The 71483-nt window shown below is 38.2% G+C and overlaps 5 protein-coding genes across 7 annotated transcripts; 2 read left to right on the top strand and 3 right to left on the bottom strand.

Moving 5' to 3' along the window:
- Positions 1–4790: 4790 nt before the first annotated feature.
- LOC107794418 (protein SPA, chloroplastic) lies at positions 4791–8065 on the bottom strand. Its single transcript, XM_016616905.2, has 5 exons — positions 7760–8065; positions 7570–7653; positions 7137–7188; positions 5289–5445; positions 4791–5112 (listed from the first exon to the last, which is right to left on the bottom strand). Exons 1-5 carry the CDS (start codon positions 7922–7924, stop codon positions 5091–5093), a joined length of 480 nt encoding a protein of 159 aa, XP_016472391.1. The 5' UTR covers positions 7925–8065; the 3' UTR covers positions 4791–5090.
- Positions 8066–25211: 17146 nt separating this feature from the next.
- Positions 25212–26990, top strand: LOC142166994 (uncharacterized). Its single transcript, XM_075227141.1, has 2 exons — positions 25212–25607; positions 26979–26990. Exons 1-2 carry the CDS (start codon positions 25212–25214, stop codon positions 26988–26990), a joined length of 408 nt encoding a protein of 135 aa, XP_075083242.1.
- Positions 26991–44276: 17286 nt separating this feature from the next.
- Positions 44277–47972, top strand: LOC107781703 (HVA22-like protein i). Its single transcript, XM_016602442.2, has 7 exons — positions 44277–44526; positions 45117–45157; positions 45262–45360; positions 45442–45498; positions 45601–45664; positions 45774–45980; positions 47202–47972. The coding sequence occupies exons 2-7, from the start codon at positions 45126–45128 to the stop codon at positions 47649–47651; spliced, it is 909 nt and encodes a 302-aa protein (XP_016457928.1). The 5' UTR covers positions 44277–44526; positions 45117–45125; the 3' UTR covers positions 47652–47972.
- Positions 47973–48480: 508 nt separating this feature from the next.
- On the bottom strand, positions 48481–53119 carry LOC107781702 (transcription factor E2FC-like). The gene is given in 13 exon segments (NM_001325320.1): positions 48481–48807; positions 49275–49449; positions 49630–49706; positions 49792–49857; positions 49935–49983; positions 50067–50117; positions 50205–50257; positions 50488–50542; positions 50617–50705; positions 50870–50955; positions 51056–51109; positions 51212–51383; positions 52825–53119. Coding segments are annotated over 13 exon segments (1146 nt in total). The 5' UTR covers positions 52969–53119; the 3' UTR covers positions 48481–48732.
- A 1827-nt stretch (positions 53120–54946) lies between these two features.
- LOC107781701 (uncharacterized) lies at positions 54947–61152 on the bottom strand. Of its 3 annotated transcripts, none has more exons than XM_016602438.2 (13): positions 60898–61151; positions 60589–60716; positions 59751–59859; positions 59048–59129; positions 58899–58969; positions 58175–58216; positions 57717–57841; positions 57342–57438; positions 57061–57127; positions 56776–56963; positions 56586–56691; positions 55487–55573; positions 54947–55269 (listed from the first exon to the last, which is right to left on the bottom strand). In XM_016602438.2, the coding sequence occupies exons 1-13, from the start codon at positions 61029–61031 to the stop codon at positions 55162–55164; spliced, it is 1344 nt and encodes a 447-aa protein (XP_016457924.1). In that variant the 5' UTR covers positions 61032–61151; the 3' UTR covers positions 54947–55161. The 3 variants fall into 3 exon arrangements, with proteins under 3 accessions (XP_016457924.1, XP_016457925.1, XP_016457926.1); XM_016602439.2 differs by having other exon boundaries at positions 57342–57435; positions 60898–61150; XM_016602440.2 differs by lacking the exon at positions 58175–58216 and having other exon boundaries at positions 60898–61152.
- Positions 61153–71483: the final 10331 nt, after the last annotated feature.

The raw sequence follows: 71483 nt of genomic DNA, 5'->3' as shown, positions 1-71483 counted from the left end.
AATTGGTAGCTAGCTGACAAAAAATACGTAATAATATGACAATAATACCCCTGACAAAAGATATAAAACATGCATAAGGCAGTGATCCCATGATCTGCAACCTCATTTGTGAAAGATATCATTCATCACTCCATCCCTTGTCAAAGATCTCCTTCAACCCTCGTCAAAGATCTCCTCTCCTCTTAAGTTTTTCTTCTCAACAACTTCATCAAAAAACCATAAACTTGAACTAGATTCATCTTCAACTGATTGAGCTTCATGATATATGTTTCTACAATTATTTCGTCCTACTTTTTAAGTGTTGAACTTAAGAAACAAAATTTGAATTCAGTTCACACCTATTTATTTGTAATAATTTTATCCTAATTACAGTCATTTACAAATCATATTTACTTGTCCTCACTTACAGATCTTTAAAAAAAATTGAAAACTTCAAATTTAACACATTAAAATTATCGGAATATTCAAAAAGTATTTCTCAAAAATTCAGCCTAAAAATTCTGAAGACTCAAGGATATATAAGCTAAAACTTCATGTTGATATAGCATGAAGTGATTTCACATTGATATAGGCTCACAGGAACCTTCAGACTACATGAGTAGTGTTTTCCAGAAAACTTCAGCCTAAAAATTATGAAGCTTCAATGGTATGTAAGCTAAAACTTCATGTTGATATTGCATGAAGTTGTTTCACGTTAATATAAGGTCACAGGGACCTCCAGACTACATGAGTAGTGGTTTTCAGAAAACTTCAGTCTAAAAATTCTGAAGCTTCAAGGATATATAAGCAAAACCCTCATGCTGATATAGCATGAACTTGTTTCACGTTGATATAGGCTCACGTGAACCTTCAGACTACATGAATGGTGTTTTCCATAAAATTTCAATCTAAAAATTCTGAAATTTTAAGGATATATAAGCTAACTTCATGTTTTTATAGCATGAAGTTGTTTCATGTTGATATAGGCTGACAGGAAACTTCAGCCTAAATGGCTAGTGTTTTCCAAGAAAACTCCAGCCTAAAAATTCTGAAGCTTCAAGGATATATAAGTTAAAACTTCTTGCTAATATAGCATGAAGTTGTTTTCAAGCTGATATAGGCGAACACAAAACTTTAGCCTAAATGGCTAGTGTTTTCCAAGAAAACTTAAGCCTAAAAGGTCTGAAGCTTCAAAGATATGTATGTCTCTATGCTCGTTCGAGGACGAACGAATGTTTTAAGAGGGGGAGGATGTAACGACCTGGTCGGTCACTTAGAGAGTTAGAGCCCTGATCCCCTATTAACTGCCCCCCCCCCCCCCCCCGCGTATTTATTTCTGCTATTGTGATTTGCCGGGATGATTCGTTTTGAGTTTCGAAGTGTTTTGGTACACTTAAGACCCTAAATGGGAGCTTAAGCATTAGAATTTGGACCGTAGTTGGAACAGTGTGAAGACGGCCCTAGAATGAGATTTCGTCGATTCGGTTAGCTCCTTTGAGTGATTTTGGCTTAGGAGCGTATCCGGATTGTGTTTTGGAGGTTCGTAGCTCATTTAGGCTTGAAATGACGAAAGTTGAATTTTTTGAATTTTGGGCCGGTAGTGGAATTTGTGATATCGGGGTTGGAATCCGATTCCAAAAATTGGAGTAGGTCCGTAGTGTTGAATATGACTTGTGTGCAAAATTTGGGATCAATCAGACGTGGTTTGGTTGGTTTCAGCATCGGTTGTAGAATTTCGAAGTTTCAAGTTCATTAAGTTTGGATTGGAGGGTGATTCATGATTTTGGCGTTGTTGGGTGTGATTTGAGGGCTTGACTAAGTTCTTATAGTGTTTTAGGATTGGTTGGTATGTTTGCTTGAGGTCCTGGGGGCCTCGAGTGAGTTTCGGATGCTCAACGGGTCATTTTTTGACTTAAGAAGTTGGTAGATTTTTTATGATATTTCTGTTGCAAAAGATCCTTCTTCGCGATCGCGTGAGGAGGTTCGCGATCGCGTAGGTTTAGCTGAGGCGGAGGAAGTTTTGTTCATCATGTTCGCGGGCAGGAGTATGTGAACGAGTAGTAATGGTGGAGTGGTGCATCGCGAACGCGTGGGATATGCCGTGTCCGCGAAGAAGAGTGAGGCAGCAGTAGAGTAGAGTGCTACTCTTCGGGATCGCGTGAGGTCAACCGCAATCGCGTAGGTCTGCGCAGCGAGTGCATTGCATTCGCGTGGGATGTTAAGCGTTCGCATAGTGTAAACTTGGGAGCCAGCTAAATTAATCTTCATGATCGCGAGGGTGTTTCCGTGATCACGATTAAGGAAATCACTGGGTAGATTTTTAAAGTTCAAAATGATGGTTTGAGTTTATAACTTCAAAATTTGATTGAGAGCTCGGTAGAAGGCGAAATTTAGATAGATTTTCGGAGGAAGTTTGTGGGTAATGATTCCTAACTCCTTTTTAATTATATCCCAATAATATAAACATGAATTCATCATTTAATTTCGGATTTGGGGTGAAAAATTGGGGGAAATTGATAAAAGTTCTTAGGCCGAATTTGAGATTTTGATCGAGATTTTGGTATCGGATTTGAGTGAATTTGGTATGGTTAAACTCGTAGGTGAATGGGTGTTCATAATTTGTGACTTTTACCCGATTTCAAGACGTGGGCCTAAGGAAGATTTTTGGGCGTTTTCCTATTTTCTCGCTTTAGCTTTAAATTCATTAGCTAAATTAGTTGTTTGTAGCTATATTTATGTTATGTAATTGATTTGATTAGATTTGGGCCACTCGGAGTTGGATACTCGTGGCAAGAGCGTGATATCAGATTTATTTTGAGCCTCGGTTCGAGGTAAGTTGCTTCCCTAACCTTGTGGAGGGAACTCCCCTTAAGATTTTGGTACTGATGTTATATGAATGTCGTGTATGTGAGGTAACGAGTGCATACACGTGCTAATTGTTGAAAAATCCTGTTTTCGTTAAGTAAATGTCTAAGTTTTCCTTTAATTGAGCAATACTAGTATATGTAGCCTCCTGTTTAGCGTAGGAAAGTATGTTTACGTGCCTTAACTGTCTTATCTGCTTTAACTGTCTACCTGGACTCTGTGTAGCATGTTTAGGGTAGAAATTGCTTGTCTCATTGATACGAACTTGAATAGAACTGTATATTTCTTGTTGAGACTGTTGTGTGTATTGATTGGGTTGTGTATTTATATTTGGGACTACGGAACGGTATTCCGGGAGATCCCTCTACATGTTTACTTTGGGACTACGAACGGTATTCTAGGAGATCCTCCTGCACATTTACGATTTGGACTACGGGGCGGTATCCCGGGAGATCCCCTGCTATTTTTCTCTGTGTACTTAGTTGTGATTTTTTCCTGTGATTTCATTTCATTGACTGTTAGCTTTTATCTTCACTGTCATATTTCATACCGTTTTATCTTGTTCCGTATTTATTTCTACTATGATATTTCATTTTGTCTTATTGTATTATATTTATACTAGTAGGGCCCTGACCTGATCTCGTCACTACTCGATCGAGGTTAGGCTTGGCACTTACTAGGTACCGTTGTGGTGTGCTCATGCCTTTTCTTGCACATGTTTTTCGTGTGCAGATCCAGGTTCTTCTTCTCATCCATACTTCTAGTGAGGCGAGGCGATCTAGAGACTTCGAGGTATACCTGTCGCGTCAGCAGATCTAGAAGTCCCTCTCTATTCCTCCCTTAGTTACAGACTTCCTGTATTTTTCTTCGTTGTCAGACTTTCTGGAGATTAAACACTATGTACTTCTGTAGCGTGTGATTTCATGAAATTACGAATTTTGGGAGTGCTATGTTCAGTTCGAGAGGGTTACTATTGTGTATGTCAAGCGGCATTTTAAACTCCTTAATTATTTTTATCTATTAAATTGTTAGTTTCGTATCTTTATTTTATTTTCTCAAATTTTGTTAGGCTTACCTAGTCGTAGAGACTAGGTGCCATCACGACCGTTCATGGAGGGAGAACTTGGGTCGTGACACCCCCCCCCCCCCACCCCACTCGGATTTTTTTTTTTTAAAATATATTTTCAGTTTTAGTTTTTTCATCTTTTGGTTTGCAGGTTCGCAATTTTACAAATTCCAAAGTTATGATTTCGGAAGTTTATGTGTTTGGAAGTTTACGGGTTTAGAAATTATAAAGTTTACGAGTTCGAAAGTTTGTGGTATCAAAAGTTTAGCGGTTCGGAAGTTTGTGAAATTTGTGGGTTCGGAAGGTTGTTGGTTCGAAAGTTTATTGCTTCATGTTTATTGTATCTAAATTATTTATGAATACTCTTGAGAAGTTATTTTTCTTAATTTGCGTACCAAACACCAAAAAATGAATAAAATTACTACTTGTTTTCCAAGAAAATATTTTCCGTTATACCAAACACATCCTACATATTTGTACATCTTCTGAGACATTTTTCTTCTATTTGATTCTTAATCTATTTTAACAATTTTGTAAGTCATATCTTTCACCTAGGGAGCGTGGTTTGAACAATTAATTTGTGTTAAAGAGGGGCAGCATAATATTTCAATGTGTGATTGACTTGCTAAGTGAATTGCAAGAGAAGCAGGTGGGAAAGGGAAGTTCTTTTGATCAAAGAGTCCATTTGTCTATTAACCAATTCAAAAAAGAAACATTCAATGCGATCTCAATTAGTACTCGGTTATGTTACGAGAAAATTGGATTACTAACTTGGAAAATAAGGCTGACTCCTCGCTACAACAAATTAAATTACAATGAGAATATAAAAATTCTTTTACACCCTTGGTGTATATAAGTTAGATCCAAAGAGAAAATGCAATACACACAACTGCTCTTTTTCATTGCATGCCTCAAAGGTTCTTCAAACAAACCATCTTTGGCTCTTTTACAACAGCTAACAATTGGACAAAGCCGGTATTGAGATCACTGTATTACTCCATTTTGTTAATGATTACATGTAAGAACAAAATGCAAAAGGAAAAATTTGAACTGACAAAAGGTAGAGAGAGGAGAAGGAGAATTGAATTTTACATAAATTTAGTCAATATATCCAGGTCAAAATGACAAGGTCTTCTAGACAATAAACAAGCTGTGGCATCCATGGTGAATGTTCTTGCACTTAATCGTCGTCCTTAAATTCCCTGTCCAAGAGAAAATGGCACTCTCGATATTAGTTTCTCTAAGACTGAGTTCTTAGTTCTCCTTATCATACAATATTTGAACAGAAGTCGCATTAGTTATAAGTTTTTTTTTTTCTTTTTTTTTTTTTTTGTGTGTGTGTGTGTGTGTTAAAGAGGTGTAAAGAAATGTCACTCACCTGCGATCAAGGTACCGAGGCTGAATGCCACTGCCTTGACATGTTGTGCAAGTCAAACCACCAGCGCCATCGCAGTTGATGCACCGAGAGACTTCTGTCTCACCCCCTCCAAGCTCCACTGTCACACTGCCAGTACCCAAGCAAAATCTGCATTTCTCTGCAGTATAAACCCTTTCCTCTTAAGTATTAGCTCTAAATCAGTCCACAAAATTGATGTTAGCCTCTAAAGATTAGCTGGATCAACAGCCATTGGTCAGAAAATCTACTGAAGTGAGTTTTTGAATAATCGAACCTCACTAAGATCTTATGGTTCAATTAATCAATTCCCCTCTCTTCTTCCGTGCTGCATTGCCTATACACCTTAATTGATGGCACATAACGCCCAAGAGTCACTTTGATGTTTCAGATTGCAATTATCAAGATTAATCTACGAGCAAATTTTAAGGAAATATAAATCACCATTCTCTGTCACTCTCTTCCATAACGAACAACTCCGGAGCAGATTCCACTACCTTATGGTCAGCACTAAAACACTTCACAATTACAATGATGTCATTCATGGAGGGAAATTCAAGTTTAGCCAGAATGAAGTAACAATAAATACAAAAGCATTAGATCAGAGCCACAGATATCCTAGACGCTCATCGAGTAATTGGCCGTTCGTGTAGGCAGCTTAATTCGGGAACTACTTAAAGGAACTAGATATATGCTTGGGAGTTGAAGGGATGAGCATCGCCCTCCAACGACATCTCTGAAATGTCATACGAGTTATATGATTAAAAAATAAAATACTAAATACATACTATAAGCCCTTTGGAAAGCTTTATAAGAAATGCACAATTTGCCCTATCGAATTGTCTGCGATTTTGATCAACAAGTCATACATAATAATTCAAAGATATACAAACTTTTCAGTCAGCCAGCAGAAGATCTATGGAAGCATTTGAAATGTGGTTTAGTTTAGTGTCTTTGCTTGGACTTCCATATGTTCTGATCATTGATACACGCAACAACATAATTAGGATAAGAGCTGAGGAAAGCTCAAAGCGAAATCTAAATTCTCTTGGGAATTAACATGACTAGATCTATAGCAAATGGAAGCCCCATTGTTATGGGAAAATAATAAGTTATATCTGAATATTGAATACACAAATGAACCATTTTTGAGTTCCCCAAGACCTATAAGACATAATAGAGCGGGAAAACAAGGATGGTGAATATGTTTTTAGTCGCCAAAAACCATCAGAAAAGTACAATAGTATTCTTATCTAAAGGCATGAATCAGAGTTCATTTTATAAGGGAATCAGAACATTTACTTATTACTTTTATCTTTAGGACATTGAAAATTTTGCCCTTATTCTATAGAAGATGTTTTCCCACGTCTCATTTCAAAATGGCGAATGATTACCTGGAAAAACTACATTTTACAGGTATAAAATCAGCAATACAACCACACAAATTTTTTTCTCCTTGTATTAAACCAATGCACTCTTTCAATAACAAGAAATTACTAGTTTTCACAATTTATCGTAAGCTTGAGAAAAGAAACTAAATTTCCAAGCATTTGGGGGTGAACAGTGAACTCTCTCTTAATTTAATAGCCTCAATTTATTTTATGTATAGAAAAAAAACACTTTGCACCTCCAGACGAGTTCTGCTGCTCCTTGAACAGCCTTTCAGCTCAAATTTATTGAAGAGTGCTACCAATGAATAATGTAGTAATCACATTTTTAAGTACATATGTAGTCTGTAGTCATAACGTTATCCTTCTAGGGTCATTGGTGCTAATAGATTTGAAAATTTCAAGATATAGGAGAATGAGAAACTCTAGCTCCGGAAAAACTTACGTGCACCGCTGCCACTGCAGGGGAAACAGGGCTGTGTATTGTCTCGTTTGGCCTGCAAAATGTACACTTATCAACTACTAAACACTGGGCCAGAGCTAGAAGGCAACATACAGGTTCGGCCAAACGCCAAACCCAGTAGGTTTCTCCTAAATCTTGTATTTGTATTATGAAATTCACTAAATATGTGCAAAGTTTAAATTTAAAATCCAATTATTAGTACTTGAAGTCACTATTGTAGAATTCAGAACCTCTGATTAAACAGAGAATATATCAAATTTCAGCTGAAAGAGTCATGAAATAAATAAACAAAAGTCATTCATTTCTCTTTGATTGCTTAAGTGGCATATAGTTAATGTCATTGCAACAAGCAAGAATGGTACAACTTTTTATCCAAAGGGTATATTATCATGAAAATAAATTAAAAAAAACTTACAGCATTATCGATTTGGGTCTCATAAAAAACTGGAATTCCAATTCCAATAGCAACACTGACTACCCCAACCGTAATTGCAATAACCTGCCAAGTACATTATTACCAACACAAAAAATATGATCAAAACCAAAATTAAGAGATAATTATGTAAGAAAAGCACAAAAAAGGGAAATTTGATAAAGAAGAGAACCGTGTTTTGATCAAGATCCACAGCTCTAACACATGGGTAAGAATGTGGTGAACGATGTGTTTGATGAAATTTCTGAGAGAAAGTAGAAGAAGAAGAAGAAGGGAGCTTAAGAGGGCAGCTAATAAATGGAGATTTAAAGCGGGAAAGTGAAGGTGCTGTTAACATTTCCCCTTTTCTATTCTATATTTCAGTTATGGCTTTGGTTTTGCTTCTTTGGTTGGCTATGGCTTTTTGCTATTCAGAAAACGAAGACAGTTCATTTGGATTGTGAACTGACACGAAGTGTTTTCTTTAGCTATCCATTTTGGCCTTTGGATTGTGTGGGGTCACATTTCATATTTACCAGTCAGTAGTTCATTGTTGTTTTCTTCTTCTTTTTCTTTTGTTTTTGTTAATGGGTGAACCTTAATGTTAAGTGCACATATAGCCATTTTTAGGGATGTTATTTAGAGATTAGCCAGTATTAATTTGTCTTGAAATTTTAAACTGAAAATCTCAACTTCAGGACACTTTTATCCCTAAAAATTTAAAATTCAGGACATACTGACTAATTCATAAATAACAGCTCTTTAAAGTAGCTACTTGGTGTCATTTGTACAATGTTAAGGTCTCAAGTGTTCTGGGTATTACTAGTTACGAACTGAGGCCACTCCACAAAAAAAGAATTTACTTAAATAGCCTTTCACTCGACCACTTAAACTAAAAATAGTCGATGAATATATAATTCATATATAATATATATTTATAATCATATATAATGTGTATACTAATTAGAAAAATAAAAAGTAAATTCGTTCGGCTATTTTTGTAAAGAATGTGTCCCAACAGTAGGATACGGCTCAAGAGAAAATGGTTCATCTTGTGACCTGGAGCTGGATGTCTAGAAGGAGAACTTGCTCTACCCTATAAACAATTTTTTTATATTGGTTTTAAGTTTGGTGTGATATTTAGGGTGAACTTATAAACACCATGACATTTTATCAATTATCTATAATTTTTACTAGCATAAATTCCGAATAAGTAAGTTTATCAAGATTTAGATAGATGTGAAAAATATGTCAGCACTAAATGAGCGTTTGGACATAAGAATTATAAAATTTCGAAAAAGGTGGGAAAAAAATCCAAGTGAAAATGGTATTTGAAAATTTGAGTTGTGTTTGGACATGAATATAATTTTGGGTTGTTTATGAATATTTGTGAGTAATCTTAGTGAAAATTTTGAAAAATAACTTTTTGGAGTTTTTAAAATTTTCGAAAAAATCCAAAATTTATCTTCAAGTGAAAATTGAAAATTTTATGGCCAAACACTGATTTTGAAAAAAAGTGAAAAAAATTCGGAAAAAAAATTTCATGGCCAAACTAGCTCTTAAAATTTGAATCATGATTTTTTTTATGATTTTTATTTATTGATGTTAGGCCATATCTTGAGTGTCATACTAGGGATGTCAAACACTTACGGCAAGAATCAAGGGAGATTTTGTTATTGCATAGTTCAAGTTAGAGGTGTTAATCGGGTCGGGCTGACCCGCTAACAACTCGGTTCAACCTGGGTCAGTTCGGTCCAGCCCGTTACTGTGCATATGTTTGCGGGTTGGGACGGGTTGGACGGGGGGCGGGCTAGTAACGTTAAGTTTTCTCCAAAGGGGTACCCGAACCCGTCACAACCCGTTAAGCCCTTAACGGGTTCTTAACGGGCCTCAGCCCGCGACAGCCCGCTAAATCGCCTAATTTTTTATTTTATTTTTAAATTAAATCTGAACGTTGCCAACGGTCAAATTTCAAAAATGACCGTTGGCCAACGACCAAATCTGTCAAAAATAGCCAAAGTTTGGTATTTTATTTATATTTTAGCCCCCCCCCCCCCCTTTATAATTTGTAAATTGCAATTGAATCCTTTTAAAAAACTATAAATACTCCCTTTCTTTTTCATTATTCCTCACAATTATCTCTCAATTCTCTCTAATTATCTCTCAATTCTCTCTTGATAATATTCTCAATTGCTCATTATTTCAAGCTTTCAAGTTTCAACTTACAAGTTTCATACTTTCATTACAAAAGTATTATTATCATAAATTTCTAATTCAATTATTCAAGTGAAGTGTGACATTAATTATCAAGTTATCAAATATCAATTGAAGATTTGAAGTTTGAGTTTCTACTTTCTCTAATTGGTGCTATTTTAAACCCTACTATCAAAATGATAAAGTGTCGCCAATTAATCAGTGCTTTATATACTTATATGGATATTGGACCAACTGAAACTCCTGATACTGAGACTTGTATTTCTAATCTGCACAAACATTTACAAATTTTGTATAATTATTATGCTAACATTGTTGATGCTTCTACGGTTGTAGATGCAAATATTCCTTCAAGTAATACTTCAACATCTGGAACAAATTTGGAAGATGATGATAATGTTCAAGATTATTTGATTTGGTCTACAGTAGGAGAGCATCAACAAACTAGTAGCCGGAATATTGATGAACTCCAATTCTACTTGCAAAAGTCACCGGATCCCCTCACAAAGGATTTTTTACCTCTGAGTTGGTGGAGGAGCAACACAAATCAGTTTTCTGTTCTTTCGGCCATGACTCGAGACGTTCTAAATGTGCCTATTTCAACAGTCGCATCAGAGAGCGCATTTAGCCAAGCAAGACAGCAACTAGGAGATACCCGTCATTCATTGGGCAGCAACGCTTTGGAAGTTCTAGTGTGCTTCAGAGATTGGATTAGATCAGAATGGCGAAATCAAGGGCGCGACGAGGTAGATGAAGAGGAAGACCAAGAAATTGGAGATATAATGGTTTATGGTACCGATTATAATGCCGGAAACCAAGCACCTCACATTGACATGGAAGAGCTTACAAAGATGATGCAAAACATTTGATTTACTATTACTTCTTTTTTTTTTTTAACAATTGTTGTAAACTTTTAATTTGCAAGTTCAAATATTTAAAAAATCAAAAAAGAACTTGCAAATTAATTAGAAGTACTATATATTATTCAATAAAAATATCAAAGTTACTTAAATATTATGAATTTTTTATATTGCATAATGTCTTATACTCTTATTCAATATTTTTTATATAGACTTATGTATTTATGTTAATATGTTTTATGTTTTAGACTTTTAGATTGTTCTTTTAATTCTAACCCTTAAAAGTTCAATTCTAATCTTTAATTTTAACCTTTAAAAGTTTGAAAATACTTAAGTACTTAACTATCAATAAGATTGAAAAAGAAAAATATAAGATAGTTAAAAAAAAAAAGCCTGACCCGCCCGAACCCGTACGGGCCCTATAGAACCCGAAAAATCCCAGCCTGTTAACTTCAGCCCGCTAACAACCCGCCCGTAACCCTAACGGGCTGACCATTTTTGTGTCCAGCCCATCCCAGCCCGCCCGATAAACACCTATAGTTGAAGTTGGAGCAAAGTGCCATCAGACGTTCAACATGTAATCTCACGATCGGGCTCAACTCATTAATAACAATGAATTGAGAGGTAATTCTTGGAGATTTTTACATGCTTGATCCCTTTTTAAAAATTATTATCATAAATGATAGTAGACTTTGTTTATTCCAAAAATAACATTTTTTTTTTTACTTTTTTAGCACTTTCATTTTGATAACTCTATTAACTAAGGGATCCCTCTACATTAATATACTTTTTACTACATTTCCTTTTCCCTTACTCTTCTATAACTTCTTTTTTTCTTCCATAAATAACACTTACCCAAATATATCAAAGATTCTGAAAGAAGAATATCTCAAAAATAATTCTCTCTACACAATGAGAATTTTAGTATTTCTTACTTTTTTGAGTTTTAAACTTTTCTCTGTACAATTTTATTTTTAACTTTTTTCTGTACAATTTTATTTTAACTAAAAATATACATTTAACATATTTCAAGTATATTATATTGTGATAATTTACGATGTAAATATTCCATTACAATGTAAATATTCCATCAATATGTCATATATATCACATATATAACTTATATATACATCATACTACATTATTATATTGATATTATTCAAAGTATATTGCTAGCATATACCGTACATAAAATTTAATCTAAAATATTAGTATGCCACTAATATGTATATAGAAGAAAAAAATATGCTACATATACTATTTATATACGGATAATTTGTACAAATATGCATGTTATATTAGTTCAAAATATAAATGGCATATTTATAATATCTCTTTAAATATAAATAAGTGTATAAATAACATATGCATATATACATAATTTTTCCTAAAAAAAAACACATGATTTATAATATACCATAAACATACATTATATTTTTTTTTTCACGAAATATATGTATTTTATTCCATTGGAATATACAAATATATAATCTTGCTAGGATTAAGTTGAATAAAAAGGTCTATGTGTAAAAAGGGAAAAAATTATTATGGAATGGATCGATGATATATAATTAAATATAAAGACATATATAAACAACATATGCATATATATATATATATATATATATATATATATATATATATATATATATATAATTTTCCTAAAACAAATATATGATTTATAATGTATAAACACCACAAACATACATTATAATTTTTTCGTAAATATATGTATTTTATTTGTTAGAATATAAAGATGTATAATTTGCTACATTACATTATATAAAAAGGTCCATGTATGGAAAGGAAAAATCTGTTATGGAATGGATTGGTTTCTAAAGAAAATATAAAACATGGTATGGAATGAAGAGAAAAAATAGGGAAATATATTAAATACTAGGACTGCCTTTTTAAACAACTTGATTATTACTGATTTGAATTGAATTAAATCTGCTATATATATAAATATTATACTGCCATATTTGTTAATCATTAATTAATGTTAATCTTTTGTATTATATTTTTAATAGTGTGCTATTAATGAAAGTAGCTCGAATTCTTGTGACTTTATACATTTTGAATTTATGCATTTGTTGATATTGACGGTAACGCTAAGGTAACTAATTACGATTGATTCGTATATGCACAGACATAATACAAATGAAGTTGAACATTAAATTATGAAAGGGATTGGCTGGTCACTTGTTGCAATCAATAACATAGTTGCTTTAGATAATGGAATGTTAATCATCAATAATTAAAACAATCTGACTAATTAAATTCAAATCACACGATCTTTTCCTAATTATTTCCACTACATTCGTGTTAAATTCAATAAAAATAAGCTCGACTATTTGATATTTTTGCAGGAGGAACATGTTTTACACCGAATCCCAGTCTTCTTTTGTTCCATTTTTCTTAATTTTCGATTGTGAAAAGATGAGCTAAAGGAGCTTTTCTCAATAAAATAAAATCTAATTATTGCAGCTTTATTCTTTTGACGGAGGGTGTACAAAATATGGAGGGAGGACGGAGAAGAATATTTATGTAAATCTGACAAAATTAATATTGTACCCCCTCCTGTCCATAATAAATGATCCTTTGGCTTTTTTATTTTAATTTAAAATAATTTTTTTATATAATCAAGAAGGAATTAATTTAATTTTTCTAAAATTTACCCTTATTTACATATCTCAAATTCCCATTGTCTCAAGGTAATATTAATTAATGAGAATTTAGTGAATACATTTTTTTTCTCTAAGAGTTCGTATTTTCTTAAAGAATGTGCCAAAGACCAAAAAATCAATTATTATGGATCGAAGGGTATATTTGTTTGTATTTTGCAGGAAAGATTCTTCATAATAAAGAGAGAATGTGTTAGCATGATTAAGTGAAGAAAGAAAACAAGGCATACAGTCTTTATTAAAGTTCTATTTAGATGTCACCTAATATCTACAGAAATCAGATGAGGATTAATGACACATAAATGATCCCCTACCCCAAAGTACAGTGAGGCCAAATTTGGTTGCATGTATAATACTCTGCATAAACTTCAGCATCAGTATATTTGGTAGAAAAAACTATATTTGCATAAATTTCAGCATTACGATACATTGTTTTGTACTCCCTCCGACATACATTAATTGATTTTTTTTATTGTTTTCACATTTATTAAGAAATCTACCTTTTAGCATTAATCAATAAAATTGACCATATTAGTCTTAATTTATTTGTTGAAAATATAACAGATATTCCTGGACTCTTTACTCCCAGGACAACTTTGGAAAAAAAAAAGAGTTAATTTCTTCTTGATATATGACAAAATCAAATATTGTGAACACAAGAAAAGGCAATATATGACAAAATCAAATATTGTAAACACAAGAAAAGGCCAAAAATCCAATTAAAACAGACCGGAAGGAGTATTATACTTGTTTTTTTTTGAACGACGAAGTATATATTAATAGTTAAGTAGTTGTATTACATATCGGTGGTGCCTCCGGAGTGGCACCCAAAACACCTGAGCCAGGAGGCCTGCTAGTCATATTACAAAAACTATTAATGTCCCAAGCTCGGCTAGATTGTTTAGAACATTGGAAGATACTAGCCTAGTAATAGTTGTCCCGGATTTGTCTTCCTGGAACAACTTCCAACAAATATTTGGTGGATGGAGCATTATTGATAGGGGGTATTGCTTGGTTGCTTCTTTCGCCAAAAAGTGTGCGAGTCTGTTCCCTTCGCAAAAATTATGTCTGATCATTAACAATCTGCACTCATTAATAAGGTTAGAGTATAGAGAACAGTTATTACAGAAAAGTAATTGTGGTATTTCAGTAGCATCAGTTTCAATCTCTAAGTTGTTAAAATTATTATTTTTTGCTAAAAGAAGACCATTTTTAGCGCAATGAGTTCTATGTATATAGGGGTGTAGCCATAAGCGGGCATTTTATAGCCCATGATCTAGTTACTGGATTTATCCCGGAATATTCCATCGATTTCTCCTTTGCTATAGGGAAAGAAAAAGATCTGCCTTTTGCGGGAAGAATCGCTCGAAAGCACGGGATCGGCCTTTGAAAGACCCATTAATGTTGAGTATTAGGTCAGTTGACAATGGGGGGATCCATTTTACTGTTATTGGTGTTGTGTTTATGTTATTGGTCGGAGATAAAGCGGTGTATTTGTATTCCATACAACGCATCATTACAAGGTTTAGGGCAAGAAGCTTACATAAGTTATTGAAATGGTTATTATTTTTGTTAAGCCATAGGTGCTAGATGGCAAAAGGGAAGAATTCATTCCAAGTGACGTTTAGGTGGTCCACATTAATGGTCCACTCTTTGAGCTTCATAAGCCAGTGGTCTGATTAAAATTCGGAGTTTGGTTTTGTGGGCTTACTTCCTCGTAAAAGGCCTTGCCTATCGGGCATTCGAAGAGAATGCGAGTTAGAGAATCGTTAGCTCCTTTACAAATTGATCATACATGGTCGATATTTAAGCCTATGTGATATATATAAGCATTTTTGGGAAGACGATTATGAAAGCATCACCATAAGTAAAATTTTATTTTGTTAAGATTATTTAACTTCCAGATCCATTGGAATCTGTAGTTAATGTTGCTTTGTGAGGAGATGAGTTTATAGGCTGTTTTGGTGATAAAGGAGCCATTTGACGTGAGAGCCCAGAAAGGGATATCTTTTGCATCCTGTAATTCTGATATCTTAATAAAGATGATTTTTTGGGTGATGTGAAGAGGGAGATCAAAGGACAATTTAGATTATTCCTATTCATTATTTTCCCATAGATCTTTGATTTTGAGAATGGAGTCCTGTTGGGTTAGAGGTCCTTGGACAAGGGAGCTGAGTTATAGGATGTTGGGAATCCAAGCTGATGACCAACAATTAATATTTTCTGGTCCGATTATCCATGAAAGGCCCCTTGAGTAGTACTTCCATCATGTTAGGAGGTTAGACCAGATGAAGGAATGAGATGTGGGGTTCCTTTTAGGACTATATTTATTGATTATAGTGGTGGTTCATATAGAGGTAGGATTGGTGAAAAGGCGCCAAGACATACTGGAGAGTAGAGCTAGGTTTTTGTCTTTTGCTTTTTTTTATACGTAGACCCCGTCTCGCTTAGATTGAGTAACAATATCCCAATTAACATAGTGAATTTTCTTCCTGGTTGTTGTAGGACCCCATATGAAGTCACGCTGGATCTTGTCGATTTTTTTTTAAGGATGGAGGAGGGGAGAAGGATATATTGCTTGGAGTGGTTTTGAATAAAATTGAGAATGTATTTGGCTAGTGTAGTTCTACCGGCAATGGATAGAAAGTTTATTTTTCATCCACCTAATCTGGAATTCATGTTGTCAATGATGTACTGGAGGTCATTAGCTTTTGGTTTATGCGGGAGGATTGGGAATCCTAGGTATTTTCCAAAGATATGACTACTATTAATATTGAAAATATTAGCAAGACGGTTTCGGGTAAAGGAGTCGCGATTTTTTGAGAAGATTATTTTGAATTTCCTAGAGTTTATTTTTTGACCCGAAAATTGGCTAAAGAATGCCAGACAACGGTTTATGGTCTAGACTATTTTAACATTTGCATTTGCTGATAGTGTGAGGTCGTCTACCTAAAAAAGGTGAGAGAGGGGTGGCCCTGATTGACTGAGTTGAATGGGGTCCCATTGGCCAATATTGACCTGGTGGCAAATGTATTTGGAGAGGAGTTCCATACATAGTATGAATAGGTAAGGACACATTGGATCTTCTTGTCTAATACCTCTTGTTGGCCTAAAAAACTCCGTTCTAAAGCCATTTACTAGGATTGCGATTCTGGTAAGTGCTGACACAACTCATGATGAGATTGGTTATGCGCGGTGGGAATGGGAAAAAAAGAAGGGCTCGGTAGATAAAGGACCATTCTAGTCTATCGAAAGCTTTTTCGAGGTCAATTTTTAAGAGCAGCTTACCCCGTTGCCCCTTCATTATTCGGAAATGGTTCATGATTTCCTGGATAATAATGGCATTGTCACTAGTGCGTCTTCTTTTTAGGAAGCTAGATTGGTAGGGGCTGATAAGCTTATCCAGAAAAGGTTTCACCCTATTGACAATGATTTTAGTGATTACCTTGTAGATGATATTATATTGACCTATAGATCTAAAGTTATTGAGGTTATTGGCATTTGAAAATTTAGGAATTAGGCAAATGTGGGTCATGTTTAGGTTTTCAGGAATAATGAGGGTGTTGAAAACTTCGTGACAGTAGGATATGATCGAGTCTTTAACAAGGTTCCAATATTTTTGATAGAAAAAGGGGTGAATGCCATCTGGGTCGGGTGCTTTAAGTGGTTTGAAGGAAAAAATGGCACGCACAATTCCATGGTTTTGTAGAGGGCAATCTAACGAGGTAAGGTCAATGTTATCAGAACTAGTAGGGGAGTCGAGAATATTTTTCTGAGGAGTGACTATGTGCTCAGAGGTGAAAGCGTTTTGGAAATAGGTGAAGGTATGGTTTAGAATTTATTGCGGTTCAGTTATCTAGGAACCACTCTCACTATTTTTTTTAAAAATGCAATATTTTTAGTGCGTCGTCGGTTAACAACATTAATATAGAAAAATTTTGTGTTGGCGTCACCGTCGTTAATCCAATTAATGTGAGATCGCATTTTCCAGTAATCTTCCTCAATTAGGAGAAGGTTATTGTATTCGCTAATGAGGTCTTTTTCTAAGAGTTATAGGAATGTTCTAGTGGGGTAGCGCGGGGATGCTTGAATTCCATTAATTTTGGCTAGAACTTACCGCTTCTTTTTATGGGTATCTCCAAAAGTAACTTTAGCCCATTTAGAAGAAAGAAGCTGGAAGGTTTTAGTAGCTTCCATTAAGGATTTTCTATGCCATCTATTTTTAACTAAATTTTCAAAGCTATGATGGTGACACTAGAAGGTTTCAAGCCTGAGGTCTTGTTACCTTGCCGAGGTCTCCTGGTAACATTTAGAAGGAGGGGTGTGTGGTCCGAAGGAGTTCTAGGTAAGTGGGTTACAGAGGCGTCATGATATTGTTCTACCCATTGGTCATTAGCTAAGAATCTATCGAGTCTTTCTAAGATTAATCCATCGGTTCTAACCCTACAGTTTGTTCAAGTGTATTTATCTCCTTTATAACCTAGGTCCATTAGTCGGCATTGGTTGAAACAAGACCAAAAGTTGGAAACATGATTATTGTTTATGGTTCTACCGCCCCACTTATCTCCCTAGGGCGGGACTTCATTAAATTTGCCCCCTAGTAGTCATGGTCTAGAATAGTTGGAGGCAGTGGACCGGAGGTTATCCCATAGGGTATTACGACTATTAATAATAGTGGTAGCGTAAATAATGCTAAGAAGACAAGGGGTGTGATTGGAGTGTACCTGAAGCATGGCGTGTATCTCCTCGTGTGCTTTGTTGATGAGATTATCATTGACAAGGTTTCCAAATCAAAGGACGATAATGCCTCCAGTAAGTCCAATAGCAGGGACTTCAAGCATGTCATTGAAGTGAAAGGCATTTATATGCTCTACATGGTTAGCCATTTTTGTTTCCAGTAGGGCAACCATGCAAGGGTTGTGCATATGAAGGAGCTCTAGAAAATTTCTCCTAAAATCATTGTCATTAGCACCACATATATTACAGACAACTAAACTGATAGGCTATTCATGTGAGCTAGATTTGTGGGGGTGGTTGATTCTGTTGTAGTATCTGGGTGTGTATTCTCAGATATAGGCTCAGAACCACTACGAAATTCCTTGTTTCTTTTAGAATGAGAGGTCGTATTGTTATGGAGCATTTGTAGAGGGATACTGGACATTTGAATACGTATTTCTTGTCCTCCATCTCCTGAAAGAGCATGAGAGATGCTTCTCTGATGCTTGAAATTTCGGTGAACGATCCCCTGCGGTGAGGAACTATTATTTCCTCTACTAACTCGTCTTCCATCTCTAGTTCCTCTTGTTCTTGCTCATTGGGAGGGGGTTGTTGTTGGTGATGGATGTTGAGTGGTATTGGGTGATGCTACGGGAAAAAGATGGGGTTGTTTGTTACTTGCTCCTCGGGCATAAAGTAAGGGAGTTGGTAGATTATGTTCATATTGTTGAGTGGATTGAAGTGGTGTGGGAGGTTCTAGTGGGCTTGCATGTTGTTAAACAATGCTGGAGCCATGGCGGAGGCTAGATGATCTAGCACATTGGCCATCCACATGTGGTTAATATAGTTCTCCATGGCAAGGGTCATTCCTTCAGAGATAAGTTGGGCTAGGAAGTTCGAATTTTGAAGAACAATCCACACTTCCTGGCCGTTTATGGTCATGAGAAAGAAAGTCGCAGGTCCCCGAAGGCCTTGATCGATCAAAGACATTGGGTCTTGGTTCAGAGGGAGTGGTGGTGATACATTAAGTGGGTGGGTGGAAGGGTATTTGCAGCAGGAAGTTTGGTGGATTTGCCATTAGAAACTGTTATGAGATTTGCAGTAGTGTGAGAGTCGTTTGTGGAGTTGTGAGGAGTGGAGTTAGTTGATATAGAGGAGGAGAAAGTATTGCTTGAGTAAGTGTTTGGAGGTAATGATTGAAAATCTTTTGTTGAAGATTGTATTTGCATGTGGTTTGAGGTGCCTTGAGGAGAAGGATTAATGGTGATTGATTTTTTAAGATTTGGTGACACTTGGCCAGTGGGTTCGGCCAAGTGTATGTCAAAATTATGGGTTGTTTGTAGATTTGGGTGATCAATTGGATTTGTAGTAGTATTTAGCATAGGTGTCAGTAGGTTAGGGTTTAGTATGTTGCATGGTTTTGCTATACCACTTTGCAAAACCGGATTGGCTTGTGTGTTATTTGGAGATAAGGATTGCATCGAGGGTAACACAGAGGTGGTTTTGGGGGAATGTTTGTCACTGAGATTATCCGTTAGGAATTTAGATTTGTAGGAGTTATTGTCTTCCTTCATTAAAGAGGAGAATTTATTAGAGGTATGAATGCTATTAATCTCCTCTTTTATGGGAGCATGCTTTATAGTTGTGGACATGTGAGCCAAGACTTTTGGCTCACATGGAGAGTACATACGGTTTTGATTTTCATTGGTTAATCGGATGTGTTTGATGCCTTTGGCATTCAGTGTAGTTAAATCTTCTTCCTCGACCTCTTCTTCCTCCATAGGTTGGGTTGAGCATGAGGGTGGGAAATCAATTGGGTTGGCATTATTCTCGAGTTGTATTGTCTCAGAATCTGTCATCATCTCATAAGCTAGGAGTTTGTCTTTGGATGAAGGTATTTGATCTTGATCTTCTGCCCCAACGTATTCATTGGTCATATCGAGGGGTTTTGGGGGAATGAAATTTCCAAGATCAATGTCTGAGTTTTGTATGAGTTGTTGCATGACAGTTTGAAGGTGGTATTACTGTCAAGAGAGAGTTTTTTCCTTCAGACTAGTATTATACTTGTTGATAACATATAATATATGCAAAAATTATGTAGGAATTTATGTACTATTATATGCGAGTTAAAAGGTGCGGTAAGAATGTTATGATTTGCAATACATGTATTAGATTAAAATAAAATAACTTCTTGCATTACAATTATACATGATCAGTCTGCACATTACTAACTTTTAGATTATAATTTCTGCATTTCTAATAAATTCATTACAATTTATAAATAATCAATCGCAATATAACTTGTCTTGAACCAAACGCCCAAATTGAATTTAAATTTATATTCAAAACGGTATACCATGACTTTTGTACACCAACTTGACATATGGCAACAAATATTTATCAATAATACTATATAGTAGTTGATAATAGGCTATATAGTTATTATTTACACCATAATTGCCCATGCTTTATTGTTGTTTTATAATGTAAGTTGCCAATAAAATGCTTTAATTAATGCTATTTGGTTTCACAAGGAATATAAGATGTGAGGAAGCAACATGAAGTGTTTAGAGACAATAACGTGAAGAAAACATCTACTCAAGAAGTACCCAAACACAAAAAAGCAAAAAAAGAGAAGGAACGTGGAGACAAAAAGGCCCAGCATACTCACCGCGGTTGGAGGCAGTGTTCTCAGAAAAGCTGTTTGTAAAAAGCCACGGCAGCATGTTTACAGTCCAGAAATTTAAGGGGCCAAAGTGTCAATTCAGAAAAGCTTTTTTAAAACCCTTATAAGATGTAGGAAACACGCCCAAGAGAAGTAGGCTTATTTTGAGATTATTTTGGCAAGAAGAACAAGTGTGAGAGATCACCCAAAACATCATAGTTCTTATTCTCTTCTATTTTTCTTGCAATTTTCCATTATGAATATTTTCGTAGTCTATTCTTACGTTGTCATGAGTAGCTAAATACTTTAATCTAAGGTTTTGGTGAAACCCGTTGGGGATGACTTGGTTGTTATATTAATATAGTTTGAATTGGTTGTTAATCTCTATTTGTTCATCTACGTTTTGATTGTGGTTAGTTGAAAAGGCCCTCAATTATCCGTTCCTATTTATTATGTATCTTCTTGAGAGAGAGCGCATATTTAGGTAGTTGTTTGAACAACATCTCCCGGAGTATAGACGAGAGTCATAAACGAGGGTTTAGAGGTTGGATTAGAGATAACTATACCTCGGATGCAATCTAAAAGAACGGTAATGTAAATCTAGCTAGCGTAGCTTGAGAGAGTGCGTCTAGTAAATTATCATAATTGCTTGAGAGAAATTTATGATAGCTGGAGAGTTCTTGATTGATAGAGACAACTAAGGCATCGCTATAAGAAACATACTACCAAGGAAATCACTAACGGAGGAAACCATTACCTTAGACCTTATTCCAACTGTTTACACATCAAGCATAATTAATTTTCAGCTGTTAATTATTTTCAGACTTTAGTTGTTAGAAATATCATCAATTGTGAATTACAAAGTTTGGGGAAATTGATTCTGTGAATTTAGTAAATCCGTCAAAAGTAATTGATAGGTTAATTCTCTATGGTTCGACTCTGGGCAGAGTTACTCAGATTATATTTGCTACGTCCGTGTGTGTCTTTGTATAAGGCATAGTTTGGCGTTATTAAATTTTGGTGTCGTTGTCGGGAAATTAACGGTGTTATCAATTACAATTGAGAGGAGTACAAAAATTCTAAGGGTAGTCAGTTTTCTCTATACCCAATCTTTTCATTGAAATTCTAACGTTTGAACTCTTGTGGAAAGTAGGTGTATGCCTAGAAGTTCTTCGAGGACTAGAGAACTGCTAGAAGGACTCTCAGACCCCGAGAAAACATTCAGGGCATTGAACCGTGCCAACAAAAGACTTCAACAATCTCAATAATCACACCAACTCGAATTTGACATGGGTGACGTAGATAATGTCAACGAAAATGTCAGGAATGAGCTAGCTGACTTAAATGTCAGCTGGAGGTGCATTTTTAAGTAAAACATTCACGGAGTGCAAAATTATTCTTGATAAGATGTCACAAAATTCAGGGTGGATGACTAGAGGTACAACACTGGCACCCATAGTGCATTCAGTGCCTCTTGAGCCAAATAATTCGCAGGTAGAGAACATGGCCACACTTCTAACGCAAGTGAGTATTTTGATAAAGAAGATAGATGAGATGGGTACCAAACTAGAGGTGTTAATCGGGCTGGGCTGACCCGCTAACAACCCGGTTCAACACGGGTCAGCCCGGTCCAGCCCGTTACTGTGCATATATTTGCGGGTTGGGACGGGTTGGACAGGGGGCGGGCTAGTAACGTTAAGTTTTCGCCAAACGGGTACCCGAACCCGCCACAAACAGTTAATCCCTTAACGGGTTCTTAACGGGCCTCAGCCCGCGACAGCCCGCTAAATCACCTAATTTTTTTTAAAAATTAAATCTGACCGTTGCCAATGGTCAAATTTCAAAAATGACCGTTGGCCAACGGCCAAATCTGTCAAAAACAGCCAAAATTTGGTATTTTATTTATATTTTAGCCCCCCCCCCCTTTATAATTTATAAATTGCAATTGAATCCTTTTAAAAAACTATAAATACTCCCTTTCTTTTTCATTATTCCTCACAATTATCTCTCAATTATCTCTTGATAATATTCTCAATTGCTCATTATTTCAAGCTTTCAAGTTTCAACTTACAAGTTTCATACTTTCATTACAAAAGTATTATTATCATAAATTTCTAATTCAATTATTCAAGTGAAGTGTGACATTAATTATCAAGTTATCAAATATCAATTGAAGATTTGAAGTTTGAGTTTCTACTTTCTCTAATTGGTGCTATTTTAAACCCTACTATTAAAATGATAAAGTGTCGCCAATTAATCAGTGCTTTATATACTTATATGGATATTGGACCAACTGAAACTCCTGATACTGAGACTTGTATTTCTGATCTGCAAAAACATTTACAAATTTTGTATAATTATTATGCTAACATTGTTGATGCTTCTTCGGTTGTAGATGCAAATATTCCTTCAAGTAATACTTCAACATCTGGAACAAATTTGGAAGATGATGATAATGTTCAAGATTATTTGATTTGGTCTATAGTAGGAGAGCATCAACAAACTAGTAGCCGGAATATTGATGAACTCCAATTCTACTTGCAAAAGTCACTGGATCCCCTCACAAAGGATTTTTTACCTCTGAGTTGGTGGAGGAGCAACACAAATCAGTTTCCTATTCTTTCGGCCATGACTCAAGACGTTCTAAATGTGCCTATTTCAACAGTTGCATCAGAGAGCACATTTAGCCAACCAAGACAGCAACTAGGAGCTACCCGTCATTCATTGGGCAGCAACCCTTTGGAAGTTCTAGTGTGCTTCAGAGATTGGATTAGATCAGAACGGCGAAATCAAGGGCGCGACGAGGTAGATGAAGAGGAAGACCGAGAGATTGGAGATATAATGGTTTATGGTACCGATTATAATACCGGAAACCAAGCACCTCACATTGACATGGAAGAGCTTACAAAGATGATGCAAAACATTTGATTTACTATTACTTCTTTTTTTTTTTAACAATTGTTGTAAACTTTTAATTTGCAAGTTCAAATATTTAAAAAATCAAAAAAGAACTTGCAAATTAATTAGAAGTACTATATATTATTCAATAAAAATATCAAAGTTACTTAAATATTATGAATTTTTTATATTGCATAATGTCTTATACTCTTATTCAATATTTTTTATATAGACTTATGCATTTATGTTAATATGTTTTATGTTTTAGACTTTTAGATTGTTCTTTTAATTCTAACCCTTAAAAGTTCAATTCTAATTTTTAATTTTAACCCTTAAAAGTTTGAAAACACTTAAGTACTTAACTATCAATAACATTGAAAAAGAAAAATATAAGATAGTTGAAAAAAAACGAAAGCCCGACCCGCCCGAACCCGCTAGGCCCGAACCCGTACGGGCCCTATAGAACCCGAAAAATCCCAGCCCGCCACCAGCCCGTTAACTTCAGCCCGCTAACAACCCGCCCGTAACCCTAACGGGCTGACCATTTTTGTGTCCAGCCCATCCCAGCCCGCCCGATAAACACCTATATACCAAACATGTGCATATTGTTGACACGACAAATGGAGGACTGTGTACACCCTGTGTTAATCAGTCCTACGTGTGTTCATGGAGCGGAGAAGGCGAATATCAAGGGGCAATGGAAGATATGAATTATGTTAACAACTATAGGGGTCAGAGGCAAGGAGCACAGTAGTGGAGACCGCAGCAAAATTAGTAGTACAAGCCTAATATGCAGCAGTCTGGGGGTATGCACCCTCAAAACCAATTGGTGCCAGTACCATATCAGAAACCACAGGGCTATCCACAACAAAATCAGCAACAATTGACATACCAACCACCCCCTCAGCAGCAAGATAACAACATGGTGGAAATCAGGGGTATGCTTCAGCAACTTATTGGGACAAATAATAAAGTGCAGGAAAAATTGACAGTGCATGATTCAGCCATAAAGAATATTGAAACGCAGCTGGGTCAGTTGTCCATGGCTTTGAACAACCGTCCTCAGGGAACTTTACCTGCAGACACAAACATAAACCCCAAGGACCAAAATCCGAATCAACTGATGGCAGTAAGTCTCCGGAATAGGAGAGATTTAGACAAAGAGCAGGAAATTGCACAAGCCAGCAAGGATACTACACCAGCCACTCCAGTTCAATTAGAGGTAGATGAACCAACAAAACTTACTAAAGTGGTGGTTGAGCAGAGTCAGGAGGAAAAAGGCAAAGAAAAGATGAATGAGCAAGTTGCAGAACAGGTGGAACCTCTTGTGCAGAAAATTTTAACAGAGAGAAGCCAGCAAGCAATGCACAAAGGATGATACCTGCACCCTTCCCTCAGAGACTGGTCAAACAAAAGAAGGCATACCAATATAAGAAGTTCATGGAGATGCTGCGTCAAATTCAGTTAAATATTCCTTTAATGGATGCCTTGAGAGAGATGCCCGGTTATGATAAAATGATGAAAGATCTAATGTCATGGATGTTTGATTTTCAAGATCTATCCATTGTAACTTTGACATAGACCTGCAGCGCAGTGGTGGCAAAACTGATGGCTCAAAAGATGTCAGACCCAGGTAGCTTCACTATTCCATGCACAGTTGGAAGTTATGCCTTTGCAAAGGCGTTGTGTGACTTGGGAGCCAGCATAAATCTGATGCCGCTAGCTGTGTACACCAAACTGGGCATTGGTAGAGCTAGGCCAACTTTGATGTTGCTACAGCTGGCTGACCGCACAGTGAAGAGGCCCACTGGTATTCTTGATGATGTGTTGGTGCAAGTGGGGAAGTTCGTGTTCCCTACAGACTTTGTTATCTTGGATTGTCAGGTGGATGAGGAGATACCCCTTATTTTAGGGAGACCATTTTTAGCCACTGGGAGAGCACTGATCGACTGTGAAACTGGGGAATTAAAAATGAGATTGAACGATGAAGAAGTCATATTCAATGTATAACAATCTATGAGGAGACCCAGTGAATATGCTAATTGCTCTCTAGTGGAGGCAGTGGATGTAATCCTACAATAAGATGATAGAACCCTAACTGTAAAAGATCCATTAGAGGCATTTCTGACGAATTTAAAAGAAATGGATGGTGAAGGGTTAGCTGAATGGGTCATGGCACTGGAAGGCCGAGGATTTTGGTCAAGGGAACCTCAGTTCGAGTTCCTTTAGCTATAAAAAAGGGCCACTCCTCCAGCAAAGCCATCAATAGAGGAACCACCCAAGTTGGAACTTAAGCCACTCCCAGATCACCTCAGGTATGTGTTCTTAGGCCCTGATTCGACCTTGCCTGTTATCATATCATCCGGTTTGATAGATGTGCAGGTAGAACGGCTCGTACAGGTACTGCAGGAAAACAAGACTGTCATTGGCTGGACCATGGCAGACATAAAGGGTATCAGCCCAGCCTTCTGTATGCATAAGATTCTCCTGGAAGAGAGGCACAGACCTTCCAGGAAACACCAGTGAAGGCTGAACCCAAACATGAAAGAGGTTGTAAAGAAAGAAGTAATCAAATGGTTAGATGCGAGAATCATCTTCCCCATCTCTGATAGTAATTGGACAGCCCTGTCCAATGTGTGCCGAAAAAAGGGGAATGACTGTTGTAAAAAATGAGAACAATGAGTTGATCTCAACTCGTACACTCACAGGGTGGCGTATCTGCATGGATTACAGGAAATTGAACACAGCCATCCGGAAGGACCATTTCCCCTTACCTTTCATTGACCAAATGTTGGACAAGCTGGCTGGGCGATCGCACTTCTATTTCTTGGATGGATATTCGGGGTACAATCAAATATCAATAGCCCCCGAAGATAGAGAGAAAACGTCCTTCATCTATCCGTATGGCATCTTTGCCTTTTGGAGAATGCCTTTTGGGCTTTGCAATGTACCCGTGACTTTTTAACGGTGCATGTTAGCCATCTTCACAGACATGGTGGAGGATATTATGGAGGTCTTTATGTATGACTTCTCCGTGGTGGGAGATTCATTCGAAGACTGTCTTCATAACTTAAGGAGAGTGCTTAAAAGATGTGTGGAGACAAACTTAGTGCTAAACTGGGAGAAGTGCCATTTTATGGTACAAGAAGGTATGGTCCTGGGGCATCGAGTGTCCAGTAATGGAATTGAGGTCGACCATGCTAAGGTTGACGTGATTGAGAAGCTACCACTGCCCACTTCAGTCAAGGCGATGAGAAGTTTTCTTGGACACGCTGGGTTCTACCGGCGTTTCATAAAAGATTTTTCCAAAATTGCTAACCCATTATGCAAACTCCTTGAAAAGGATCAGCCCTTTGTGTTTTCTAATGATTGCAGGTTGGCATTTGAGGAACTGAAGAAGAGGTTTATCACTACACCCATCATTGTTGCACCCAACTGGGAGCAACCATTTGAGCTCATGTGTGATGCCAGCGACTATGCTATAGAAGTAGTCTTGGGGCAGCGAAAAGATAAGTTGATGCATCCGATTTACTATGCAAGCAGAACGCTAAGCAGTGCACAACTCAATTACACAGTGACGGAGAAGGAGATGTTGGCGGTGGTGTTTGCTTTTGACAAGTTCCGATCATATCTGATTGGTTCCAAGGTAATTGTATACACTGACCATGCAACTCTTAGGTACCTAATTGAGAAAAAGGAGTATAAGCCGTGCCTGATTCGTTGGGTGCTACTATTGCAAGAATTCGACCTCGAAATTCGTGATTGTAAGGGCACAAAAAATCAAGTCGCTGATCATTTATCGCGACTTGAAGGAGCTGAAAAATCAGTCGAGGTCGAAGAGATCCTGGAAACCTTTCCAGACGAGCAGCTGCTCGCAGCCAGTCTTGAGGATGCGCCATGGTATGCAGATTTTGCAAACTACCTAGTCTGCGGTATTGTTCCCCATGACTTCTCATCTGTCCAAAAGAAAAAGTTTTATCGTGATTGCTGCATGTATTATTGGGACGAGCCTTATTTGTTTAGAATCTGTGTTGATAATATGATCTGGAGGTGTGTCCCCGAGATAGAACAATCTTCTGTTTTGCAGGCTTGTCACGCATCAGCATATGGAGGACATTTTGGAGGAGCCAGGACAGCTACGAAAGTGTTAGAGGCCGGGTTCTTTTGGCCAACAGTGTTTAGAGATGCACACCTATGGGTGAAGGGCTGCGACGAATGCCAGCGAATCGGGAACATTTCCCGTCGCCATGAGATGCCCATGAACCCGATTCAAGAGGTAAAGGTGTTTGATGTTTGGGGGATTGACTTCATGGGCCCCTTCGTCAGCTCATTTGGCAATAAATACATACTTGTTGCTGTGGATTACGTGTCTAAATGAGTGGAAGCTACAGCGTTGCCCACTAATGATGCAAGAGTGGTGATAGGTTTTGTGAAAAAGAATATATTCACCCGATTTGGGATACCAAGAGCAATCATCAGTGATGGAGGCACTCACTTCTGTAACAGATCCTTCGAGAAATTGCTTGCAAAGTATGATGTACGCCAAAAGGTGTCTACCTCTTACCATCCGCAAACCAGTGGGCAGGTTGAAGTGTCCAACAGGTAGATAAAAGTGTACTAACCAAGACGGTGAATGCCACACGAACTGATTGGGCAAAGAAGCTTGATGACGCACTCTGGGCCTATAGAACTGCGTTCAAAACACCAATAGGCATGTCACCATACAAGTTGGTATTTGGGAAGGCCTGTAACCTGCCTGTGGAGCTAGAACATCGAGCTTGGTGGGCACTGAAACAATTGAATATGGATCCCGAAGCAGCTGGACAAAATCGACTGACAGAGTTGCATGAGCTGGAAGAATTTAGATATCAAGCCTTTGAAAGCATGAGGCTCTACAAGGAAAGAATGAAGAAGATATATGATAAAGACATTGTGGACAGAAATTTCAAACCCGGTGACAAGGTATTATTGTATAATTTAAGGCTGAGATTGTTTCCGGGTAAGTTCAAGTCCCAATGGTCAGGACCATTTAGAGTGGTGCAAATGTTTGCAAGTGAAGCTGTTGAGATTGAGTCAAAAGATGGTACAAACAAGTTCTCAGTAAATGGGCAAAGGTTGAAACACTACCTTGGAATAGTTAAAGAAAAAAGGGATACAGTAGTGATCAATTTGAAAGAACCCCAGTACGCGAAGGAGGAGTGATGGCTCAACCACTTGCGTCATGCCACGACGTTAAATTAGGCATTGCGTGGGAGGCAACCCACAAATTTGTTGTAAGTGTAGTATGTAACTTCGTGTTTAGAAGACAAAAAACAAAACAAAAAATTTTGCCAGCCGCGACCGCGGCGAGGACCGCGGGTGGACCGTGGATCGCGGCGAGGACCGCGGAAATCACTGAACGTTTAAATTTTCACCGCGGCCACGGCTCAGACCGCGGTAACGACCGCGGGGGACTCTGTCTCAAACCGCGGCGACGTCCGCAGAAATTTTAAATTTTTTTTTCTCTTTTTCCCACTCTTCTTTTAATATTTAAAACCATTCCCTATATCAAAATAAACAATTCCTCCTACAATCCCCACTAATACCTCTCTCTCTCTAAACCCTAACCCTCTCCTCCATACTCTCTTCTTCTTCTTCCTCCTTCACAATCACTCCCATCTTTTCCCCCTAAGGTATGATTCCGACCCTCTTCTCTTTACTTTCTATTTTTTTCTTTTTTGTTGCATTATGCTATTTAATGTTGTTCTAATGTAGTGTTAGTAATAGGATTTTGTTTTATTTAGTTCTTCTTCTTCTTTTTAGTGTAATTTCGTTTTTAGCATATGTTTGGTGAAGGGGCTATGTTTTGAATGTTTGGAATGGTGTTGTTGGTGGGTGATGGTTAACAAAAAGTGTGGAATCTGTGGGTGTAGTAGATAGTTGAATTGGGGAAGTTTTCTTGATTCCCTTGGGGACATGAATGTGAAGAAAATGCCTTGCCCACAATATATTTGAGAAATTGCCTCAATGGTGATATAAGGAGATGTTGTGACATGGTTGTGGTAAAGTATGAGTAACCACCCATAGTCACACATTTTAGGCTCATCCTAATACGTGTTTCTTTGTTTTGACAGGTATTATGAGTTTAGCCCGTAAGAAATGAAACACTGGGTCCTCTACTAGTGGCCCAGGAGTCTCCTCACGAGCTAGGGGCCAACCCAGTGCACCACGATTTGATGGCACTCGGTTCATCTCTGCAGAAGCAGAGGCAAGGTACAATCAGAAACTTGCCAAGAAGTTACTCCATGAGGTCCATATCGACAGGAAGGCTTTGATGAAGGAATACCCTAATATGTTTGATGAGCTACAGAGGTGTCAGCTGGACATCTTCTTTGAGGCTCCCGAGGAAGCCAATATTCAGTTAGTGAGGGAGTTCTATGCAAACCTGCCGGAACACGAGGACAAGGTTGTGACTGTGCGCAACACCCCAGTTAATGCTGCTATAGAGGTCATCTGCAAGGTGTATCGCCTCCCCGCATTCACGGGTGATGATCATTACATCATGGCTAGTCGCCCGATGGTTGACTGGGACAGAATTCTGGAGGTCATCTGTATACCTGGAAGACAGCCCAAATGGGTAGCACAACCGACGACTCTGCACTCCAAGTCTCTTACTTGGGAGGCCAAATGTTGGTTCACTATCATCACCACTCGGTTGCTACCATCCAGCAATACCACCGATGTAAATGGGCCACGGGCCGCTATGATCTACTTCTTCATGACTCACCAAGGGTTTGATGTCACCCGAGTCCTCTCTGAAGAAATGTTCATCCGATCGCCCGAACTAAGCAAAGGACACTACTTCCCTTCGCTTGTCACCCGTATATGCCGCTTTGCTAATGTTCTAGAGAACTCCTGAGTTGATGGGAAATTACCTATAAAAAACCCTTTCCGGGCGAGAAAAATTGGGCAAGAGGGAAGAGAGCCAATACGACGCAATAATGACTCGTCTGATGAGTCTGAGTCTGAGGATGATTCTGATGTTGCCGAAGCTACTGAGATCACAGCCCCTCCTAGAGGGGATGAGGCAGGATCGTCACAGCCACGCCGGAGCACTCGGATGGATGCTTTGGAGCGGGATATGACTGGACTGTGGACCTCCGTCACTGACTTGGGGTCCCGCATTGATGTTGTGGCTGACCGACAGGTGAAGTCGGAAAAGAAGTTCATGGGTTGGTTGAGAGCACTGGGTCGCGCCTGCAACGTGAACCCAGACACAGTTTCAGATCAAGAGTGACCCTTCAGGGAAGTTTCTTTACCTCACTGCTTTTTATATTGTCAAGCCATGGGGACATGTCTTAATTATAAGTGTGGGGTGGGGGACTTCGTTGTATGTTGTACTTGTGAATATTATCTATTTGTTGTTCATAGTCTTGTTTTGTGTTAGTGACTTTAGGAATAGAGTAACAGTTTTTTTTGTAGGAAGTGAAAATAGAAGCGACTTGTCCCGACGATGGATCTCTTTCGGCGGGGTTCTTGAGGAACTAAGTCGAGAAAAAAAATTAAAATATAAAGACTCTTCCTAATGACGGATTCTTTAGACAATTTTCTTGAGGGAAGCTAGTCTATAGAAAACACTAAAAAGATTTTTTTATTTTTTAGGTAGTGTAGTAACTCCCCCTTGGTTTTTCTTTGGGCCACGGTTCTTTTCCAAGAGTTTAGCTTGAACCAGGTATAGATAGATTTTGTTTTGTTTTAGGTTAGGATTAATGGGTGACGAGCTTAAAATTGAAGAAGAAAAACCCTTAGCGTTCTTACACCTAACGATAGATGCTAGAGTGCAGCGCTTAGCTTCAAGGGTTGAATCTTGTTTAAGTGCCTTAAAATTGTACGTTTGTACCTAACTTGAACACTCAAAAGAGAATGTTTTGATAAACTAATCCGGAGTGAGTCATGTGCCATGTGGGTGTGAGTATCATTGTATTACATACTATACTTTTGATGCCTAGAACTTGCCATGTGTGTTTGCAAAGCGAAATTGTAGCTTCATTCGGTTTTAGAAGTGATATAGGCATTTATTTGTTGAGCCAGATATATAAAGTGAACCCACCTGAATGAATTACATCTTAGTTAACCCCGTTGAGCCTATAAGCCTGTTTCTTTGGCAACCACAATGTGAACTTAACCACTTGTTTGAATAGCCTGTTGTTTGAACCAATTTTCCTCCCTCTCACTAAGCACTATATTGGTATTGAGATTATGTAAAGACAAAAGTGTGGGGTGGTGGTTTGGTTTTTGAAGTGGAACCATGGAAATAGAGAAAAAGTGCAGAATGTGAAGCGTAAAAAGAAAAGCACCACGAAAAATAAAATTTCATATATTTTGTAGTGATTGATAAGTGGTAACTTGTACAAATTGCACCTAATATATGGGGATATTTAAATAAATGTGGTGGAGTATTGGCTTACAAAAGGATGATTTTTAAATTCAACGTAATTGTATTAAAAGTGCTTAGGGAGGTTAGTCACTATATCCAAATGTATCCTACCCGTCCCTTAGCCTACATTACAACCAAATAAAGTCCTATTAATCTTAGACTGAGTGGGGCTCGATTAGTCGAGTACTACACTAGGGGCAAGCCTATGGTGCATCTTTGTGGCATGTGAATGTTCTTTTTGGAGAGTGAGCGAATTCTGTCTATTTGAGTTCCTAATTGTTATCACTATCATTACATATATAGAACTACTCTCTTGTGTCATATGAGGGCATGTGATTCACAAAGGAAAGGTGCATCTTGTGTAGAGTGGTTTGAGTAAGTGCAAATGTTACAGGGTACGAAAAACTTGATTCTTGAGGTAAAAGCTGCTCACTACTAGGTGTAACTCTTGTATAATATTCATGGCGTGAGTCGTAGAGGGAAAAATATAGGGAATGAATTTTTATGGAGTGTGGTGAATTGCTCGAGGACTAGCAATAATTTAAGTGTGGGGTGTTGATAATAGGCTATATAGTTGTTATTTATACCATAATTGCCCATGCTTTGTTGTTGTTTTATAATGTAAGTTGCCAATAAAATGCTTTAATTAATGCTATTTGGTTTCACAGGGAATATAAGATGTGACGAAGCAACATGAAGTGTTTAGAGGCAATAACGTGAAGAAAACATCCACTCAAGAAGTACTCAAACACAAAAGAGCAAAAAAAGAGAAGGAACGCGGAGACAAAAAGGCACAGCATACTCACCGCGGTCCGCGCCGCGGTTGGAGGCAGTGTTCTCCGCGGTCGACGCCGCGGCCGCGGCAGCATGTTCACAGTCCAGAAATTTAAGGGGCCAAAGTGTCAATTCAGGAAAGCTTTGTAAAACCCTTATAAGATGTAGGAAACTCGTCCAAGAGAAGTAGGCTTATTTTGAGATTATTTTGACAAGAAGAACAAGTGTGAGAGATCACCCAAAACATCATAGTTCTTATTCTCTTCTATTTTTCTTGCAATTTTCCATTATGAATATTTTCGTAGTCTATTCTTACGTTGTCATGAGTAGCTAAATACTTTAATCTAAGGTTTTGGGGAAACCCGTTGGGGATGACTTGGTTGTTATATTAATATAGTTTGAATTGGTTGTTAATCTCTATTTGTTCATCTACGTTTTGATTGTGGTTAGTTGAAAGGGCCCTCAATTATCCGTTCCTATTTATTATGTATCTTCTTGAGAGAGAGTGCATATTTAGGTAGTTGTTTGAACAACATCACTCCCAGAGTATAGACAAGAGTCATAACCGAGGGTTTAGAGGTTGGATTAGAGATAACGATACCTCAGGTACAATCTAAAAGAACGGTAATGTGAATCTAGCTAGCGTAGCTTGAGAGAGTGCGTCTAGTAAATTATCATAATTGCTTGAGAGAGATTTATGATAGATGGAGAGTTCTTGATTGATAGAGGCAACTAAGGTATCGCTGTAAGAAACATACAACCAAGGAAATCACCAACGGGGGAAACCATTACCTTAGACCTTATTCTAACTGTTTACACATTAAGCATAGTTAATTTTCAGCTGTTAATTATTTTCAGACTTTAGTTGTTAGAAATATCATCATTTGTGAATTACAAAGTTTGGGGAAATTGATTCTGTGAATTTAGTAAATCCGTCAAAAGTAATTGATAGGTTAATTCTCTGTGGTTCGACTCTGGACAGAATTACTCAGATTATATTTGCTACGTCCATGTGTATCTTTGTATAAGGCATAGTTTGACGTTATCAGTAGTATTAAGTTAAATCCGCCACTAAAAGCAAGAAGCCAACTGTCAATTGAAGAAGAGAAAAGAGACTGGTTGTTTGTAAAAGTGAGTTGTGGGTAGCAAAGGGTTAAGTGTGAGAAAGCGACAGGCCATCATTGTAAAGCATGTGATTATTGGTGTGACCACATAGCCCTTAGTTCATCATTTCATAGTAACTATATTGGCAAATATAGCCTTTTAAGGAATTGTCACCATTTCGAATAAAATCTTCCAAAACGAGGTATCCAAGGCTTTCCTATAATCGTAACTTCAAGTAGTAATCTTAGAATTCATAGATTCCAAGTAAATTCAATTGCTTGTTCGTATATACTATAATCTTTCGAGCTAAAAGTAATGCGTGGTTTTTTTTCATGGCTACGCACTTATAATGGTTGAAACGCATTGGCTAAACCAAGACCCTATTTGCCAAATGAAATGTTTACAATATGGAGTTCGAACTCGAAATATCTAACTAATAGTTAGGAGTGGTAAACGGGTGTGTCGGGTCGGATATGGTTTAGGTCGAAAATGAGTAATAAAAAATGGATTAATTATCCGATCCGACCATATTTAATACGGATAAAAAATGAATTAACCGGCGGATAATATGGGTAACCATATTATCCATGACTTCTTACATATGATCACATTTGAGAGAATTCTTAGTCTCCCTAATTTGAGGGACCCCAATTTGATATTTTACAAATGTAAAAGTTAAACTCAATAATCATCAATTGGTTACCTATTGGTTATCCATTTTTTAAATGGATAATATGGTTCTTATTCATATTTGACCCATTTTAAAAAGTTCATTATCCAACTCATTTTTTAGTGGATAATATGGATAGTTAACTGTTTTCTTTTAACTATTTTGCCGCTCATACTAATAGTGAAAGAATATTTACCCTTCTCTAATCTTTACCACTCTTTATTGGTGCTAAAGCCTGTAAAAACCTAAGGAATGTACGTTTAAGGAGTAACTGGATAAAAACAACTACTACACCATAGTCATGTTATCTGAGGTTAATACAAAATCCATGAATATGATTTCTTAAACTAGTATTGCTTCTCTTCTCGAACTTAAATTATTCCTCCTATATAGCCAAAGTTATAGGAGTGGCATAACTAATATGAAAGCCTCTCTGGTTTTTTCCATCTAATTTGGTAGTAACAATTAACCTTCATTTAGGCTGACTGTATAATAATGAAAATAAAGACAAATGAGGAAATTTGACAAGCTACCTGATTGGTAGTGTCACAGTGTTTATAATTCTTGGAAAATTCGGAATTCAAGGTAAGTACTATATAATAGTAGTAACCAATAAGGGTTGTGGTGAAGTGGTAAGTACTTCTTCTTCCTTAACTAGTGATTCTAATCTCGGATTCGAACACTAGATATGAAGTCGCCTTTGGTAGGGAGTATTTTACCCCTAATATGGAACTTTCAGAGCGAATTCGAATTTAGGTGGGTCCCAATGCGAGTATCGGATATCATGGGTGGAAAAGCAAAAAAAGTAGTACCATATAATAAAGGGTATTCGAGGAACAGTAAATAGTTTTATGATTTTTCACCGGGAAATTTTCATTGAATCACACAAATTGATAGTGGTTATTGTCCCATCAAAAATTATTGTCTCAACATATATTTCTGTTTGGCCAAAAAAGTATTAAACCATTTTGTTAAACTAATTATCATAGATATGGAAGGTAAATCTTAGCCAAACATAATTAACTCTAGATCCAAATATGCTGAATACAAAAATCGAAGAAGAATAAGAACGTGTAATATTTCTTAAGATAATCATCGTATATCAAATGTGAACGATAGGCTTACATCTAAGACAGGTTTGCACCATAATCGTGGAAGCAAAGAAGGAGAAGATAGGGAACTGTTGATGACCAAGAGATTCCCCTTGTTTACTCCATAGCGATGCCTATCAAAAAACTTCCCTTCTAGATGTGGGCTCAACTTTCCATATATATATATATATATATATATATATATATATATATATAAACGATTTTCCCCCTTTATCCAATGGTCTTTGACCGACATACTTTCTTATGACTATATCCTTCATCGCTCGCCCAAGCATTACGTTTGTTCTGCGACGTAAGCTTTCCGATGGTTTGACCCCGGCATGGTTGAGGTGCTCTTTGCTATCACGCCTGTGGGCATGATTGTGGCTTGGTCGACCCCTTATTGTTACTTTTAATAACAACCATCCTATGGTCAAATTTGACCCATACAATTAGTCCCTCCGTATGTCGGGGTCGCTTTTTGGAGAGCTCAACCGGCGGATTCTGTTGATTCAAAAAATAGGAGAAATTTGAACGTTATGCGTTGAACGAGGTCCTTAAGTCGAGGTGGCGACGTGATGCTTCAGTGGTATCATCGATCCGTTATTTCAGTTCGGAGCTGAATCATTGCATCGATTCGAGATATCATAGGTACCCATTATGCATCATTATGGCGCACATTTCCTAGGCACCGTATCGTTTCCCTTGCCCTTTTAATTTTTTGATTGGCGGCTCTTGGGTTTCCCGCATGGCATTTATGTTCCTATAAATAGGGGGAACCTACCATTTGATTGTTACGCTTTTCGATTCACATGAGGAATTTTGCAAACTTCCACTTTCTTCAGTATTTTATATTTTTGATGTCATACTTCTACTTTCGTCAGAATTTAACGCGACCATCCTATATTTTCCTTCATTACTCTTGTTTATTTTGATCAAGTTAGACAAATGGCTGGTACTCTTCCTAGATTGACAGATTCGTCGAAGCTCTGGTACCAGAAAATGACGTACCTCCTCTTGGAGAGGGAGTGGAGGTGGTAGAAGATGAGGGAGTTCCGACAGTGGCTGAGATACTGCCCCGTCCGAGGAAATTATGGACTGACTTTAACAACCCTACCGGAGAAGAACCGGAACCTGCCCCTTTTACCATGGATGAAGCGGTGATTACGGCGCTCAAGACTAAGTGGGGAATTCTAAACAATATCAAAATGGTGCCGGCGACGGGAATTGATATTGTACACTTGCACCGCCTGGGATACTGCGCTTTTTACGTGTATCCCTTTGTTGTCGGATATACACTTCCTCTCCCCTCTTTAGTGGTAGACTTTTACCGCTTCTACGAAGTGTGCCGGCTCAACTCTCACCGTACGCGTACAAGCTCTTCCTCATGCTCCTCAAGTACACGGAGCTCGCCGGTCGAGGAATTACTTTAGGGCACATGCTTCATATTTTTGCCCCTCAATTTATTCGAGGCACGATGATCCACATGCGCTATCGAGGAACCAAGAGTTTGGTGGTGAAGATGGATGATAAGGCTAATCGCCGCTTCTAGGAAAGTTATTTTTATGTGTGGATAGAGCACCTTGTGGCGGACTCAGTAGGGTTCCCTGAGGTATGGGACTTCTCACGTAAGTTTTACTTTGTTTATTTTGTGATTCATCTCGAGGCGGTCGTTGATCGTTCTTCTTTGGGTGACATTGCTAATGACTTGTTTTCACTTTTGCAGCCGAGAGACTGCCTCCCCTGCCAGTTGACGACATTCGCGAGTGGGTAAATGCAATTCTTCCCCATACAGTGGGGGTTCGCAAGTCGGCGTCCTTCTACGAGAAATATGGGCGTAAGCCTCTTACTGGTGATTTTACCCATTGTAGTTCTTTTTTCTTTGCCTTATGGTTTGATATTGTCGTTGTATGATCGTCTTTATTTGCTAAGGTGCGAAGGATAAGGGCTCCTCCACTCGTGTTCCGTCAACCGGTGCCTCTTACCCAGCCTGCGTCGAGGGTCGCTACCGGCCTACATCGAGAACTACCTAATCTGCACCTGTTGTCAGAGTCGTGTGCACGAAGGCTCCTCCTCAACCTGAGACTCTGGCTTCTACCATCCACTCAATGGGTGAATCTTCCCATGCTGATTGTGGAAAGGGCCCGTCGAAGAGATGGCGAGTGGTGTTAGAAGTGGATCCTCAAGCCAAAACATCTTCGAGGGGCGACCTTCCCTTGGCAATGCCTGAAATTGACGGTAGTGCCAACCCGGTCGCAGAGGCTATGCCTGTTGTGAGCGATCAACAAACTGATGTGGGGGAGAGATGGAGTCCTGAGGCTGCCATTGCTGTGTTGGGCGGCCCTTCATCATCCCGTCCAAACCACACCTCTTCTTCGGTTGTAAAGAGGGGAAAAAGTGTCGTGGTTGATGATTACGAGTCTGACTCCGACCTCGATCCTGATGACGTTAGGATGTTCGATGAGGGCTTTACCCGAACTGCGGTAAGAGCGGGAGGTCCTTCCCGAATACTTGAAATTCCATCGGACCTCAATCTTCTGTGAGACACTGTGGATTTTGTGTCGTAGTTCGACCTTCTATGCTCTGCCGCAGAAAGCGGAGCTCTTCAGGATGTCAGCGACGCCGAATTGTCACATGGTGTGGCCGCGATGGTCCTGAGGGTAAGTTCTTTTTCCTTGTTTGTTTTTCTTTTCTTTTTGCGGCCTTGGCCTTTATCAACTTTTTTCTTTGTTTTCAGTCTTACATGCTGGATATCGAGAGTGCTCGCAGGACCGAGACTCGAGCCAAAATTATTCTGATTATGCTTGAAAAGTATCGGCATTGTCGCAACAAATGTCGTGAGATGCATGAGCGGCTCAGGGCGGGTACTGACAACCAATCCCTCGGGAGGATTTGGAAAAAAGGGATCAGAAGCTAATGCAGTCCATTCGCAGGTGTAGTGAGCTTGAGGCACTGCTTTGTGCTAAGGGTAGAGAACTTGAGTTCAGAAAGGGGGTCGCTGCAGGGTGAGAGCATCTTCAGGAAAAAGTGTTGTTGTTGCAAGCCGAACTTGATCAGAATGCCGCTAGAGTAGAAGCTTTGAGTGTAGAATGGATGGGGAAGTTAGTCGAGCTGGAGAGAAAATTAGCCGAGTTGTAGAATGCCGAGAACGCCCGAGCGTCGGCTTTTGCAAGAGCGAAAGCGTTGGAGGACACTATCCGCGTCCTTCAATCTGAGTAGGAATCCGAGAGGGCAACGACCACGCTAAGGAAGGCGAGACTCGAAAAGCGCATCGGAGAGATTGATCGGGAGGTTTCAAGCCTCGGGAACCAAGTCATGGCGCTCAAGGCTGAGATGGTGCAGTTGTTGGCTCAAGTTGAATCTACCTATACCGCCATTCCTTGTCACTTACATGAGCTTTGGGTCCATGCTGAGGCCCAACGAGACATATACAAGGGTTTGTGAGAGGCGGGCAATGTCTCTAAGGCTGCTTTTGAAGAAGCCCGGGCGAAGGCATACGAGGCTTGTGTTAATTGTGGCTACGACCCTGCGACACTGGAGGCCGGCGAGGACGCTGATATTAAGGAGAAGTTTCCTGAAGACAATGATGGGGAGAACGACGGTGATGACACGGGTGAAAAGCTGCTACTGCTTTAGTACTCTTTTTTGTGTTGTTCATTTTCGTCTTTTTTGGGCCCATTTTGTCCTTTTGTAAGGTGCGACTGTTGCGCACGTATATATAAACAAAACAATTGTTTCGCCTTTGTATATCCTTTGATTTTCTTTCCCTTCCCCTTGCTTGTTACATATCTTTTGTTTTGGCGTAGACCTTTGGATTTTTTTTTGTGTGACAAGTCCCTAATTTTTTGATTTGCGAATCCGACCTTGACCGGATCGAGTAATGCCTTGTCGCGTGAGTCCAAATGAAGTCGCTTCGAACTCGTACGCCTGGGCGAGGTTAACTTCTGATTTGTCATTTTAGGCGGTATCATCCTTGATTCAAACGAGGTTGAATTCGGATCCACCCTTTTGGTCGAAGTCATTCTTGACTTGAACATTCGAGTGGGATTAAGTTCAAACTTGCCAACTTAGGCAAAGTCAATTTTTTTATGTGTACTCGAGCGGGGTCGAACTTGGAACCGCCATCTAGAGTGAGGCCCATTTCTTACTTTATTTGAACAAGTTTGAATTTGGAGTCGCCGTTTCGGGCGAAGTCAATTTCTGACTTATTTTTGAACGATTTTGAACTTCCTTTTATTTGACTGTGGTCAGCGGCTGTAAAGGTATTGTTCCGAACGAGGTTGAACTATAACCTACTTGTTTTGACAATTGTCGATGGCCGTAAAGGTGTTAATTCGAGCAAGATCGAATTGTGACCTATTTGATTCGACGATGGCCAGTGGCCGTAAGGGTATTATTTCGAGTAAGATCGAGATAGTAACCTATTATAACTCGAGCGAGGTCAAATTCTTCTTTTGGCGATGGCCATTGGCCTTAGGGGTGTTATTTCGAGCAAAGGTCAAAATGTTAACCCGTTATATTTCAAGCGAGGTCAGGTTGAATTCTTCTTTTGGCGATGACTGTCGGCTGCAAGGGTGTTATTTCGAGCAAAGGTCGAAATGTTAACCCTTTTATAATTCGAGCGAGGTCAAATTCTTCTTTTGGTGATGGTCGTTGGCCGTAGGGTGTTATTTCAAGCAAAGGTCAAAATGTTAACTCGTTGCATCATTGTTATGTAGACTTTTGGAGAACTTTACAGGTCGTCGTACCGTTTATGCGTACGTCAAGGTGAGTCCCGGTGTACTCAATTTTATTTTTGCTAGAGAATATTGGGTGTTCCCTGGGTGAGTCCCAGTTTTGCTTAGCTTCGCTTGCATTGGAGAATACTATGTGTTTCCTGGGTGAGTCCAGTTTGCTTAAATTCTCTTGCATTGGAGAATACTATGCATTTCCTGGGTGAGTCCCAGTTTGCTTAACTTCGCTTTTGCAAGAGTTACTCCCTTTTTTTGATAGTTTTTCAGTACCGAGATATTTCTGTTAGATATGCTACGGTTTAGGGGGTTTTGCTCCGTCATTACTTGTGGGGTGGTATGCTACGAAACCATTTCTGGGGGTGTTTTGGAGGTGTCGGTCCCTCGCTCGCGTGCCCATACGAGTGCTCGCATTCCTGTTTGAATCAACAAAATAGTGAATATAAACCAAAATGGAATCGTCTGTTACGTCGACCTAACGAGCCGGTGAAAGAAGGAGCGGCGTCGTAGGGTTACTCGCTTCGTCTAGTGCTCGAACGATGGTTTTAGATTTGGCGTCCATGTTCGGCTTCGTTGCTAACGACGTCTAGGCTTTTCACGGGTTGGGTCCACCTTACTTGCTGAAGTATTGAAATCGAGTCCCAGTCCAATTTCGTCCGATTTGCACAAGCAATAAGAGAAACATGTCATGCTTCATTCATAAATTATCCAACGTGTGGGGGGATGTGAAAGTAGGGCTGGATGTGCCCACTCTTTCAAAAAACCATACGGCAGGCTGTCGCCCCTTCCCAAGGGGTGGGAATACGGGTCAATATGTAAGGTAGATATGTCAAATTGGGTTATGGTCATGCCAGACAACCGTGATCCTATTTTAAATGTGCATATGTCGTGCCAAACCCATCGTTACATGTGAGGCGTGGGTTTTTGCACAGACATTGGTTACGACTTCTATTTTATGTAGCAACCTGACCTAGATTGGTACGGTTATCTCGAAAGCTTACCTACCGCTCTTTCGAGTGGGTGATTATGCCGATATGGTGAGGCCATGACAGCGTGGTAGTGATATTTCGCTGGTTCTAGATCTAACGGAAACTAAGAAATTTGGCTAAGAAATCCCCATAGACGGCGCCAAATTGTTTGACCAAAAAAGTACTAAACCCTTTTGTTAAACTAATTATCATAGATATGGAAGATAAATCTTAGCCAAACATAATTAACTTTAGATCCAAATATGTCGAGTACAAAAATCGAAGAAGAACAAGAACATGTAATATTTCTTAAGATAATTATCGTATATCAAATGTGAATGATAGGCTTACATCTAAGACAAGTTTGCACCATAATCGTGGAAGCAAAGAAGGAGAAGATAGAGAATTGTTGATAACTAAGAGATTCCTCTTGTTGACTCCATAGTGATGGCTATAAAAAAACCTCCCTTCTAGATCTGGGCTCAACTTCCCATATATATATATTAACAATTTTTTTATTTATCTAATAGTCTTTGACCGGCATACTTTCTTATGACTGTATCCTTCATCGCTCGCCCAAACATTACGCTTGTTCTGTGATGTAAGCTTTCCGACGGTTTGACCCTGGAATGGCCGAGGTGCTCTTTTCTATCACGCCCCGTAGGTATGATTACGGCTTGATCGACCCCTTATCATTCCTTTTAAGAACAACCATTCCATGGTCAGATTTTGACCCATACAATTTCATCACTTCAATCACGTGCACATCTTTAATTTTTTTTTTAAAAAAAATACTAAAATGATAAATGAAAAAAGAAGACTATTTAGGATACGTTTATCTTTACATATTTTAGTACCCAACTACAATTTCTTTCTATAAAAAATAACTAGACATGAAAGCACATGATTCTAGAATGTCATATATAGCCGTTGTGTGATCGACAACATATAAAAGTCGTCCAATGAACCTCAAATGTCGATGAAACTTTTTCGACCACACAATAATATTGTTTACAGCTTGTCTGGTAAATTATAGTATAGATTTGTCCCCTAAGTACGTACTTCAAAAAATAACTTGAGAGGCACACGAACCTATTGAAGGCTTACTGGCAAAAATTTACCACATTAGATTATTAAAATAATTGAATAGTGATATGAAGAAAGGAAAAGGGAATGCTTGAAAGACTAATTAAAAAGAGTTTAGACAATTAATTGCATGAATGTTTGGAATGACAAATTAAAGTCAAAGAAAGTGCTAGGGATTGAGAAAATTACCCGTCTTTACCCCAAACTTATAATTATGATTGAGTGATATGTATTGAGTATTATTTTAATTTGTGACTATTTTTAAAAATAGTCGAGGCTCTATCGGAACAATTTTTATTTTTACGAGACAGGGGTAATGTCTGTGGATACATTATCCTTCTCAGACTTCATTTACGAGATTATATTGAATTTGTTATTGTTGTTATATTGTACAATTTTTAAGATTAATTAAAGTACTTAGTTTAATGTATTCAGCAAGTGCATGCAAGTGTTAGAGTAAAAATAAATCCGGATTCAAGTTTCGGGAATGAAAAAATTCTAATAAAAAACGTTTCCCTTTTAATAAACTTTACGAGATGCAAATTCAAATTAATTAAAACTTTAATACGATTATCGAGTACCGAAGGAAAAACAAAAAATAAAAATGTAACGGATTTGAAGTGAACAGAAAGGAAAAAGCTCCAAATAAAAGTGTGGTTGAGACTGACATAAAAAAAGAAACTCAAATATATTATTAAAGAAATAAGTGGGGAAAGAAAAAAGTCTTGATTGAGGAATGAAGCATATGCAACATAACTTTTGGTGGGCAAGTATTGTCAGTTGTTACCAAAGAGTGAAAATGAAGTCTAATTTCCCAGCAATTTAAGAATATTCTTTATTTCTTTATTTCTTTTTCTGTTATATATTTCGCTTTTGAGAGGGTTAAATAATATACTTTGCACTTTATATACTTATCCATTATTAGGGTTTAGTTTTCATATACTTTGCACATTATCCACTTATCCCAATTCCATTTCTCCAATCCATCTGTGGCCCCAGATAGTAGCCCATCACGTCACTATACCAAATTAACATTTTAATTAATTTTGCAATTTTATTAGCAAAAAACAAGAAAAAAATTACGTGAATTGGAGAGCTTAAATGAAATACAAATTTAGTATTATAATCTTTCTTGAGCTGAAGGACTATACTCTAATATAAAGTTGTACTGTTTTGTCATTTCTAAATTTAAAGTTGTTCTATTTTGTCATTTCTAAGTTGAGTGTTTAAAACTATGACTAAAAGTTTAGTAACTTTCTCATATTTCAGAAATAGCAAAAAATTAAATTTAGTGTCTTTAAAAAGAGAAAAGAAAATAAGAGCAGCCTTTTCTTGTCATTCTCAAATGTCAATCATATTTGTTGTCATTATATCAAAGAAATGAAATTGTTCTTATTTTTTTTGTTTTAAATTCTTAAAAATTTTCACGTAGTTAATTAGGATAATAGAGAATTGAAACGTCTAATTGAAAACAATGATCAAAATACTATTAAAAGTGGTACTTATGGTATTACATTTTGAATTGAGATCTCTTAGTACATTTTGTGTATTTTGCAAATACTAATTTAGCCATGACTATTTGTAAATACCAAACTAAAATAAAGTAAAATAAAATACTACTTTAACTTGAGTATCACACTTTAAATTCTAGTTTTCCTCGTATATCTTCAAAATTTGTACACCTTTTTTTAAGTGAGGCACAAATTCAAAAACAACTTCAATTTTTACTTTGAGTAATTTTTTCATTTTTATAAAACTGAATTTTTAGTGAAAAAAAATAAAAACTGAATTTTTGAATCCCAATAAATCCAATTTAAATACGAACCCCAATAAGCTCAATAAAATGGTATGAGAAAATTTTAAAACGAAACAATTTGGGATCCCGTCTTTTCTTCTCTCTCCGTCACTCTCACCTCTTCTCCGCCGACATCGCAACGGTTCGCCGGAGCATTACGGCGGCGCCACTAACGTCTCAAAACTCACTCCGTTTACTCGCCTGCTTTACTTCCACCGCTTTTAATTAACAGTGAAGTCGCCGTCTTTTGTATTCAGTTTACCGTTGTTTTCGGATTAATCAACACAAGGTACTGATCAGTTCGTAATTTTGGTCTCCGCTTTTATCATTTACTATTTAATTTTTTTTTAATTTTACCATTTCTAGAATCCTCTTATTTCCTCTTCATGTTTTAGATACTTTCGGAGATATTTATAGTGTTTTGTTTCCTATTTTTTTGATTTCAACCTTTTTTTTTCTTTATTGAGTTTTCCAGAAGTTTGGGATTTTAGTGTTGCTATTAACAAAATGAGTAATAAAGCAGATGAAAAAGAAGGAAAATTTTTAGTTTATATTTTGGTTTTCTCTGTCATTTTTGGTGAAATTCCTTTGTTCTATTAACAAAATTAGTAAGGGCATTTTGTGTTGCATTTTCAAGTCATTTTGTTAAGAGTTCAAGTTCTGTCGGTATAAACAGTATTTACATACGTATTTACAAAGCCAGGTTTAATTGAGGTAACTCTATATAATAATCTATAATCTAGAATAAATGGTTAGTAGCCTGTTATAATAGATTAAATTACATTGATGCTGTGAAAAATTCATTACACTGTCAGTGCGTATAACTTAAGTCCTTTTGTTAATAGCAGAGCTTGGTTAACCAGTGCTGTTTTGTCTCAGGAATTCAAGATGATCGGATCTTTTCTCACCAGAGGGCTTGTGTAAATTTCAGACTACCCTTATAAAGTTTTAAAGACTAGTAGTCTTAAATTTTCGTATTGCTTGAGTTGCTAAAGCTGTGATCTTTGATGTGTTGCTCATGCAGGATGGTTTTTGGTTATGCTTATCCAGCTTATGAGTGCTTTAAAACTGTGGAAATGAACAAACCTGATATTCAGCAACTGCGCTTTTGGTGCCAATATTGGTATCTTGCTGCTACATTTGCTTTTTAGACCTCAATGTATCTTGTTTTGAATCTCAGTTCCATCTCCCTACAACTTTTCAGGATCTTAGTTGCTATGTTGACAGTTTGTGAGAGGTTTGGTGATGCTTTTATTTCGTGGTAATCATAACGAACTTATCATTTTAATGTTAAAATCCAGCTTGCTATATTTTGAAAATTATGTGTTGATTGCTAGCTTTCTGTTGCATTGTTCTTTTTAAGGGTTCCAATGTACAGTGAAGCTAAGCTGGCATTCTTCATTTACTTGTGGTGCCCCAAAACTAAGGTATTCATATGTATAGTTTCTTAATTGAAAATATCAAATGTTCAGTCTTTCCATGGTTTCACCTTTATGTTAATTTAATTTGTTTTTTCATATCGTAAAATTACTGCAGGGAACTACATATGTTTATGATGCCTTTTTTAAACCGGTGATTTTAAAGCATGAGACGGAGATTGATCGAAATTTGTTGGAGTTGAGGACCAGAGCAGGAGATATGTTAGTTTTATACTGGCAGAAAGTGGCTAGCTATGGTCAGACGAGGATTTATGACATTTTGCAGTACATAGCTTCGCAGTCAAATCCACCTCCCCCAACTCAGGTTTTATTAAGATGTGTTTTACAGTTCATTTGCAAGCGCAATCATTTTCAGCATTTAACAAGGTTTTTACTGAATGCTAGTGTTAGACTGTTAGCATCTGAAGATCTTATTCATATTAGAGTAATTGCGTGCTTGTCAATCCGAAATTTGTGTTGTATTTCAAGTCTGGAATTTCCATCTCCAACTTTCTATGATGCATAATTTGAAGGTTAAGGAGTGATGACTCATCGAGGTCGAATAAACCCTTCTGTACAAATATTCAGCTGCTTAACCTTCAGGAGTAAATAATACATTTGTGACACATATGGCTTGGGGTTTCATAGATAGGTTAAATCTCTTTAGTCTAAGCATCTGATCCTCTTTATCACCTTCTTTATCTCTGGGCAACCAGACACCCTGTTGAACTAGTTAGTAAAAAAAAATTCCAACTGGTTTTTCCCATTGTATATTCCTGTATTCATGGCTTAGTTTTTCTAATTATACCGGTACTTTCGAGGTATGACCTAGGGAGGGGGGAGGTTGGGGGTTTACGTGTAGATAATAGCCAGATTATAGATAATATAAGCTGTTGAAATTTTTGGGGATTTGTTGAGTGGATTTGTTCGTTATTTCACTCTAATTAGGATTTGCTACTTAGAGGGTGTTTGGATTGGCTTTTAAGTTGGCCGGATCAGCTTTTAAGCTTTTTTTTCAATAGCTTATTTCAGTGTTTGGCAAAGTCAAAAAGTGCTTAAAATAAGTTTAAAACTGTTTAAAACAAAGCCAAAAGCAATAAGAGGGTGTTTGGATTGACTTTTAAGTTGGTCGGATCAGCTTTTAAGCTTTTTTTAATAGCTTATTTCAATGTTTGGCAAAGTCAAAAAGTGCTTAAAATAAGTTTAAAACTGCTTAAAACAAAGCCAAAAGCAATAAGCTAGGCAACCCCAACTTATTGTTTTTTTGGCTTAAAAGCTATTTATGCTAGAAAGCCACTTTTTTTAAGGCAACCCAATCAGGATCTTACTTTGCCTATTAGGGAAGTATATTTTAATTGGAGCTTGTCATAAATGGGTTAGAATCTGAGGGAAATTTTCGTTGCTGGTGTATTGCCATGCCTCATGTTAACTGCATGAATTGACTTCTCTACCTCCTATACAAAATTGTGCACAGATGTTTAATTGTAATGTTGAGTAGTAATCCCTGTTTTAAAATATCAATGTGTGCTGCCTTTTGAAATTGAAGCCACAAAGGCAAAGCAGTAGAGGTCGTCAACCCACAGCAACACTGAATCGCAGATCAACTGCTCCAGCTGATGAACAAGCATCCCCAGCGTCCTCTGAATCGTCCAGTGAGAATGAGGCAGATGCAATAGAAGACGCGGAGTCATCTAAAGCTCCTCCACCATCTTCCATTGCAGCTGCTTCTCTGAACGCGCAAAAAGCAACTCCATCCAAAACCCTGGTTTCGACTGCAGCTGCTTCTCTGAACGCACAAAAAACAACTCCATCCAAAGCCCTTGCTGAAACGACAAAATCTTCAGCATCTGTTGATACTCAAGTAATGCAGATCGATTCAGTGCCTTCCTCAGCTAATGAAAGTGTTATTAACCCTCCTCCTGCCGAGACAAACTTGGAGGAAGCGAGTCGAGTAACACGTGCCAGATCAAGGAAGACAAGGGCACAAAACCCTTGATTTGTGACATCAAGTACTTCCACATGTTATTCCAAAAATGTGGTTTAAATACGTGGTGTAAAAGGAATTGTTCTAGGTTAGTGAGTTCAATGTACATCTGGCAAATCTTATTTCATTCATTACTTAAGTTGTCCATGATTTTTTAGCATGGATTGAAAAATATAAGGCTTGAGTGGGTAGGACTGCTAGATGAAATTACCTTTCATTATCAAATATCCAAATTAAGGTACTTATGTTTGTGCTCAGCCATTGGAGATGTAAATTCATAATTCCGTATGATAAGATGGGTGCTGGCTTTTAGCTGGTGCTTGCACAGGAAAATGATCATTGTGCATACATATAAACATCTGGTTCTGCACAATAATTTTTCCCTCAAATTGCCCTTCGAAATCCCGATTACATTACTACAACAACATACCCAGTAATTAGTATAATTTCACAAGTGGGGTCTGGGGAGGGTAGTGTGTACGCAGACCTTACCCCTACCTGGCGAGGTAGAGAGGCCCGATTACATTACTGCAGGCACAATTTATTTGAAACGTTAAGTCAAATAAAAAAAAGTATTGACACGATACCTTTCATTTTAATCTCGTTTAGTCTAAACGTTAGAAATGTACATGTAAATGCTATAGCTCATTGCCTCATTCACAATAACCAGAAACACCAAATATTTAAGATCTAGAAATAGTGTACATATTGCAGTTCTCTTCAATATTATCCAGAATCACAGTTACACAACTGCAAACTAACTTGTTTCATTGAATTCATATCCAAGCCTAATACCAACTTTGGGTAATCTTAAGACTTGTATTCCTGTGAAGCATATTGATATAAAAATCTGCATAATTATATGCTGAAGTTGCAGGGTCTTCCCTGAAACCCGGTTATTTCATACTATAATAAGGCTAAAGCCTCAATAAATAATTAACGTTATTTCATAGGTTATCTCCCGTCCTAAACCGCTTACTGATAGTACGTAAAGTTTTGTTTAGATATTTACAGGTTTGTTAGAAGCCTTATTTCTGTGTATCTTCTTGAATCCGTATCTGGAGTTCAATGCTTTAACCAGGTAACTCCACTTTTAAGAATGTTCAATGCCCCATAGATCAGTAGCGCTGACCTCCTGTTCTGAGCGCAACCAGTAATCATCATCTATCTGCAATTTATGGAAGACCATATGTGGATTAGAATCAGTGTTCTTAAAATCGAAAAGCACAAGAAAACATGGTCCACGAGGCTTGAAGTGAAAAGCAAGACGTGAACTTTGAAGTGAATTGCACATTAAAGAATGGCAAACATATATGAACTTAGTACTATAATAATCAAATTGCAATCAAAATAACTATTGTTAGCATCCAATGTACAATAATGCCGATATTAATCCTACTAATCAAAGTTGAGATTCAAAAAGTGACTGCTTATTGATTGGATTGCTGTGTGTTATTATTTGAAGTGCACACTTCTCTAACCACATGATTTAACCCATAAAGCGATATTTGCATTACTTCCGTCGCTTTAAACGACAAAGAAAAGGTGTTTAATGACACGGATTAGAATATTATTCAACTTTGGCAACAGCAACCAATAAATTGGGGGGGGGGGGGGGTTCAGTCAAATACTTACACTGGCATGAGAAGGTACTATTTTGTGAACACCTGAGAGCTTAGAGGTAGTTGAATCTAAAGAGCAAGGAGGTACTGAGGATAGGTAAGCATCATCCATCTTTTCATCAGCAGTCAATGCATCCAATTGTTTTGTGTGTTTGATGGTTATGTCCTCATGTTTCCAACCTTGTTTGCTGCATGTGTTGATAATCATGTCAGTTATCAGTGCTTTGAAGCTTTTCGCTTATACAGTAGAAAATGTCTTTACTTTTAACAAGAAACTACTTGAAAGAGAATTAGGAAACCTGCCAAGCTATACATGAATCAATAGTTGTTATAAAGATGGAGAGACACTTGTCATCTAGTGGAGATACCTCAGGAGAAACAAATCTATCGGCCCTGTTGTGCTTCTAAGAACAAGCCTATACTGCTTCTCTGGGAAATCGAGATCCTGTTACAAAAAATAATGGGATCAGAGTCTAGACTCCTGTATATTGTTTGCAATTTTCAATGTTGCCAAAGACCAGGTTACTCACCTCACATGGATCAGGAACTTCAATAAGACTAGCATCTGGAGCTTTTATAGCAATAACAGTTTTGTCCTGTGACAAATGCCACAAACACTTTAGAGAACTGAGACACCATCACAAATCACAGATGTAAGAAGTATGTTACATACCCTGAAATGAGGCAAGCTCATGATATCTTCCTCCGTCAGAAGGAGGCTCCTGAAGAGTCGAACCAGATGATTTTAAGAAATTGATCACATTTTCAAAATAGAAAGAATTGCATAAAGAGAAAAAGAGCATACTTCTGACAATTCACATCAGATTCCAGGGTCCTGATTTGCTCTAGTTTTTCCCTGTAATGAAAATTGCTTTCATGCTCACATTCATAAAGTAAAAAACTCAGAAACATTTCTCTCGTTGATGACAAGTTGTTACCAAACCTTATGCAGTTATCAAGTCGCCAATCCTCTGCATTTAGATATTCAATCTCTCCCTGTCATTTATATGGAAAGAAAGGTTCAGTTAAAGAATCAGAATGGAAGAATATACAGAACACCCTCACTCCTTCCTGTCAAAAGCTATTACTAGTAGTTAGGTGCAAACAAATATTTTTGCTTCATCATATTATATTGTTTGCTCCAAGCTCTAACTCATAAGCTTCTTAATATTTAGTGCTTTTGTTTGTACAACAGCTAGCCACCACATTAATCAATTTATAAGCACCTTCAATCTAGATACTTGATCATGCAGCCCTCGGGATCTGGTTGACGGAAACCCTCTGTTAAAGATAAATCCAGGGGTCATTACCATGTAAGGTCGTAAAAAACTGAACCAAATGCACAAGTGTATTACTTCCAACATATACGACTCTTTGTAGTTTTCTCAATTAATCCAATTCCCTCAAGGACATTCGTGATGTCATAAATTCTCCTCTTTGCCACCTGTAGAACAAGAAAATAAATGAATTAGTATCCCACATGAAGTGAAGGGAGCCAAATGAAGGAAAAGAAGAACAAAGAATATTTTCTAGTTCTTACTGATCCACATTCATAAAACCTTTAATAACATGTATCTTCTCCAGATTATGATGCAGGAGAAAGTTTACCTTCAAAACATCTGCAGAATGGTTCAAATCGAGGGATCCATCTTCGGCCTCCTGAAGCAAACTAATGAATTTCTTTGTCAATAAGCCTGCCAGAAAATGGCATATTTATTACTAGCCAATAACTAAAACATCAGCAAAAGCAGAAGCACCTGGTCATATAAATTACATCTAAACAAAGCAGCTTACCCAAAGAGTTGTCAAACCGATAACTGCCACCTAAATTCAGGTTATCAAGCAGATCTGCGTTAAGAAAAAAAATAAAAAGAGAAATTGATACATTAACAAACTTGGCTGGAAAATCAATGCATATTTAGTACTCCATATGATGCCTCATTCTAGGACCTGCATTTATTCCTGTAGCAGCTGATATGGCATCTCTAGAAGCCTTTCCTTTACTGGATTTTTTAGCACGTGCACGAGCAGCTTGTCCAAGGGGAGAATGATTGGCTGCAACAGTCGTCTTACAAACTCCATATCCACAATTATCATCCTTAGACTTTTCAGTTCCATTGTTCTGCTTCAAGCAATTGAAAAGCTCCATTAGTATGAAAGATATAGAGGTCAAAATTTTTGTCAACGACATGAAAACAAAGAAGCACTTAGAACACCCCCCCCCCCACCCCACCCCACCCTCAAAAAAAAAAATCAATTGATTGCTATGTTGCGTGGACTCTCCAAAATAGTTGCCGCACCCATGTCAGATCTTCTAAAAATGCACTACTTTTGGAGATCCGACACACACTCATCTATATTTTTGGAGAGTCGGAGCAACATAGATTGATTGTAATGATCAATAACAATACTTGTCTCCCATTAAGCTGAGTCTGTTACAAGCCAAATGTTTTCTGCTACAATTCTTCTAAAATCTAATCCAAACGCACACGTAATCATTCGTTTTAACACAACGTCACAAACCAAAAAGAGAATTCTTTTTGTGTCCAAACACAACTTAGTATCAATGCAATCTCATGTCCTGTTATGATTGTACGATCTCAGAACTGCGAAATGATTAAAAAAGAATCATCATAAACATTTATTAGCAGAAGAATATGTATAATCACCAGTAAAGTTCTAAGAAAGCCTCAGTATAAAGGATTAGACTACTGTAACTTAGCATGAATGGTGAATGCTAAATCATTCAACTGCATGATTATTGCTAGAGGAATTAATAGGATTGAGGTACTAAATAACACAAATTAAGACAGTATCTCCAAAAGTAGCAAAAGATAGAAGAAATTCCACTAATGAAACATGCCGACAAAAAGATCATGACTTAAATTGAGAGAAAAGTTAATTTAACTATAGCATGAAATACAAACTTACAGAAGAAAGCATCGTATCAACGTTTAAATCTTGAATAATAATTTAAATTTTTGAAAATTGTGAAAGTTAGTATAGAGATTGCATAGTCCAATATAGTCCTAACATGTAAACTCTAACATATAAGTTAGAATAGATGATGTATTGATTATAAAAAGAAGGTATCGTTAGTGGAGTAGTAGTTTTCATGTAGCTTTTAAATATATAACATACTTTTTACAATAAAAATCAATGTCTAATCCACGCTAAAAAAAATTACTACCACCTGTCCATATTATTAACTTAAATACTTGACGTTTCAAAAAAAAAGGCGCTTAATGTTCTAATAAGCAAAGTGTTAATTAGGTATCTAAGTGAATGTTTAAGAGAGATAAATAGTACTAATGCATACAAATATTTTGATAATCAAGGTACGTCTTGCTTAAGAAGTGCGCGGGACAGTAGCTAAGTTGAATTTTCCTGCTCTAAAGCATTCAACAACGGAGATACAAAAATTTAAACATAGGGAGAAAAACTAAAACAAAAGAAAAAATATATTAAATAATTTAAACGTGTATAAAATACAAACTAGTACGGAGATCACGTAATTTAAAAAATAATAAAAAGGAGAAAGCTAAGAAGACAAAAATACTCACCGGAGCAGAAACAAATGTAGACGAGGCAAATAAATTCCGAGCTACGGGACGAGATTCTGAGCAAATTTGAGACATTAGATGAAGTGGAGCTAATGATAAGTTGAGATTCAGGTTAAGATCCACGTTTTCGCCGGCGGTAGACATAACCGGCAAACTGCAGAAGCAGATTATCAATCAAACGGCGTTTGAACGGAAAAATTTTGGAAAAGAGGAGGGCTTTGTTGTGGAAGCTTTGAAACAGCGGGAATGGTAAGAGCGTGTAAACTGTGGGGAGGAGGCGCTCAGTTTCGAATCCGAGGGCCCGCCCGCCCACATTTATGAATATATTTAGGAAATTTCATGTGGGCCCAGCTATGGGCCCATACCTCTCTCTTACTTCATACTAATTGTAAACATAGCACGGTATGACCAGTTTTCGGATTTGTCATTCAAAAATAGTCAGCGTTTATGAAATCAATGAAAAATAGCCACTATTTTGCTGCAACAGAGACCGGTCCAGCATAATATACTGGAGTTCGGTGCACCTGTATATGAACTCCATCATATTATGCTGGACCGGTATACTTTGTTGACTCCAGTATAATATGCTGGAGTTCAAGCATACTTATGCTGGAACTCCAGTATAATATTTGGCGTATTTTTCGGGTTTTGAACAGTATGTTCGCTCAGATTTATCTTTACATAAAAAGTGGCTAAATTTCAATTACTTTTGAAACTGGGCTATTTTTGAACGACCAGTTGTAAATCTGGCTAATTTTTGAATTTCTCCCTACTAATTGGGTGGGTGCAGAGTTAAGAGATTGATACATACCACTATTTGTTTAGATATTGATACATACCACTATTTGTTTAGATTTAATTCAGATGGCGAGAATCCAAGGAGAATTTCACATAATCTATAGGAAGTTTTTATTTCCTAATTAATTATTCCATACTTTTATAAAAGAATGTCACTGTTTTCTTATTAATTTATTTTACACATTTAAAAATTAAAAAAATAATTTAACTTAAACTTTCATATTTATCTTTAATGACAATTTTATATAGATACATAAATGTTATGATGAATTTAAGTAGGCGTTTGGACATGACTTCCAAAAACAATTCAAAAAATTTGGAATTTCACTAAAATTTGAATTGAAGATGAAATTGTGTTTGGTTATAATTTTTGCAACATATTTGGATGTCTCTTTTTCAACATATTTTGCAACTAAAAACTAGCAACCTTCCCTTTTTCAAATTTAAAAATGCATTTTCAAGTGAGATAGCAAAAAAATGTAAGATTTTGATAATCAAAAACTGTTTTAAAAAAAATAAGAAAAAGGAAAATTTTCTTATGCCCAAACGGGCTCTAAAAATGCAAGTTTTAAAAGCCTTATCGATACAAATTCCGTGTCTAGTCAAATAATTATGACATCGTATAAATTGGAATTGGAATTAATTAGTACTACCAAACTTGTGGAAGCTTCCAAGGTTGTGCCATGACAAGTGTGTGATAAACTGACACTACTGTTTTGCTTTTGAATTTTAAAAAATGTGAACTAAAAACTAGACGGCACTCCGCGATCTGTTCTACATGTTACTTATTAATATTCCTTACTTATTAATAATCCTTAAACTCACCGTCACTCTCGGGATCCAAAAGTCAAAAACATTGAAGCCGTTAATAGTAATGATTCATATAGCTAACTCCAATTTATTTAAATATTGTTGATGTTGTATATATTTTTTGACCAAACTGAATAGCAGCTCTAAGATTTTGGACTATGTTTGATACAATGTCCAATTACTAATACAAGCAATTACTAAAAGCACATCAAAACTCTAGTTGCATGCAAATATTGTTGAATCCCCGCTTGATGATGATAAAGCTATACGCATCAATTGTTTGGTCAGACAAGTGAGAGGGAGGACGACGAATAGGATATAAGGGGTCATTTGGTACGAGAACTAAATTATTTTAGGATTATAGTCCTACAATTATAATCCCTAGACTAATTTATCTCACCTAGGAGGTTAGATAAAATAATCCTAAGTTGGGTGAGATAAATTTAATCCCACACCTATTATCCCACCTTATCCCGTGTACCAAACAACCCCCAAGAGTTCTACGAGTTACCACTTCATCTTCAAATACTTTATAACATAAGAATTGCTTATTCAACAATACATCAATGAATAAAATTACAACATGAATTACCTTGCTTCTGCTCAAACAGAAGACGAGATAATCCTAAACCATCTATTCTAACAAGACAATATTCTCGAAATTTTGTGGAAATGGCTTTGCCAAGCGACATTATACAGCGAACCACAGAGGTGTCAAAAAATATTATCCTAGTTGGAGCTTGTAACGGGTTCACTGCTAGATATTTTCGTGCCGCTTAGTATATAACCACCAAAAGCACTCATCTGCATATGTGGGTGGGTTCTTGATGGGAGTACCTGCATAGTTTTCTAATTAGCGATTCGGGCAACTAACAAGCTAGCAAATAAAGGGGGGGAAATTGTTAAAAAAATTCGCATCGAGCTATTATAAATTTTCTAAAATCTGCTTGATAGAGTCCCTTGAAGAATGGAAGACAGACTAAAGTTAAGTGATCTTGTAAGTAGGAAGATTTCCTCTTTGTGGGGTGTGGTTTGGGTTTTAATTAAAACAAACCTGATATTCACGTAGCCAAGGTTCAGAAATTTGTAAGCCAATCGCCATTTTCTCAATCTGCAGGTTATGCATACATGTAGCAAGAGGCTGCAATTGAGACAAAGGATCAGTAACTGCTCCAACAGAAGGGACTGTGCTGTGACAGACTGGGGCTCTTATCATTGATCTAAAAGAAGACACACTCACTCACCAACTAATGGGAGAAAAGAGAGTATTTCTTTACAAATCTAGCCAAAATATTATAGTGGAATCATGGAGTAGAACAGGCAACAAAGGATACATTTTCTATCAAAATTGCCTTTTCTGATTGAAGATATGATGGCAAATATTTTCATAGCTTTTTTGTGATAAGATATACTAGGGGTGGCAAAATGATTAAAAGAAAACAGTTAACCACCCATATTATCCACTAAAAATGGGTAACCAATGGATAACAAATGGGTCTAACTTTTACATTTGTAAAGCCTCAAATTGGGGGTTCCTCAAGTTTGGGAGACTGAGAATTCTCCCAAAATGCAAGAAGTCATGGATACCCATATTATCCGCCGGTTAACCCATTTTTTATCCGTATTAAATATGGGTAGGGTCGGATAATTCATCCGTTTTTTCATTACCCATTTTCGACCTGAACCATATCCGACCCGACCCGACCGTTTGCCACTCCTATCCGATACCAATATAGAAAGTCCATTGAAAGACATGATGACTGATGAGTGATGACTCTATAAGCAGAGTGAGATCTTATTGCACGATCTCCTCTCGAACCTTGTATCACTCAAATGGAAAATGAGAACGATACTTTGAAATCTGCTTTAATGTTTTGACTAGCTTACTCATCTTCTACATCAAAATGCAGATAAAAGGAAGTAGACTTACTACAATGGTCACTACAGGAGCCTAAAATCCAACGATTTAAGGCTTTTACAATCAAACATGTTTTTCTAAACTCGATTTGCAGAATATTCTCCTTGACATATAAAGAATGCAGAAGTTGGGCTAATAACAAAGTGGATAAGAAATGGCTTATGTATGTAAACAAAGAATCAGCAGCATGGCAGGCTAAGAACATTAAATAAGTTTGGCCAGCTAAGAACATTACCTGAGCATACTGATGATAAACAGCAAAAGGAGCTGAAAATGCTAAAAGAGGAAGCACTTCTTTAATAATACCCCAAGGGTCCAGCTCTGGAGCAGCAATTATTAGACTGAAAAGAAGAATTGGAAATAAGATAGAATGCAACAATATAACATGGCAAAAGAAAAGAATGGAAACCTAATTATGTTCAAACCTGGAAAAACCATTTTCTTTCCACAACTTGATGGCCTCCGGGGGTGCCTTCTGACCTGGTTTTATAGATTTACAAGGCTTGATTATTGGTGAGGAAACGCTCTCAGATGTTATATCCATGCAACCATGTTCAGATGAAACGCCAACTTCTTCTAGACCGCCAGAATGAGTGGCAGGTAAGACTTCTTCCTGCAAGATCATGTTTTACAGAGAAGAAAGCACATTTAGAAAAGAAATAAATCACACCAGAAAAGGATCAACCTTTGATACCACAACTTGATTTTACCTGACTCTCAGACACTGAAGCTCCAGTTTTCAGTGAATTTAGGTCGGTCAATGATGCATGCACAATTCTAGACCCACAGAAAAACAGTAAATCTAGTTAGCACTAATGCAATAAACATATTTAGATGCTCTTTGGGAAAATGAAACTATAAGCTATCCACTGGAAGATACAGTTTTTTCCCTCTACTAAGTACCAACTCTCCCTCAAAATTTTGAATAGTCAAAATTCTCTCACATATTGTAATTGAATTGTTTTCCTATTTTATCGCAAAGGAAGTGTACCTTTTACAGATCTCATCATTTAAATTAAACATCCTTGTGATATCGACAGGATATGGAGACGATCCACGGTAGGTATTGCACACATAACCTGTACCTGCTAAGATCATTGTCATGAAAAAACTATAGCCATCAACTTCAAAGCAATTAACAGTATTAGACAATACTACATGGTCTCACAACTATGAAGCATTAGCAATGTGTACATCATGACAACCATAAGGTTAGCATCAGTGACAACAGTAGCAATAATCCAGAGGCATGGTACAAATTCCAATAGTATAGGCTGCATAATCAAATTTATGTGCATAAAGTAGTGATCACAAAGACGCCCTTGATGTTCTTAATGTAACTACAGGGAAGAACAAATAAACATACCTCCTAGTCGTTCCGCAATAGCACCGGTAAGAATACCACCGACCATGTCCACTACAAGTACATCTACGTTAGCAGTAACATTCCCTAAGCAGAGCAGTAGAGATAGTGCATCCACTCGCATGAACCTGATGGAATCAAAAAAACTAAAAATCAACCCCCCGCGTACCCAAACCCCAGAATCAAGCAGTGCAAGATGAGCAAGATATGACACACTTGAGGTTATTAAACTACAATGGACATCTGGACAACATACTTATTTATATTCTTAACGTGCATGAGTACTCTCATACCAACAACAAATAACATCAAGGAGCACAAATCAGATTTCAAGATTTCTTGATTCTAAAATAAGTAATCAAAGTCTATCCTTCCTTTTCTCCAATCAAAAGGATAACTCACAACCATAAAACAACAGATGAAGATATTTGATCAAAAGCAAGAGAAGACTATATTATTACCCAATTTTGTCAGAATGTTTCTTGAAGTAGGCCTCACAAATGCTGAAAAGAGCAAGAGATGTGTCAGATATTGAAGAAAGATCGAGGAACACACTGAAAAATCGAGGAACACAACGATTGGGGATTTGCACCAAGAAACCAAATGCAGCATTGTGATTTTCTATGATTGACGTCGGCAGTAGTGAATCGCTTGGGGATTTCGACTCCATGAAATTAAATGCAGAACTATCATTTATATACTTGAAAGAACAACAGAGCAAAAAAAAGTGCAGAACCACCATTGCGTATGATTGAAACGAAAATGATTTTCACCTGAGACAAAAATCATAAAAAGTGAAACGTAATCCAAACCGGGTCTAAAATGCTTTATGCGTGAAAAAGAAATAAGAGGACAGAGTCGGAATTCCACAGAGAAACTGAGTGTTCCATATGAAGGAGGTGGTATGACCTAGTCACAACAAAAGTGAGTTACAAAAAGATCATTGGCAACTAACAAATACTGTCTTCATACCCACTTGGGGCAGTCCGGCAACATTTAGCAATATCTGTAAGTAACTTGTTTAATTTTGATTATGTAAGAGTTTTAGTTCCTAAGCTAGAACCGGCAGTATCTTGTCTCCCCTCCTCTTTCCCAAAACTAAGTTATAGATGAAGAAAATTGGGAAGTAAGTCTAGAATAGAGATATCCAGAATAACAAAAGGAAACTTGAAGGTAGGAATCAACCTTCGTGCAGTGGGACGCCTCACTAGTACTCTAGGTGCATATTTCTTCTGTTTCTTAATCCTGTACTTTTCCTGCGAAACACCGAGTGTTCAGCATATCTTTGCCAAAAAAAAAAAAAATTATCAACACCAAAAAAACGTGAAGCTCACTTGTGAAAATAATGTCTTCTTCTCAAAAGTTGCACTGTTTGCAATGAGTGCTTCAACTATTTCATCCCCTTTTGCTCCCTGCCTGCAAGAGTGAGATTAATACTTTTCTTCGAAGCTGCTAAATGAAGACAAATTCTAGTGCATCTCCAACAACTTTTAAAGCTTGTGCAGCAGTGTATCTTCAAATTCCTTTAAACTGTCTACAACAACAACAACAAATCTTGTTTAATCCCAACATGTGGGGTCTGGGGAGGGTAGTCTGTACGCAGACCTTACCCCTACCTAATGCTGGTAGAGAGGTTGTTTCCAATAGACCCGCGGCTCAAGAAAGGCAAGAAGAAGAAGAGGGAAGCAAGGAAAGAAGAAAGATGGAAGAGAAAAAAGGGAAAGATAAAGGATAAGTATTATCAAATAATAGCAACAGGGAATATAATACCTTCAAACTGTCTGGGGAGGGTAGTCTGTACGCAAACCTTACCACTACCTAATGCAGGTAGAGAGGCTGTTTCCAATAGACCCACGGCTCAGGAAGGGCAAGAAGAAGAAGAGGGAAGCAAGAAAGGAAGGAAGATGGAAGAGAAAAAAGGAAGAGATAAAGGATAAGTAGTATCAAATAATAGCAACAGGGAATATAATACCTTCAAACTGTCAATGAAAATAAAATAAAATCACATAAAAACATGAACCTCTGACAAACTCTCACCTTCGCATCTCGTCAATATCTTCACTAGTGAGACTTTGGGCAGTGTTATTATCAACAATTGCGCGGTTGTCCTTAGATCCATCCACGTCTTTTTTTTCAAGGTTGTTACCTGATAATGAAAATGCACAAAAAGATACTATTAATTCCACATAATTTGCTAAGAAATGAGGAGAGCAATTAGACAAAGTAACACGAGATACATAAGCATATTTCCTTTGGTCTGTCTGTGTGAAGTAACTTGGTCCAAGATCTCTAAACCACCTCTATTATCCTTATCCATTTGTCCCTCTTCAACTGGTTCTTTCTCCCATATGCTTGGGAAGAATAAGCAAGAAATATACTATAGTCAACAAACAAAAGCCAAATAGAAGACTACTTCTGGTTTAACTGAAAAAGTTTGTTTGCATCATAGAAAGCAAGAGCTCGTTCTTTGGCATTATTCAGAAACAGGGTAAGTTCAATGTGGCAAGAAGGTATACCGAATGTAACCACTGAAAGTCATGACCATAGGCAAACAATATCATCAACTGCCGTAGAAATCCTGCATATGATTGTCCTCAGTGTTAAGTAAAAGTTACACTAATCATGCTTGCTCCTCCGAGCCTCGAGAAGTCTATGACGTGGATGATGATCCGTACATAGGATAGAGAATATGTGTCTCTCGAAGGAAGCCAAGCTTTAGAGTATCTCTAATAGACATTATAACTAAAAAGCCTACACATAATAGCATAATTAACTATTCCTAATACTAAGAACTCCCAGTAAATGATTACTGCATACATAAAGAACTGGGAAACCACAATTCACAGCAGATTCAAAAGCCTAATAAAAACAATACCTTCTGCATTCGGAACAAAGCGAGACAAAATGGGTCCTTCTTTTCCAGACTCCACTAGAAACAGAGACCCGAATGGACAACCTATCAGTGGCTGAAGACAACACTTCTTATTCCCAATTTTCAATGTCCTGCATCAACAATTCACCTTCTCCATGAGAATTAACTTTAAAAGCTAGCTTCTTTCACATTATTTGCACAAAAATCAATCAATTATGTCTCAATTTCACAATAACCAATCTAATTAGCTATATCAATCCTCTATACAATATTAAATGCAGCAGACAGTAGATTTTGGTGGTAATTACTTACGAGGCGGCAGTAAGACGGGCAAAAACCAAACGGTCGCCGTCATTGATGTCAAGCAATACATTGCAACCTTCCCATGTTAATCTACTGTTCTGATTTTGATTTGAATCTTCTTCAACTGCTTTATTAATCGACATTATTGGTGTTTATTGCTGGTAAATATTCAATCTTTAAGCATTAAACGACGAAGCAGTAGAGAAATAAGGTCCACTATAGCTTCATCTTTCTGATAGTTTAAACTTTAAACCCTAGAACCCTAACGAAAGGGTTTATTCTTAAAAGTGTAATTTATTAATAGGGATCAGAATTTAAATAAATGAATAACTGGGTAACCAAGTTTTCACTCTTGTGCATTATTAGGGGTTTAACTTTTGGGATAATTCATAAAAGGGTAATTTTTAACTTGCACCCTCTAAATTTTAGATGTTAGATCGAAGCACACCCAAAACTTTTTTTATAGGAACAGAGAACCCCCCATGATTTATGATGGTTGACTTCTAATTGACATCAATGGTCAACCCCAAGCTGGTCAATTTCATATTAAGGGTCTATTCAATTCATGTTAAATCTACACTTGTTTAATCCAACTTGTATATCTTATCTTTTGTTCAGTAGATGTTACTAATATGATAAACAAGATTTTGTTTATTCATTATTTACTCAATTCATTGAATTAAATATTTTCAAAATACTGGCACGATAAAATATTATGATATGATAAATTTTACTATGTGTATATGCATATTTGAAGTGATAAAATATCAAATATTATAGTGTAGGAAGGGATAACTGTTTTGATCAAACTAAATTTTGTAACATAAATTAGATTTCAGATTTTATCAATCTACGGGAAAAAAAATATATGTATACGGTCGAAATCGAGTTCATCTATTGCATGACAGATCGGGATTAAAAAATGAATTGAAGATCGACCACGGATTCCATCGAACCAGGATACGAGATTAGAAAACCCGTCTTCGAGGTTACTGAGTCCATGACCCCCGAATCGACCCCGATTCCAAATGAGCCTGGGGTACATTATCGGACCAGATAACGGAAGGCCGAAATATCTGTAACCGATTGGGTATCACAACGGAAATCTTGGCATGTATCAATGAGGAACCAATTAATTAGCAAACCATGAGATTTTTTTTTTATCTTTTATAGAATTGTACCAAAAGTAGGATTCCCCTACTATATAAAGGGGGTTTGATTATTTGCAAGACATATTGTAACACGTATCCCAAAGCAATATACCATTATTACTAGTTCTTATTATCGCACCATTCTGTTCCGATAGCGATTAAGGCATTTTTGACTCGAGGGTGACTAGCCTTCAATGCCAAGATTGTTCAACTTGTGTGGTTTGCATTTATTTTTCTATCATTAATTTTAGTATTAATGTGATTTCTCAATTTGTATCAAGTTAGATCATGTATCCTTAAAATCACGTATAAATTCAGTTGTTATCTGATTTTGAGGGTAAACAGTTTGGCGCTCACCGTGGGGCTAAAGATAATAGTGGTTATTTTTATACAAATTTTCATAACACACATTATTTCACTCTTGTTATTTGAAGTGTCTCTGATTTCAGGCTTAAGCTCAAAATGTCAGACTCACAATTAGCACATCTACCTGCTAACGATGAATCTGGTCACCACGGTGAAAACAACAACATAGTGCTCGGTAACGAGGTACCGCCCATTGATCCCGTCGGAATTCCAATTGCGGACCTGTTGGACGCTAATTCACATGTGGCTATCGACACAAGCCTCCCTACTGACCCCGAGAATAGCATCTGTGGTGGATCCAGGTCGACAACATAGAATACTCAAAACAATGGAGGAGAGATCAATCTACGGATGATCTTCGAAATGTTATAGGCAACAATAGCTCAGTTACAAAACCAGTGCCGCGTACCGAGCAAAATCAAGCCCAATCCATCCCGAGAGATCACTCGCACGGAGGAACCGATCACGGAAAGGTCGAGTGGAAACGAGTTGGGTAATAACCCCGAGATCATAAAAATCCTTGAGGAACTGACAAAACAAATAGAATCCGGGGAGAAGAAAATCGAAGCAAATGACAAAAAGGTGGAAACTTACAATTCCAGGGTCGATCATATACTGGGAGTGCCGCCGATACTGAAAGGCTTGGATTCCAAGAAGTTTGTACTGAAACCTTTCCCTCCAAGTGCGGCTCTTAAATCGATCCCTAAAAAATTCCGCATGCCCGAGATTCCTAAGTAAAATGGAACGACTGACCCAAACGAGCATGTCATTTCATACACATGTGCCATCAAAGGAAATGACTTGGAGGATGATGAGATTGAGTCTGTCTTGCTGAAGAAATTTGGAGAAACCCTGTCAAAGGGAGCTATGATATGGTATCACAACTTACCCCCTAATTTTATTGATTCATTTGCTATGGTTGCAGACTCGTTTGTGAAAGCACACGCGAGGGCTATCAAGGTCGAAACCAGTAAATCGGACCACTTCAAAGTAAGGCAAAAGGATAATGAAATGCTCAGAGAGTTCGTATCTCGGTTTCAAATGGAACGGATGGACCTTCCACTAGTCGCTGATGATTGGGCCGTTCAAGCTTTTACCCTAGGGTCAATGTTCGAAGTTCGATGGATTCACAGTAGTTGAAGTAGAATCTGATAGAATATCCGGCTGTCACTTGGGCTGATGTGCATAACCAATATCAATCAAAGATCAGAGTTGAAGATAATCAACTGGGGGCTCCTTCCGGGTCCGTTTATTCCATTAGACCCATCAACAGAGTCAAGAGAGATATCGACCGTGAACCAAGGCCGAACAGGGATCGGTATCAGCCGTACAATGAAGATCGAAGAAATAGTGCATCTAGACGGGGTTTTATGCGAAATGAAAGGAGAAATCACTGAGGCTAGAGTAGTTTGGGACTCATGAGCAAGAACGGTTTCGACATGCCTATCGGGCCTAAAGAAGCACCAACGTTATTAGAATATAACTTTAACGTTGATGTTGCTGCCATCGTATCAGCTATCGGACGCATCAAAGATACCAAATGGCATCGTCCTCTACAATTTGACCCAACCCAAAGGGATCTAAATGAGATGTGCAAATATCATGTCACCCACGGCCACAGAACATAGGATTGATGATAATTGAGGGAGGAGGTAGCCCGGTTATTCAACAACGGGCATCGTCGAGAATTCTTGAGTGACCGAGCCAAGAATCAGTTCAGGAATAGGGACTATAATAAACAAACCGATCTAGAAGAACCTCAACACGTCATTCACATGATCATCGGAGGGGTTGATGTTCCTCAAGGTCCGATGTTAAAGTGTACCAAAGTGTCTATAACGTGGGAGAAACAAACTCGAGATTACATACCAGAAGGAACTTTGTCTTTCAGCGACAAAGACACAGAAGGAATCGCGCATCCCCATAACGATGCATTGGTAATATCTGTACTCATAAATAAATCTCGAGTTAAACGTGCGTTAATTGATCCAGGTAGCTTGGCCAATATCATTCAATCAATGGTCGTAGAACAACTCGGCCTATAGGACCAAATTTTACCTGCTAAACGAATTCAACATGGCTTGTGAAACTACTAAGGGAGAAATAATATTACCAGTAAACGCCGCCGGGACCATCCAGGAAACCAAGTTTTATGTGATTTAGGGGACATGAGGTACAACGTGTTGTTTGGGAGGCCATGGATCCATAACATGAGGGTAGTGCCCTCGACTCTTCATCGGGTGTTAAAATTCCCAATGCCGGGAGGGATTAAAATGATCTACGGGGAGCAACCGACCGCAAGGAAATATTTGCAGTCGAAGAAGTGATTCTGGTATCAACACTGGCGACATCGAAGGAACTCAGTTCGAATACAAAGCAGGAAACTAAATAGCAATTATCGACACCAGCCACGACCCAATCGGGCAAACCGAGGACCAATGAAGACGATGATTACGAGGTTCTCAGAACTTCTATAGTCCCCGATAATTCCAATGCTACAAAATCAATGGTCGAAGAGCTGGAGCAAGTCACATTGATCGAACATCTACCCGATCAGAAGGTATATCTGGGCACGATGTAACCCCCGAGCTCAGGAAAAAATTCATTCAATTTCTTATAGCTAACATATATTGTTTTGCTTGGTCCCATATCGACATGACAGGGATCCCACCGGAGATAACCACTCACAAGCTGAGCCTGGACCCGAAATTCCACCCGATCAAGCAGAAAAAGAGACCCCAGTTTGAGATCAAACATGCTTTTATCAAGGACGAGGTAACTAAACTCTTTAAAATGGGGTCCATTCAGGAACTCAAATACCCAGAATGGTTAGCAAACGTAGTAGTAGTCCCTAAAAAGGGAAAAAACTGAGAATGTGTGTAGATTATAATGATTTAAATAAGGCATGTCCAAATGACACTTTCCCTTTGCCCAACATCGATCGCATGATCGATGCCACGATCGGCCACGAGATCCTCAGTTTTCTCGATGCCTACTCCGAGTACAACCAAATACGGATGAACCCGAATAATTAGGAAAAAACCTACTTCATCGCTAAGTATGGCATATACTGCTATAACGTGATTCTATTTGGATTAAAAAACGTTGGTTCCACTTACCAACGCCTAGTAAATCAGATGTTCGAAGAACAAATAGGGAAATCGATGGAAGTTTACATTGACGATATGTTGGTTATGTCCCTACAAGCAGAGGACTATTTAAAACATTTGCAGGAAACCTTCAGTCTATTGAAGAAGTACAACATGAAGCTGAATCCGGAGATATGTGCATTTAGGGTCGGGTCAGGTAAATTTCTCGGGTTCATGGTATCCAACCGAGGAATCGAGATCAACCCCGACAAGATTAAAGGTATCGAGGATATCACGGTAGTGGACAACATGAAGGCCGTGCAAAGGCTAACCAGGCGTATTGCCGCCCTGGGGCTATTCATCTCGAGGTCCTCCGATAAGAGCAACCGATTTTTCTCATCACTGAAGAAGAAAAATAGCTTCACATGGACCCCGAAATGCCAACTTCACATCCACTACTCCACATGCCGAAGGTAGACAAACAACTATACTTGACTTGGTAGTATTAGAGATAGCGGTAAGTGGAGTCCTAGTTCAGGAAGAACAAGGTACGCAATTTCCAATTTATTATGTTACCAAGACACTAGGTGAGGGCCGAAACTAGGCACCCTCACCTAGAAAAATTGGCGCTCGCTTTGCGAAGTGCCTCTAGGAAACTAAAATCATATTTTCAGTGCCATCCTATATGTGTTATGACAACTTACCAGTTGCGAAATATAATGCATAAACTCGAACTCTCGAGACGATTGGTCAAATGGGCCGTGAAAATCAGCGGGTACGATATTAAGTATCGACCCCGGACAACCATTAAGTCTCAAATTATAGCAGATTTCGTGGTCGACTTTACGCCGGTCCTAATACCCGAGGTCAAAAGAGAGTTGTTGGTAAACTTGGGGATGTCTTTAGGAATCCGGATGCTCTTCATGGACAGTGCCTTGAATGCAAAGGGGTTCGAACTTGGCATCGTACTGAACCCACCCACAGGCAATATAGTTAGAGAATCCATTATAACTGTTAAATTGACTAACAACGAGATCGAATATGAGACCATGATTGCAGGTCTCCAACTGACCAAAAGCTTAGGGGCAGAGGTGATCAAAGCTAAGCGTGACTCCTTCCTTGTGGTGAACCAAGTTAACAGAACATTTGAAGTCAGAGAAGAATGAATGCAAAGGTACCTAAATAAGTTGCAGGTAACATTACATCGGTTCAAAGAGTGGACTTTGCAACACGTACCTCGGGACCAAAATAGCGAGGTCGATGCCCTTGCAAACTTAGGGTCATCGGTCGAAGACGACGAGCTCAACTCGAGGGTAGTTGTACAGCTCATGAGATCGGTGGTGGAAGAAGGTCACGCCAAAATAAACTTTACAAGCTTGACTTGGGATTGGAGAAACAAATATGTAGAATATTTGAAGACCAGGAAACTACCCTCATATCCAAAAGAATCGAGGACCCTGCGCACAAAGACAACCCGATTCAGCTTGTCCGAACACAGAACCTTGTTCAGAAGAATGTTTAATGGCCCACTAGCAATATGTCTGGGACTAAGAGATACCGAGTACGTTCTGAGGGAAGTCTATGAGGGCACCTACGAAAATCATGCAGGCACCAAATAATTGGTTTGAAAGGTAATCAGAGACGGCTATTACTGTATCGGCATGGAAAAAGATGCGAAAGAGTTCGTACAAAAATGTGATGAATGCCAAAGACATGCTCCGATGATTCACCAACTCGGGGAGCTGCTGCATTCGGTCTTGTCACCATGGTCATTCATGAAGTGGGAAATGGATATCGTTGACCCTCTGTCTTAGGCACCCGATAAGGCTCAATTTATATTATTTATGACTGACTATATTTCTAAGTGGGTTGAAGCCCAGGTGTACGAGAAGGTCAGGGAGAAGGAATTCATCGACTTCATTTGGGACCACATCATATGTCGGTTCGGAATGCCGTCCAAAATCATTTGTGACAACGGGAAACAATTTATCGGCAACAAAGTTACCAAGTTTCTCGAGGATCTTAAGATCAAAAGGATCATGTCAACTCCTTATCACCCTAGTGGGAACGGACAAGACAAATCGAACAACAAAATCATACTCCAAAACTTCAAAAAGAGGTTAACCGACGCCAAAGGAAAATGGAAGGAAATCCTACCCAAAGTCCTATGGGCATACCGTACGACCTCAAAATTTAGTACCGGGGCCACCCCGTTCTCACTGGTTTGTGGTGCTGAAGCTCTGATACTGGTTGAAATCGGTGAACCAAGTGTCAGATTCTAATATGCAAAAAAGGAATCGAATGACAAGGCCGTGAGTACGAGCCTGGAGCTATTAGACGAAAGGCGCGAAGCTGCCCTCATCCGGTTGGCTGCCCAAAAACAGCGGATCGAGGGTATTACAATTGAAGGACCAACCTTCGACACTTCAATGTCGGGGACTTGGTACTAAGGAAGGTCACATTAAAAACCCGGAATCTAAACAAAGGGAAGTTAGGGCCGAACTGGGAAGGACCTTACCAAATTCTTGAAGTCGCCGGAAAAGGATTGTACAAACTTGGGGCAATGAACGGTGAAAGGCTACCAAATAACTGGAACGTAACTCACTTGAAACGATACTACTACTAAGGTACGATCTCGTTCTTTTCCTTTTTACTTATTTTTGAACTAACACCTGCAGGTAACCAATAAGAAGTGGAACAGACTTTTAGGTCTGAAGGAACGTGTTGCACTCTCTTTCCCTTGAACCGGTTTTCTCCCAAATGGTTTTCTCGGCAAGGTTTTTAACGAAGCAATAATGGATCATGCTAACTTAGAATATAAGGTCGGTCATGAATCGGTGTTAAGGATCACATTAACAGTATCCAAGGCTTCTCTCTATGATCAACCTCGAATACTGGAAGGCATTGCCCTTGGATACCGACTTTAGCAAGGAAAGAACTTCATGATGGAAGGGTCTCGATAGGTAGGATTTATTGTAAGGGCCAAACGGTCAAACGAACCGTACCCGCATAGATTGCTCGAGCCCTAGCATAAAGCATGTATGCATGTATAACTGTTTTAGACAAGAATAAAAATAAGTCTCTCCCTTGCGGATAAATATTCTGTCCTTTTAAAAAAAAATCTTGCATTTCTCAAGGAATTTCCCCGGTCCCCTAAAGGTATCGATCCCAAGGGCCACCTTAATCCGAGTTCGAACAATCACTCTCACTCGGGGGCATAAGACCTATCAAGCAACGCCCAAATATTAAAGGCTACGACCATCCCCACTATCTTAGGCAAGCCCGAATAACTCGGGTCGACCCACTAGGTGACACCCGATCTAAAAAGGTCATGGTTAAATTAAACTTGGAGACGTCAGAGGTCCCGTAACAAAGACAACAAGGCCTTAAAATTTCTAGACTGGCTCTAAAGGCTACTCTCGGCATACTGTGACATAAAAAAATAGTCTAAGTACTTGGGGGAAAGAAAAACTTTCAATCACACCGAACCCCCATGATGCCTTAAAACGAAATAAAGTTGAAGGCAGGGTTTTTTCGAGTTTCTGAACAAAACCTAACTATTTCATGCTAAGACATTTAGATCTTTGCAAATAAAAGTACATAGGGCAAAGTGAAAAATCGAAAGCTGTTGAATGGAAAAAAGCCTTATATTTATAATAAAAAAATATTCTTACAAGGGCTAAACAACTCGATGAATTTTTTTACAAAGGCCAAATGGCCTCAACAAAAATACAAAAAAAAATATTTACAAAGAGCCTAAGTTGCCTAATCTTTGCTGGGGGCCGCCTTGTCACCCTCGAGATCTTCACTATCCTCGGACTCACCCAAGTCTTCGGGTTCCTCTTCATCTTCGGGATAGGTCAATTTTCTAGCCTCAGCTCCGAGCTTTTTTGCATTCTCAATTTCAACCGTTAAGTCAAAACACGAGCATGAATTTCCTCAAGGGACTCCCTTCGAGACTGCCACTTAGTGTGCTCAATGATGTCCTTTGCTCGAACTTGGGCCTCTTCGGCATCGGTCTTGTAAACAGCGACCATCTCCTTGGCATCAGCCTTGACCACCTCGGCCTCTGACCTGGCCGTCTAAAGCTTATTGGCCAAATTTTCTCGATCGGAGACGGCCGAATTCAGCTGCGACTGAAGTTCTTCGATGATTTTTGGCCTGCATAAAATCCTTTTCCTTCACACTTCAGAGCTGGAACTCAGCCGAAGCCAGTTGTGCCCGGGCAGACTCTTTTTCTGAGGCCAAGCGGTCCATGTTTCTTTTCCACTCTTCGGCCTCGACCTACGCCATATCTACCTCTTCCCGGAGCTGCTCGATCCGACAAGCTTCTGTTGGACCTGCGGGTTTGGACCGTAAGTCACCATGTCTGATTTGTTGTCACAAATTTCAAAAACTCTTCTTGCCTGATCAACCAAGTCGGCAAGCTCTTTCCGAGCCACCTCTAACTCAACCCAAAGGCTCTTAGCCTCCCCTTCTTTTTGCTCACTAAGAAGTTTGTAAGTATCTCTTTTCTCAGTGAGCCCTCGGATCTCGACCTCGTACTGGTCCAGCTCTTCCGAATGGTAGATGAACGTCTCATGGTGGAGTACCAAGGCCTACAAACACAGATAAAGGAGTTATGATCACCTATAAACTAATCTAACTATAAACTAGAAATTATTAAGAAGTATCTGAAGTTACCCAATTTAATGGCTGTTGAGCTTCATTGAACAAGCAAGGCGCTTCCACCTCATTCATCTTGGCCCGGTCCTCCTCTGTCACCAAGAATCGGAGGTAACTAGCCACCCCTATGGGGGCACAAAGAACCCGGTCGTCTTTCTGGATAGATATAACGATCGACCATTTCTGGTCAGGATTCGCACTCAGAGCCAGGAACCGATTGACTAGTTTGGGACTTGAGCAAGGTCCACTCGCCCCGGATGATGGACTCTTCCTCGACAATGGTAAATTACCCAACCCGGTGACATCCTCGGTAGCAGTAGAGTCTACACCATCAAAAATGTTTTGAAAGGGGTCTACTGCCCCTTATGGCTCTTCGTTGGGTTGTCCGTTCAACGTCTGAGCCTCGGTAAACATAGACTCAGTAAATAAAGGTAAACCGGAGATGTCTATCACTCCGAGTATGCCCTTCGGGGCATGATCCACTGACCGGGAAGAATTGGCTACGACTTGATTATCGACCTCCCTATCTCAAGGCAAAGTGGCCTCGCCCCCTTCTGGTTCAGAATCTTCGGCTAAAGCTACCTCATCAACCTCCCCGAGTCGAGGCAATTCATTTTAATCTCTTACCGATTCGAAGGCCCATCGTACCTTGAGATCTGACTACACGCGGGTCACTAATTCAGAGTTTTCTTCTTCTTCTGACTCATCCCTCAACCAGTGGGGTGAGTTCGAAGAGGGCACCCGAGCACTGGTGCTACCCTTAGATTTACGCACCAAACTTCTTTTTATTCTCTTCTTTTCCGAGCTCAAAGAACTCGGGGCCCTCTTCCTTTTCTTCTCATCACCCTGCCTCGAAGAAGGGGACTCGACGGGTACATCCTCGTCACTGGATAGAGGCCTCGTAGCAACATCCTTGGAAAGACCTACAAAAGAAAACAGAATGAATAAGAACTCAACGGCACGAGGAAAAAATCAAGTATTATTAATTCGAAAAAGAAAACTCACCATGGGAACATGGCTCCCACCGGCCCTTTAAAAGTTCGCGCCACGTGCACTCAGAATAGGGCTTTTGTGACACAATGCCCTCGACCCACTCCTTGAGTCGAGGAACTGCATCTGGCATCCGAGCAATAGCTGCACCACAAAACATCAATAAGAAGGGAGGAAAAGGAAAAGCAATAAACGAAGTCTTAAAGGCAAGGTTATACTTACGTTTCATGTTCCATTTCTCATGATATGGCATGTCCTTGGTCAAGAGTAAATCTGAGGTCTTTACTCGAACGAATCGGCCCAACCAACCTTGGTCCCGATCTTTGTCTATACT

This window comes from Nicotiana tabacum, chromosome 12, assembly GCF_000715075.1.
Source record: "Nicotiana tabacum cultivar K326 chromosome 12, ASM71507v2, whole genome shotgun sequence".
NCBI classification, from domain to species: domain Eukaryota; kingdom Viridiplantae; phylum Streptophyta; class Magnoliopsida; order Solanales; family Solanaceae; genus Nicotiana; species Nicotiana tabacum.
The sequence above is the reverse complement of the archived record's forward strand: the minus strand, read 5'-3'. Positions and strand labels throughout refer to the sequence as shown.

Bases quoted from the DNA above. Each gene is read 5' to 3' on its own strand.
- LOC107781701 (XM_016602438.2), bottom strand. From the start codon at position 61,031: ATGTCGATTAATAAAGCAGTTGAAGAAGATTCAAATCAAAATCAGAAC. The intron at 60,717-60,897 runs GTAAGTAATTAC...TTGTTGATGCAG, and splicing joins GCCCGTCTTACTGCCGCCTC to GACATTGAAAATTGGGAATA. The intron at 55,574-56,585 runs GTAATGTTCTTA...TCTCAATTGCAG, and splicing joins TTTATCATCAGTATGCTCAG to CCTCTTGCTACATGTATGCA.
- LOC107794418 (XM_016616905.2), bottom strand. From the start codon at position 7,924: ATGTTAACAGCACCTTCACTTTCCCGCTTTAAATCTCCATTTATTAGC. The intron at 7,654-7,759 runs GTTCTCTTCTTT...TGTACTTGGCAG, and splicing joins TGGATCTTGATCAAAACACG to GTTATTGCAATTACGGTTGG. The intron at 5,446-7,136 runs GTAAGTTTTTCC...TTTATACTGCAG, and splicing joins CTGCAGTGGCAGCGGTGCAC to AGAAATGCAGATTTTGCTTG.
- LOC142166994 (XM_075227141.1), top strand. From the start codon at position 25,212: ATGGCTCAAAAGATGTCAGACCCAGGTAGCTTCACTATTCCATGCACA.
- LOC107781703 (XM_016602442.2), top strand. From the start codon at position 45,126: ATGATCGGATCTTTTCTCACCAGAGGGCTTGT. The intron at 45,665-45,773 runs GTATTCATATGT...AAATTACTGCAG, and splicing joins TGTGGTGCCCCAAAACTAAG to GGAACTACATATGTTTATGA. The intron at 45,981-47,201 runs GTTTTATTAAGA...TTGAAATTGAAG, and splicing joins ATCCACCTCCCCCAACTCAG to CCACAAAGGCAAAGCAGTAG.